Below are 66,133 nucleotides of genomic sequence, written 5' to 3'. Positions count from 1 at the left end.
ACTACCACTGACAGTCTCGGGGCGAGGCCACTTGGGAACACTCTTAAGATATGACACGGGAACGAATCACGTTGTTGGATTACAGAAGATAAGGTTCAGGTATTTGCTTATTTTTCTTGTCTTTATCATAATTCACAGGTGCGCCAGTGAGTGTTGACGTCCACGTATTACTAACCGATGATAAACATAACGAGGGTTGGGTGGGATAAGCTGGAGTCCAGGTTTTCTAGACGGTTTGTCCCCGGTAAATTTCGTTCGCAGACAGTGCATTTCGTCCACGTATATTTCCGACACTCGATAAATGTGTTTTTCCTTTAGATATAATAGTGATTGGTGAAAATTATAGAATAATTGTGCCTTTGATGATAAAAGCATGAAACTTGGCATGAATTAAGAACGTACCAAAATAGTTATTTTTAGATATAGGGACTATGCAGATTTGTCCTGTGGTTCAAAATGGCCGCCATGGTCACAACAGAAGCTAATGCAGAGTTCTTAATTTAGCTTATTTATTTTGTTCGTTACACGATTAATTATAATGATTTATAGATATGCCTTTACACATCATGTAGGGCAATTTGATTAAAATTAGCTCTACTGGTCTCACCAGTAGATCTAACAGCATTGCGTGGAACCCCATGTCCAGGTGACATTTCATCTATAAATAACAATTTACATATCGACCAATTACACTTCGCCTTTTATAGCGTTATTCGGGAGCATATAAATTCTAAAAATATCGGGCGAGACTATTTATGCAATAGGCGAACTTGTTGGTCCATTTCAACACTGAAAAAACAGTGCAGTAATAAACTCTGGATTGTATACTAGTATAAACAGATTTTATGGCTATATAATCACGGGGGTTTTTTCCGTCTTGAAACGAATTTTATTTAAAATTTTATATTGAAATTAGTTTCCGGCATACTTCGTAATTCACCCGAATCATTTCGTATACCCTCGGCATAATCCGGAATGTTTTCAAATTCTTTTCAAATCACTGCATTTCCAGTCTGGAGCTCCACGCGGTAAGACGTGTTTGTTTCGCTTGGGGGTCCTTCATTTCGTTGTTTTTGTCAGCGAAATGAAGTTTTCTACTGGGATGTATGCGTCCATTGGAACTGATTGAACGCTGGAACGCTTCTCGTTTCGACAGCCTGCACCACCAGGTTGGATTCTTTTTTAGCGAGATTCCTTGCCTCCACGTCGTTTCTCCGTCTGACTGTCGACTTGTTTGTTTCGTGACACGTATGACGGCCATTCTGCAGAACGCCACGGTTGTTCGCGTTTAGTCTCTACATGTCCGAGCCTGTCCTAGAAGCACTGGAAGATTGACCGCCCCACTCTAAGAAGAATTAGGAAGCGGGGTCGGCCCCTACTACTCTTTTTCTAGACTTTACCTTGCTTTATAGTGATACCATCTCATATCCTCCGGAGTCGGGCCCGTCCGCACCACTATACCAACCTATGACGACTGGACTATACCCTAGTCTGATACTCTCTCTCGTTCAGACGGATCCGGCTTCTCAAGATCTGTATTTCAGCACAGCACTACACCCTCAACGTCTATCGACTGTCAATCTAGGGGTTTTCTTGACGGGATGCAACCCATCTCGTCCCTTTAAGATGTGCACCCAAACGGCCTTAACGAGGCCACTCGCGTGGACATATCGATCGGACTTTAAACTTTTAGATCTGTGTTCAAAATTTTATGTCGAAATTACTTCTTTTTTTTTAAATATTATTAAATAGTCCGATCCTCTCTTCTTTGTCTTATTTAATTTTGGACTGTCCTTCTAAAATGCTCCAAATTATATAAATATTCGGCCGAGCAGTCAATTCTTTTTTTATTTTTGGCTTGTAACCTTTTTATTTTTTTTATTTAATCTATTAACTTTTTTACTAATTGCTATTTTCAAAATTCTGCCCATTTTCAACACACACACACACACACCCACACACACACACACACACACACACACACGCACACACACACACACACACCCTCCATCCCGAGTCAGGCCACCGATCTTGTCGGAGGTCGGACTCGGGATGGGCGTGTTCGAAACCCTAGTGGTATACGGGCACGTTAAACTAGTTATCATCATCATCAAATCACTGCCATGATTTTGCAAGTAAGGTTTTGATTGGTCGAATGAAAGGTCAACTGGACATGAGCTCCAACGGGCTGCTGTTAGATCCACATGTAATAGTGGAACTAATTTTAATTAGGGGTGCTGGTACGGACACATTCGAGGGGCAAATCCAGAGTATGGGCCAAACGTAATTATATTTATTAAGAAACTACATTGTGTCTCTATACTCTTTTCCGATAAATAGCTTATATATTATTATAGTGCAAATATTTACAGGGTTCATATTAAACTGATTTATAGGTATGTCCACTCCACATATAGGAGTGCAGTTTGTTAAACATCCCAGGGCATATCCTGAATGAGAGAGAGGTTGGCGTTTCTCACCATTTACTATATTCTTTGTTGTTCAATTAATCATTTCTGAATTTTAATTATGAATTTCTAGTATCACTAAACTCAAATATGATTTGTTGTTTTATAAGTTGTACATGAAGAAGAAGGAAATGTTTTATTTGACGACACACTCAACACATTTCATTTATGGTTATATGGCGTCGGACGTATGGTTAAGGCCCACACAAATATTGAGAGAGGAAATCCGCTGTCGCCACTTCATGGGTTACTCTTCTCTCAAAGACCCTCCCACCCGAGGTCAACCGTACCGGGTCGTCAATGATCCCCTCCATTGTGATATTTTAGCCCCTCGTTTAAAAGACAACAAAAAAACAACAAAAAACCCACACAAACTAGTCTTAGAGCTTTCTTTCTCTCTCTCTCTCTCTCTCTCTCTCTCTCTCTCTCTCTCTCTCTCTCTCTCTCTCTCTCTCTCTCTCTCTCTCTCTCTCTAAGAGTAGCCCATGAAGTGGCGAAAGCGGGTTTCCTTTTTCATTATCTGTGTGGTCCTTAACCATATGTTTGACGCCAATTAACCGTAAATAAAATGTGTTGAGTGCGTCGTTAAATAAAACATCTCTCTCTCTCTCTCTCTCTCTCTCTCTCTCTCTCTCTCTCTCTCTCTCTCTCTCTCTCTCTCTCTCTCTCTCTCTCTCTCTCTCTCTCTCTCTCTCTCTCTCTCTCAGTCTAGGTAACAAAAACATGGAGTGGTGTTAAGTCATCACGAAATAATGCCATATCCAGACGTTAAAATGACCGGAATATTGGACATATTCGTAACTACTTTTCTTTTTAAAAATGCTACGCTTCGTATATATTATCTAGGTAACACGTGATTTCCAACTCTTCGAGTCGGCAAACGAACGCAAATCGCCTTGAAATCCATTTCCTTCTTAATCAAATTCTATCTCGAGTGCTTAACAAAAGTGAAAAGGCTTGAATTAATTAAACGCAAAACCCACCAAATGTCATGCCCAGGGTAATTCAAACACATTTCAATTATTTTGTGCTTCCTGGATGGCTTTTCAAAAAGAACTACCAAGCCTCTGTTCCTGACGTGAAGTTATCGTATGTCAATGAAGGGGACATTTATATTAGTCGCATTCTTTATAATCTCGCTTGTGGTCTGTGTTTCTTGCAAAAGGTTGAATACGTTTGGTGCGTCTGTCTGGTAAGTCATTGTGTTTGTTTTGTTTTGTTTTGTTTTGTTTAACGTCTCCACTAGAGCACATTCATTAATTTTTCATCGGCTATTGGATGTCGAACATTTGGTAATTCTGACACGTAGTCATCAGAGGTAACCCGCTACAATGTTCCTAATGTAGCAAGGGATCTTTTATATGCACTTTCACACAGACAGGAAAGCACATACCACGGACTTTGATGAATTTTTGTGCACTGGATGGAACGAGAAAATCATTGTGTTTTGTCAACTTTGTAGCATTTTCATTTTAGAACTTAGATCTGTAACGGTGCAAGTGTCATATTTTATTATTAATATAATATAAAGTTAACATTCAACAATAAAATGGATGATGCATTATAAAATGGTCTCATACGTATTAATATAAATATTAAAATAATTAAGCTGTAAATTAATTCTGTATTCTGTAAATTCTGAAAAATAAATGTACATCATACTTTATGCAAAAATTACCCTCCAGGGCCCCGTTTCACGAAACGATCTTAGCACTAAGATCACCTTAGTGCATAAGGTAGCTATGCACTTAAGGTGATCTTAGGGCTAAGATCGCTTTGTGGAACGGACCCAGATCCACACCAACAAATTATTGCATTATTAAGGATTCTAATCCCTACAAGCTTAACTGCTACGTCGCTGAGATCGGTGAAACTTGCTTTAAATTGCCGATTTTTTTTTTAACTTCTCCTTTTAGCACGTGAATGTATATGGTGTCAATGTGGTAATATCATAAATGGCTCCCCATAATGTGAGTTAGCAGAGCAGTTAAACACTTCCCTCAAGAGGGGCGGGATTTAGCTCAGTCGGTTGAGGCTCACCTGAGGTGCTTGCGTCGCAGGATCGAACCACCTCTGTGAATCCATTCAACTGATTGGGGTTTTTTCTCGTTCCAACCAGTGCTGTACTACAACTGGTCAACGGCATCTGCTTTCCTGTCTGTGGGAAAGTGCATATAAAAAAATCCCTTGCTGCATTATGAAAATGTAGCAGGTTTCCTCTGTTGACTACGAGTCAGAAATACCAAATTACCAAATGTTTGACATCCAATAGCCGATGATTAATTAATCAATGTGCTCTAGTGGTGTCGTTAAACAAAACAAACTTTCACTTCCCTCAAAAACAATTCACGAGGTCAGGTATTGTCAGATGAAGCTACAAAGTTAAAGTTTGTTTTGTTTAACAACACCACTAGAGCACATTGATTTATTAATCATCGGTTATTGGATGTCAAACATTTGGCAATTTTGACATATAGTCTCAGAGAGGAAAGCCGTTACGTTTTTTGCATTAGTAGCAAAGGATCTTTTATATGCACCACCCCACAGACAGGATAGCACATACCACGGCCTTTGATATACCAGTCTTGGTGCACTGGCTGAAACGAACTCAGAAATAAAGACAGAAAGAAATCTTTCATTTATCGACGAACTCAACATATTTTTATTTACGGTTATGTGGCGTCGAACACATGGTTAAGGGCCACACTAATAATGAGATAGGAAACCCACTGCAGCCAATCCGTGGGCTACTTTTTTCGATTAGCAACAAGGAATCTTTTATATACCCCACCCCACAGAATGGTACATACCACGGCCTTTGCTATATCAATGTCAAACACTGTTTGGAAAGATAAATACCCCCAATGGGCTACTCTTTTCGATTAGCAACAAGGAATCTTTTATATACCCCACCCCACAGAATGGTACATACCACGGCCTTTGCTATATCAGTGTCAAACACTGTTTGGAAAGAGAAATACCCCCAATGGGCCTACCGACGGGAATCGATCCTAGATTGACAGCACATTATGGCATGCGTTTACATTGTGTTTAATTTAAAATTAATTGCTCATTTTAAAAATGGCTTTTGTTGATCACCTTTACCTCTGTTTGACAACCAATAGCCGGTGTGTTTCTCGTGCTGGTGTGTCGTTAAATATTGTATTCTCTATTCGGTTCAATTCGTTGGAACTGATTTACATATACGGAAACAAGATGTAAATTGTCGACACGTGCAAATGATTTGTTGTTGTTTTGCGTTTGAACCACACACACACCCCACCTTCCCCACCCCCCCCCCCCACACACACACACACACTCACCCACCCACCCCCACTCTGGCCCACATAGCGTAGTGTGTCAAAGACCTCTACTATCAGGTTGCTCTTTATGCATATCCTCGATTTCGGATCAGATCAGCAAAAACATTAACATAACAAAAGCGTTTGTTAGAACAGCTCATGGTGTATATATCAGCAATCATTTATTTGTTGTTATGCTAATTGGATTTACGGCTCTGTTTAACAGCGACGTTTTCATCCAAACAGGTTTACACGGTGACGTACGTATTGGCGAATTTTTGGCATATTAAAATTATGGTTATGGTTCTTTTCTTCTTCTTCTTCTTCTTCTTCTTCTTCTTTTTCTTCTTCTTCTTCTTCTTCTTCTTCTTCTCTTTGACTATATATATAATAGGTAATACTAAACCAAATAACATCCGACTGGGTCACATTTTGAGGTGCAGCTAACGTTTGATAGAGCAGTTAATACCACAAGTCCTGCCATTGATGATAAATGTGAGAGTTTTTGTTAGTATTAAAGTGTTGTTTCATTTTCCCAGTAAATTCCTACAATTTAATTTGAACTATGTACCAACTACCGTTGTGCTTGAAACATTTGCGGGGTCTTAAAATTAGCATGAAAACATTTGTGCGGAACTAGGGTAGTCATAGACGCTACCCGTTATCTCTGAAATAAGCAACTTAACCCCCGTATTTCTGATTTAGTTTAAGGGTGAGGGGTACCAGTATTTATATCCGTGGCGTATATGTCGACTGATACGCTGTATGTAGGAGTTTTAGCCACATATGTTACTGTTGTCGTCTATAGGATTTGATTTGGTGGTATACACCCTATATAAATATTTTATGTAATAGTATGTCTTTGTGTGTTATATATACCGGCATCGGTGGCGTCGTGGTTAGGCCATCGGTCTACAGGCTGGTAGGTACTGGGTTCGGATCCCAGTCGAGGCATGGGACTTTTAATCCAGATACCGACTCCAAACCCTGAGTGAGTGCTCCGCAAGGCTCAATGGGTATGTGTAAAAACCACTTGTACCGACACCAGTGATCCATAACTGGTTCAACAAATGCCATGGTTTGTGCCATCCTGCCTGTGGGAAGCGCAAATAAAAGATCCCTTGCTGCTAATCGGAAAAGAGTAGCCCATGTAGTGGCGACAGCGGGTTTCCTCTCAAAATCTGTGTGGTTCTTAACCATATGTCTGACGCCATATAACCGTAAATAAAATGTGTTGAGTGCGTCGTTAAATAAAACATTTCTTTCTTTGTGTGTTATATATTGTACAGTATATATAATATTTCATAACTCTACGATGAGAGTGTTGCAATACGATGTCACAACACTTTCAGTATGTGTGACATATTGTACTAAAACATGCCATTAAAAGTGTTTTCTGGGGCACGTTTGAAATCATCAGCGACATTTCAATACTGAAAAGTTTACAAGTTTAAAGGTGACGTATCAGCCATGTTTTGCGTGTGCATTGTTTTCTATGCATTAGTATGAATTTGTGTGTTCTATTGATTATATAATCTCTCATATAAAATATAGAGTAGTCTGTATATGTTTTTAATGGTATGGTTTGTATTTTTTACTATGTTTATACTGAGTGACGAATAAAATGCATGTATGTATGTATGTCTACGTTTTTAAACAACGAGTTGTAAAATAAATGGTTTTTAATGGACACGAAGGTAGTATTCTATTTGTGACATATTCCAAAAGATTTGCATTAAAACAAATTTTAACGGTCTTTTCCAACTAAAATATATTTACGGTACTTGCGCTTTGCAGTTAACTTTGTGTCACAGAGCAATCAGTTTCGGGTTAACTTACACGTCATACAGCAATCAATTTTCATTTTCTTACACACCCGTTGGTGAGAACACTATGCGTTATTTTTTTTAATACATGGGTTGTTTACACGCGTACGTGTGTTAACAATTTCAAGACATACGACTGGCTGATGACTAGGTCACCAGTGGCATGCATCCAATGAAAAACAACACGGTGGAAATATATTACACTGTGACGTATAGTTAACCTGACAATCATGTGTCTGTGACGCGTAAGTCAGCTACAAGTGCAACGGCTGTAAATAACTTTTAGTCGAAAAAGATGTTAAAATCTGCTTAAAACCTGGTGTTTGAGGATATGTAAGAAATAGAATAATACATTCATGTATTATTCTCTATTGATATGGCTGTGACGAACGGGTCTTCACCTAGGATAAACCAGTCGTATGTGTTTAAATCGATATCACACATATGTGTGTTATTGGGGACGGGTTGGGTGTTATCATAAATAATGAATGATGTTCTCACCAACGGGTGTGTAAATAGAGAATAATACATGCGTGTCCGTTAGATACGAGTTGTTTTAACATGTATCTAACGAGCGAAAACGAGTTTGATAACTTTTAAAACAACGAGTTGTGAGATAAATGGTATATAACGGACACGAATGTATTATTCTATTTCTTACATAGCCTCAAAAACCAGGTTTTAAACAAATTTTAACATCTTTATTGACTAAAAGATATTCACAACCCTTCGCACTTGTAGCTGACTTACGCTTAACTTAACTATACGTCACGGTATAATCGATTTCCACCGTGTGTGTTTTTTTATTGGACGTATGCATTGGCGACCATGAGCCTAATTCACTAAACTCTCGTAACTTTGCGATCTCGCAGTGCAATGCTAAAAGACTTCAGTGTTGTCTAACAGAGCCTAAGAGATATTTGTGAATTAGGCCCCTGGTCATCAGCTAGGAGCAGCCAGTCGTATGTCTTTAAATTGTTAAAACACATACGTGTGTAAACATCTATGTGTTATCAAAAATCACGCATGGTGTTCTCACCAACGGGTGTGTAAAAAAACATATTATTGCCAGATTTTTTTTTTTTTTTATCGTTTTGTTGTTTCAGGTAATTGACGGCATTATGCCACCGATAAAAATATCAGATGGTGGTGGTGGCACGCTGAGCTTGTTTGAAATCGATGGGAGGTATTACCCAAGATTCCCGGAGGATGCCCTTCGAGGAGTAAAAAGCTTAAAGATACGACAAGATGACGTCATCGTTTGTGCATATCCGAAATCGGGTTAGTAACAATATACAGGGTTCGATTTGAAGGAAATGGTTTATTTAACGACGCACTCAACACATTTTATTTACGGTTATATGGCGTCGGAAAATGGTTAAGGACCACACAGATATTGAGGGAGGAAACCCGCTGTAGCTACTTCATGGGCTACTCTTTTCGATTAGCAGTAAGGAATCTTTTATATGCGCCATCCCATAGACAGGATAGCACATACCACGGCCTTTGGTGTACCAGTCGTGGTGTACTGGATGGAGCGTGAAATAGCCCAATGGGCTCACCGACGGGGATCGATCCCAAACCGACCGCGCATCAAGCGAACGCTGTACCACTGGGCTACGTTCCGCCACCCGATTTGATAAAGTTAAAGTTTGTTTTGATTTCATTTCATTTCAACTTATTTTCGTGCTTATATTCAATTAAGGTTCAAGCACGCTGTCCTGGGCACACACCTTAGCTATCTGGGCCGTCTGTTCAGGACAGTGAGTTTGTTGTTAGTGGTTAATGAGAGAGAAGAGGGTGTAGTGGTCTTACACCTACCAATTGGGTTTTTTTTTTTTTTTTTTTTTTTTTAAACTCGCTCTTGGCCGCGAATTCTGTACCTACCAGCCTTATGTCCGATGGCTTAACTATGACACCACCGAAGCCGGTTATTTTGATTAACGGCATAACTAGAGAACATTGATGTATTAATCGTCGGCTATTGGATGTCAAACATTTTTTAATTCAGACAGATAGTCTTAAAGAGGAAACCCGCCACGTTGTTTTTTTTCCATTAGTAGCACGGGATCTTTTATATACACCATCCCACAGACAAGGTAGCACATACCACGGCCTTTGATATACCAGTCGTGCTGCACTGGCTGAAAGTAGAAATAATCCAATGGGCCCACCAAAGGAGATCAATGCTAGACAGACCGCGCTTTACCACTGCGCTACGTCCTGCACCGAGATTCGATTTGAAAGTCCAAAGCAAACAATAATCATGAAATAAGGAGGCGGGATTTAGCTCAGTCGGTAGGGTGTTTGCCTCAGGTGTTTAGGCCGCAGGATCGAATCACCTCGGTTGACCCATCAGGTTTTTCACATCCCAACCAGTGCATGTTACTTAGTATCTCAAAGGTTGTGGTATAAACAGGCTTTGTAAATTCGGCTCCATATCGTTTGGCCTTTCTGTGTTCGAATTTGAGTACTCATTTTTCCATATCGCAAACTATGGTAGACAGATTGTTGTTTCTCTAGCTAGGTTTTAAGCATTTACATGTAAATCGGAGCCCATCCCACACTTCAGATGCATATTTTAGTATTGGGTCCTATTTCACAAAACATCGTAAGTCTAGTTTGGCACGTAAACGTAAATCTACGACTAAACAACCATTCTTATTACTATTATAGTTCAAAACATATAGTTTGAAGAACACATATTTTATTTTATTTTGTCTTTAAAATACTCCAGCTTCCGTAATGATGTAATTTTCTGCGTGAAACAGACGCCAAACACGTGTAAACGCACGACCGGTACAACCGCTAGTAGCAGACGTAAACTTACGGTGTTTAGTGAAAAGGGCTCCTGGGTTAATAAAAGTGTATGTGTCAATATTTGTTGATAGATTTTATTTAGATAGAGTGTTTTTATTTTAATAGTAGGCCTACAGAAATCATTTTTTATCATAAGCTATTCCATCGCAGGCACTCACTGGATATGGGAGATGGTGCGCTTTCTGTTGGCGGGTAACACAACTCTTGAGGTTGTTGAAAAGGATGATGGCTTCATTGAAATATTTCCACAAGACTTCTTCGACGCCCTGCCGTCTCCGCGTGCTCTCAACACTCACTACTGGTTCGATAAACTTCCCACGGAGGTGCTGGAGAAGAAACCCAAGATCGTCTTCCTCTTGCGAAATCCGAAAGATGTCGCCGTGTCCTATTTTCACCACCACACCAGTCTCTTTGACTACTACCAGTACAGTGGGTCGTGGCAGAATTATCTGCCCCTTATGTTAGAAGGAAAAGGTAGGTTATAAATTAAAGGATGGTTTTTTGTTGTGGTTTTTTGTGTGGGTTTTTTTTTTTTTTTTTTTGGGGGGGGGGGGGGGTTTGGGGGGGGTCTTTCTTTTTAACGCCACTATTAGAGCACATTGATCTATTAATCATCTTTCCTTTCCTTTCAATTTATTTTCGTGCTTATACTAGTATCCAATTAAGGTTCAAGCACGCTGTCATGGGTTCACACATACACCTCTGCTGTCTGTCCAGGAAAATGAGTTAGTTGTTAGTGAGAAAGAAGAGGGTGCAGTGGTCTTACACCTACCCATTGAGTCGTTAAAACTCGCTCTGGGTGGGAACTCTAGCTTCTGGATTATCTATAAAGCACCATCCTTAAACAATGCCAGCTAAAATTTTATTCTGTTCAACACATTAGCGTGTTAAATACTTTTGGGCAGAAAAATACTGATGGTTTCAAACATAACTAGCAAACTTCTGGCATTTTTTAAATTCCAATATTGTAAAATACTGGCATTACCATCTTAAAGATTTTTCTTTTGTAAAACGTTTTTGTTTTGTCTTTTTCCAGTGGATTATAATTCGTGGTTTGATTATGTGCTGCAGTGGGAAAAGGCTATAAAAGACCATCCAGAGTTACCCATCCACATCATATATTACGAGGATTATAAAGAGGTAAGTTCAAATAAATGCATATTTTCAGAATTGTATTAATAGAGGATTTTCCGAGGCGAAGGGAGGAATTTGGCCCCTTAAAACTGAACTTTGAAATTGCTAGGTGTAAATATTATACGTATTATTAAATTATATTACATTACGTTGCATTACATTATGTAATTATTGCATCGTAGTAGTAAACATTATTATTATATTATTATTATTATTATTATTATTATTATATCTATTTATTTATATTTATCTTTAAAAAAAATTTACATTCATTAATACTAGGACAATAACAGAATTATGGGTTATGACTGATCCAGCTAAACCTTTTTACGGAACTTGCGCAAGCTGTTCACTTATGCGTTACAGAGCAATCAATTTTATGTCAGCTTACACGTCACAGAGCAATCAATTTCGATCGCGCTTTTTTCATTGGATGGTATGGTTGTGCCAACTGTATCATCATCTAGGAGAAGCCAAATGAACGTCTTTAATTTGATTGACGTGAGTCATAAAAAAAAAAACTTACATGTAATGATGTTCGGTGGTTATGAAACTGTTATTAGGCTATCGTTGTTGTTGTTTGTACGTCACAGGATGTACTGCGGGAGGTAAAGAAGCTGTCTCAGTTTCTAGGGAAGGACTATAACGAGACATTTCTCAAGAATGTCTGTGAGGCGTGCAGGTTTCAGACTATGCGCAAGTCCAAGGGACACTTGGAGCTGAACGAGAAGGGAAATCCTGTTATGTATAGAAAAGGTAATTTTTGATTTGTAAATAAAAGGAAATGATACCTCAACACATTTTGAACTAAAACTATTTGGTGTTTGGCGTTTCACATATATGGCTATACGGTATTTAACATACGTTATATGGTTATGGACTCATAGGAGGGGCAGAGAGAGAGAGAGAGAGAGAGAGAGAGAGAGAGAGAGAGAGAGAGAGAGAGAGAGAGGGGGGGGGGGGAGAGAGAGAGAGAGAGAGAGAGAGAGAGAGAGAGAGAGAGAGAGAGAGAGAGAGAGAGAGAGAGAGAGAGAGAGGAGGGGGAGGGGGAGGGAGAGAGAGAGAGAGGATGAGACAGACAGGGTGAGACAGAAACAGAGAGAAATAGAAATAGAGACAGAGACAAAACAGACCGAGGTGAGAGACAGAGACGAGAGAGGGGGTGAGACAGATAGAAAGAGAAACATATAGCAAGAGAGAGAGTGATAGAAACAGAGAGAATGAATGTGGGAAAGGGAAAGGTGAACCTGTTGCCTCCCTATAGGTTACATCTACCGAAAACGAATCAATGGATCATTTATATTGCACTTTCAACAGGCATGATAATATCATGGCCTTTGATACGGCCACAGACAACAATTAATTATGCTATATGTTTCTATATAGCGTTAGTGGCTATAACATGTTTATTAATATCAGCAGGCCCGTGGAGTTCTGTATGTACCTTTGCCTGCCTGGGGGAAACATACCCTGAAAAGGACAACTCCCGTTGTCCAGCTCTTTCTCCCAGGATATTGGTTTGAACACACCCACTAAACCTAGCCGGAGTACACCCATTTTACAAAAAAAGCACTACGTTTGCATGGGTCGGAATTACCACAAACAAGTCTTCAGTGTCAACAAATTACACATGTTTACAAACTACATGCTCTCCCCTGTCAGCTTCAGTCAAATAGTTGCCACTTCAAAGCTGTCTGCCATGAAATAATCACAGTTAAACAGCATGCGCGGATAAATTTCCGGATTTCCGGACAACCAAATGGGAAGATAACTGTGATCTGTGGCCTATCAACACCAGTCGCGCTGTACCACAGAGCTACGTCCGGTGTCCTTGACAGTGTAAGACGTATATGGACATTGGGTGGAGGTGTGTAAGACGTATTTGCGTTTTTATTGCCTGATTATGATGGACATTGGGTGGAGGTGTGTGAGACGTATTTACGTTATTATTGCCTGGTTATGATGGACATTGGGTGGAGGTGTGTGAGACGTATTTACGTTATTATTGCCTGGTTATGATGGACATTGGGTGGAGGTGTGTGAGACGTATTTACGTTATTATTGCCTGGCTGTGATGGACATTGGGTGGAGGTGTGTGAGACGTATTTACGTTATTATTGCCTGGTTGTGATGGACATTGGGTGGAGGTGTGTGAGACGTATTTACGTTATTATTGCCTGGTTATGATGGACATTGGGTGGAGGTGTGTGAGACGTATTTATGTTATTATTGCCTGGTTATGATGGACATTGAAAGTCAATTATTTAAAGAGACTCTTGAGTTTGCTGCCATTTAAAACTGAACGTAATACTTGAACGTGATAATATTTGACTTTTATGGAACTGTGAACCACTGAGCTGTTTTACACACTGAATTAACTGTAGCGCGTAAGTAGATTATTTTTGTTTTGCTTTGTGTTTTGTATGGTTTTATTTTTGTAGGGTGGAGGAGGTGTTGTGTATAATTGTTGTGGTTGTCGGATTTGGAATTTGCCTGGGGGTTTTCTTGTTTGCTTGTTTGTTTATCTGTTTGGTTGGTTGGTTGCTTGCTTTCTTGCTTGTTTACTTTTTTCTTTCTCTGTTATTTTTTTTTTTTTTTTTTTTTTTTTTTCTTCTGTTTGTTGGTGTTTTTTGTTTTTTTGTGTTGTTGCTGGGGTTTTTGGTGTTTTTTTGGGTGGGTTTTTGTTGTTGGTGTTTTTGTTTGTTTTTTGTCTGTGCCTGATTACTTTTGTCATTACAGGTGAAGTCGGTGACTGGAAAAACTGGTTTACGGTTGCACAGAGTGAATATTTTGATCACATTTACAAAGAGAAAATGAAGAATTCCAATTTAAAACTGCGGTTTACACTTTGAAGCTGCAATCTCGAGTTTGTTCCTTAAGGTGACATCACACGATAAAAGTGCCTCGTACAAGAATAGCCGATTGCATATCAAACAGTGAAATCATAGTGTTTGTCTTGTCACAGTCGGCACGAGGCACTCGTATCGTATGGCGTCGCCTTTAGACGCAGTCGCTGATACGCGGAATGCTTTCTCCACCTTTCAGTTATAAAACTAAAGGCTCATACAGACTGGATGCGGCGCGTGCGTGCGGTCCGGCTTTTAAAACGTCGAAATACGTTAGTTTTAATGAGAGCGTCTAGACTGGATGCACGTGCGAGGTGTGCGTTTGCAAAACACACGCGGCCAGGCTCAGTGAAAGTTAAAGTTTGTTTTGTTTAACGACACTACTAGAGCACATTGGTTTATTCATCATCGGCTATTGGAAGGAAGGAAATGTTTTATTTAACGACGTACTCAGCTATTGGATGTCAAACATTTGGTAATTTCTGCATTAGTCTTAGAGAGGAAACCCGCTACGTTTTTCCATTATAGTAGCAAGGGATCTTTTATACGCACCATCCCACAAACAGGATAGCACAAACCACGGTCTTCGATATACCAGTCATGGTGCACTGGCTGGAACGAGAAATAGCCAAATGGGCCCACCGACGGGGATCGATCCCAGACCGACCGTGCATCAGGTGAGCGCTTTACCACAGGGCTACGTCCACAAGAGTACAATAATGTGTAGTTGTGCGTGTGTCCTATATTAATGAATGAAAAAGATATGTACTTTCAATATCCTGGTACCAAGCTGACACTCACCCAGTCACCAGAGCCAAGGAAACATTTCAAATCGTACACTTTAATACTATAATTTAATCTTTCACTTTAAATTATTGTGATTTTTATAATTAGTGTTATATCTGGCCTAAATGTGTCCGATCAGTAAGGATATGGCAGACTGGGTTCGATCCTTATGAAGGGCCTCCTGTGCCACTGGCGCGTATGTATGTGTGCGGTAAATACACCAGTAAGAGACATGTTTGTATGGTAAATGATTTTCTTTTGTTTGAATCAAAAATACGTCGACTGTTAGGTCACGCAATATTGACAGGGGAACTCCCTTATTGTGGTGCGAGATCTTTATATCGAAAATTGAAGTTTAAAAGTTTTAAGTTTGTTTGACTTAATGACACGACTAGAGCACATCGGCTGTTGGATGTCAAACATTTGGTAATTCTGACAGTCTTAGCTTATGTTATAATAATATTATGTACCCAATTATTTTGTTGTTGTTTTCTTATATTTACTGACTCGAAAAACCGTTATTTTCGTCATCATTTATTGGCGGAGATCCGAAGGCAAAACAAACCCACCAGACTTTTACAGCGACAATTAAGTGCCAGTTATATGGGACATCCCCTAGTTTTTAAACACTACAACATGTTGTTTTCACTATTAGAGCCGTTTATGATCACTGTCACGGGGATCCTATAATACCCGTAACTGAATGAAACACGATTATCCAAATATCTCTCCTAACTGTATATCTATTAGATCTCTCTGTGTCGGGCAGTTATACCCGAGTGGCTCGTCTCTAGGTATGATCAGAGATAAGATCTTATATCAAGTATATATAATATAGCACGTTAGTTCACTAGAAAACACAACAAAACACAATACACTTTGGAATCTGTATTAATACTACGCTGACAAATGTACTGCCGCAGTAGTTAATTAACAACAACAAATAATAACAACCCAGAACTGATCACTTAATTAGTTAATCTCTAGGTGTCTAGTTTACACAATATTCTAATCACTTCACCGTGATACAACACACACACGTGTGATAATTGAGAAACGCTGCCAGGGGAACTTAATTAATAAAGGAATTACAACTCTATTCCTAACTGGTTAATTTTTAATTAACCCTTAACTACTCATTCAGTAACCTTGTAATACAGAATTAATACTGGTACCTATCACAATAAAGACAATAACCTACAGTTTACTTAGGTCCTCTAGGATGACTGGCTAAGCTTTATAATATTAGAACAGTGAAGCCTACAGTTTACTTCGTCAGATTACCGGAAACACCGTCTAAATAATATTGGTATAATACAGTATTAAAATATTTAAAGTCACATCAATCACATCAAGGTTATACAACAGAGCAGAAAATATATAATTACCAGTCAGGACGGACAACGTTCCTTGGAAGCCTTCCAATATGTTTCTCCTCGATAAATCTAAATCCTAGCTATTTAATACAAATCCGAATATCGCCTGGGGGCACATCGCGGTCCTCCCGCTATCAAGTGAATTTTCCACCGCGACCAAGACGGCATATCTTTCTTAGAAGCCTAGACTGGTCGTCGCCTAGTTCGCCAGCAATACCCAGTATTACGTAACTACTGGCCACATGGCCTCCGCACCTGGTCTGGGTGTGTATTAGAACAGCTCGACCACCGTCGCGCGGAGGTATTACGTAACCACGCTGCACACAGCCCTCTGAAACAATTAACATCGCCACAGGCGAAAACAAATAAGAGCATGTTCCGTCACACACCCCCACCTCAAAAAGGATATTTCCTCTACTCTAGGAATAGGGAAATATACTACATTAAAACAAAAAGTGCGTTAACCGACGCATCCGGGCATTTATAACACATAGTAATAAGGTGACTACCAGTAATCACACTGAGTCTCTGAGTCCCTGGTATACAATAAAATAAAAACAAAACAGAAATCAAGAATGTCAACACATTATCATAACGTTCAACTTCGGGACAGGGCATCAGCGATTACACTGGATGTGCCCTTGATATGTTCAATGCTAATTGGGAATTCCTGCAGACGAAGACTCCATCTCAACACTCTCTGGTTGGTGGCTTTCATTCTGTGAATGAAAGTGAGCGGATTATGGTCCCTAAAGACAACCACTTGATGCACTGCTGATTTCACGTAGATCTGAAAATGCTTCAGAGCTTGTACCATGGCCAAAGCTTCCTTCTCTATAGTGGAATAGTTCACCTGGTGTTTGTCAAACTTTTTGGAGAAGAAACTTACAGGATGGTCCAGTCCATTTCGTCTTCTTGGAACAGCACAGCTCCAGCTCCCACGTCACTGGCATCCACAGCCAGCTTGAAAGGCATTCGGTAGTCTGGTGCTGCCATCACGGGAGACGAGGAGAGCATCTGCTTGAGACGGTTGAATGACTTCTCGCATTCATCTGACCACTGGAACTTCGTTTCCTTCTTTAGCAGCGATGTGATGGGGGCCGCTACCGTCGCAAATTTAGCACAGAAACGACGATAATAACCGGCCATACCAAGGAACCGGCGAACTTCACGACGGTTGGTCGGTGCAGGATACTGGCTGATGCTTAGTGTCTTGGCCTGCAGCGGGGCGACGCAACCATGTCCGACAGTATGACCTAAGTAGGTCACTGAAGCTTTAACGAATTCACATTTACCCAGGTTCACAGTCAAGTTAGCTTTCTGTAGGCGACTGAATATTTGTTGTAATCCGGTTAAATGTTCATCCCAAGTGTCGGTGGCTAACACCACATCGTCCAGATACACACTGACGTTTTCTAAGTCTGCTAACACCTGGTTCATCATCCTTTGAAAGGCAGAAGGGGCAGTCTTCAAACCAAACGGCATCACTCGGAATTGGAAGAGGCCGTCAGGTGTGATGATCGCCAGAATGTCCTTAGCTTCCTCCGTTAATGGAATGGCATAAAAACCCTTCAATAGGTCCAATTTGGTGATGTATTGAGCGTGTCCAACTCGGTCGATGCAATCGTCAAGGCGGGGTAGATGGTAGGCATCTGCCTTGATGAGTTGATTCACGCGACGTAGGTCAGCACACACCCGGAAACTGTTATCTCCCTTTTGAATCAGAATAACAGGTGATGTCCACTGACTGTTTGATGGTTCCAGAATGTCGTGTTCTATCTCCTTTTTCAGTGCCACACGTTTTACAGGATTTATCCGATAGGCATGCTGTCGAATCGGTGTAGCATTGGGTGCCAAGCGCACATCCTGGATTAAGGTATTGGTAACCGTTGGAAAGTCCTGACAAATGGAAACATTGTCTTGTATCAACGTAGTCAACTTTGCTCGCTGGGTGCTGTCAAGGTGCTGTAGATAAGAACTCAAGTCTGCTAGAATCTGGCTGTTGGTTAACTTGATCTCTGCAGTATTGACGTCATCACAGGAAGTTGAGTGACTCTCAATTTGGACAGGCAACACTGGAACTATCGGCAGTCTGTCAAAATAACCTTTTAGCAAATTGATGTGACAATACCTACTTTTTCTAACCCTGTCAGGAGTGTTTATCACATACCCTGTCTCATTAACCCGTTTGTGCACAACATAGGGACCGAAATACCGGTTCTGTAATGAACCCCGTTTAATGGGAAGGTACAGCAGCACTTTATCCCCTGGTTTAAATTCCCGACTCCTAGCCTTCCTATCAAACACTGATTTTATTTTGCTCTGAGCATAGCTCAGATGCTTCCTAGCTAGTTCGGTCGCCTGCCACAACCTATCTCTAACTCTCCCTACATAAATCAGCAGGTTTTTGGCATTATCCTTGTCTAACCAACTATCTTTTACCAATTTGAGAGGGCCTCGGGCTGAATGCCTATAGACCAACTCAAATGGGGTGAATCCTAAAGATTCTTGCTTAGCATCCCGTGCTGCGAACAACACGAAAGGAATTGACTGGTCCCAGTCAGTACCATTGTCGAAACAATGGCATGCTCTGGTGGAAACGTTCTATTGCGCCCTGGCTCTCAGGGTGGAATGCAGCAGAACGAATCTGTCGTATATCTAACATAGACAGTACTTGCTGGATTAACTTGCTCATAAAGTTCGTACCCCGGTCGCTTTGAATTTCACCTGGTAAACCCGTATACGTGAAATACTTAAGCAGCGCACTAGCTACACCAGACGCAGTAACCTTCCTTAAGGGAATCGCCTCTGGAAAACGCGTAGTTAAGCACATAATTGTTAACAAGAATTGGTTGCCTGAACGCGTTTTCGGTAATGGCCCCACGACATCTATCAACACTTTTGAAAAAGCTTCCCCAACTATGGGAACCTTCTGCAGGGGATAGGGAGGAATTAGCTGATTTGGTTTGCCCACAACCTGACACACATGACATGACATACAGTGCTTACTGACATCTGCAAACATTCCCTTCCAATAAAACTCTGAGGCAAGTTTACTATGAGTTTTATTCCGCCCTAAGTGGCCAGCAAACACGTCCTCGTGTGCTAACAATAACAATGACGGACGGTACTTAGAGGGCACCACAATTCTACATCTTGTCACACATTCCTCACTATCAGGCACAACCTTCTCCACACTCTTATTCATTAATACTCCCTTGTCCATATAATAACCTGACATCTGATCTTCCATCTCACCCTCAGTTAACAATGTAGTGCGAGCTGCCAACAAACTTGGATCAGCCCCCTGCTCTAGGATTAACTCTTGTCTATTACAATGTAAGTCCCCTCTATCAAACACAACTGGTTCATTTCCCCTCTGCGGGAGATCAACAGGTTCCACCACATTTAATTCCTCAGTTGACTTATCTACCATTTTACTGGTAACCTCATCCACTCCAATTTCATGGCTCACACACGTATCAGACAAATCACAAATATCCTCTGGGTCTCGTGTTACCCTTCTGGCCATAGCCCTAGTCTTTACATACGCAGGATATCTAATCTCATCAACCTCACTCTCTTCTATTGGTAAAGGGCTGTCTTTAATTAACAATTGGTCACCTTTCGGCTGACAACACTGACTAGTCAAATCATTACCCAACAAAACTCCTATGTTTTCAACAGGCAAGTCCTTTACAACACCCATAATGACTGGTCCCGTCACAAACTTCGAACACAAGAAAACGTTATGTAACCGGACAACCATATTTTCTCCAGTAACTGAGGTTAAAGCCAAACTACGTCCTGTATCTGAATTCTCAATACCAGATAAACACTCCGACGTGATCAGTGACTGACTACACCCGGTATCTCGATAGATTGATATTGCCTTAGGACTCAATTCTTGTTTCACATCACAAACCATACCAGTGGACACATACGGGTTTACTTTCTCTGCCATGGGACTAACCATTAACTCTCTCGCTAACGGAGCTGACCTCACTAAACCGACCACTTGCGCATTATCGCGTTTCCTTTTAAAACAGTCCCCGACAAGATGGTTATCCTTTGTATAGTAACTGCAATGTGGACGAAAGGTTCGTGCATTGGCTTATAATGCAGGCTTATCCTTACTTTGCCCACCAGGTGCATTCCTTGCCTGACTAGCTGACCAACTAGATGACTCTCCCCGATAGTTACTTTCCCAGGAAAAACCTGGCTGAAATTTCTTCTTATCACCCTGTTGTAAAGAGCAACCCTGTACTGCCTGAGCTTTGTGTATTAACAATTAATCATCTGCCACTATGCCTGCCTCCTCTATCTTTTTGACTTCACGATCCTCTAAATGAATACGTAAGCTAACTGGTAATCCATTTTTAATGTCCTGTAAGATCAACAACTCCCGTAACTCGGTATATGACTCTACCTGATGAGAAACCACCCATTTATCAAACATCCCTGCCTTCTTAGCCACAAACTCACTATAAGACTGACCCTGCGTTTTTCTCAACTCGCTATACCGTAAATAATAATCCTCAGGTCGTAATTCATAAGCCCTCAACACCGCAGACTTAACTAGGTCGTACTGACTTGCTCGCTCATCACTCATTGAATTATAAGCTACACTAGCCTTCCCCTTAAACTTAGACACGGCTAACAATGTCCACTTAGACTGCGGCCAATTTAGCTGCTTAGCGGCCCGTTCAAAAAGTTGGAAGAACATGTCTACCTCCTGGTCGTCAAATACAGGCACTGATCTATAAGCCTCTGACATGTTAAACCCATTTCCGGCCTCCCGTCTAACTTCTTCAGTATTCAACTTTAACTCATGTTCCACTTTTAATTTTTCTAACTGGAATTCTCTATCCCTCTCTTCTCTTTTTCTCTCTCTCTCTCTCCCTATCCCTCTCTTCTCTTTCTCTATCTCTATCTTCTCTATCTCTCTCTTCTCTTTCTCTCTCTCTCTCTATCCCTCTCTTCTCCTCTCTCTCTCTCTCTCTCTCTCTCTCTCTCTCTCTCTCTCTCTCTCTCTCTCTCTCTCTCTCTCTCTCTCTCTCTCTCTCTCTCTCTCTCTCTCTCTCCTGGATAATAATTGTCTTTATATCACCTAAGGTTTTAGCTGATGTTAAATCAATTTCTCGCTCACCCGCGATTTCAACTATCTCGGCCTTACGTGCTCGCTTAATCTCCACTACACTGAGCGTATGCCTATCCAGCAAATTCTTATCCATGTTTAGATATGACGCACTTATTATTAATTAATTTTCTAGTGAACAACGTTGCTACTTCTCGTAATTGTAAAAATAATTTATAAAGCCCCCATTTACAAACAATACTTTTTTTAAATATGCATGTCCCGTTTCAGATCCGGGACGAGCGCCCTATTTTTCACTCCTGTCACGGGAATCCTATAATACCCGTAACTTAATGAAACACGATTATCCAAATATCTCTCCTAACTGTATATCTATTAGATCTCTCTGTATCGGGCAGTTATACCCGAGTGGCTCATCTCTAGGTATGATCAGAGATAAGATCTTATATCAAGTATATATAATATAGCACGTTAGTTCACTAGAAAACACAACAAAACACAATACACTTTGGAATCTGTATTAATACTACGCTGACAAATGTACTGCCGCAGTAGTTAATTAACAACAACAAATAATAACAACCCAGAACTGATCACTTAATTAGTTAATCTCTAGGTGTCTAGTTTACACAATATTCTAATCACTTCACCGTGATACAACACACACACGTGTGATAATTGAGAAACGCTGCCAGGGGAACTTAATTAATAAAGGAATTACAACTCTATTCCTAACTGGTTAATTTTTAATTAACCCTTAACTACTCATTCAGTAACCTTGTAATACAGAATTAATACTGGTACCTATCACAATAAAGACAATAACCTACAGTTTACTTAGGTCCTCTAGGATGACTGGCTAAGCTTTATAATATTAGAACAGTGAAGCCTACAGTTTACTTCGTCAGATTACCGGAAACACCGTCTAAATAATATTGGTATAATACAGTATTAAAATATTTAAAGTCACATCAATCACATCAAGGTTATACAACAGAGCAGAAAATATATAATTACCAGTCAGGACGGACAACGTTCCTTGGAAGCCTTCCAATATGTTTCTCCTCGATAAATCTAAATCCTAGCTATTTATTACAAAACCGAATATCGTCTGGGGGCACATCGCGGTCCTCCCCCTATCAAGTGAATTTTCCACCGCGACCAAGACGGCATATCTTTCTTAGAAGCCTAGACTGGTCGTCGCCTAGTTCGCCAGCAATACCCCGATCGTACCGAACTAGCGGAGGTATTACGTAACTACTGGCCACATGGCCTCCGCACTGGTCTGGGTGTGTATTAGAACAGCTCGACCACCGTCGCGCGGAGGTTTTACGTAACCACGCTGCACACAGCCCTCTGAAACAATTAACATCGCTACAGGCGAAAACAAATAAGAGCATGTTCCGTCACAATCACTGAAATCAAACGTTACTTATATTTTGTTCTTTAGATTATCCATTTCCGTAGAACCGAAGTGTTTCTGGTCATCATGTTGTTTCTAATACCACAAAATGCATTTTCATATTTTTAAAAACGCACGTGCGTCTGAGAAGTAGCAGTTATTGATTCGAGTTCTAGTCTATTTTTAAGGATATTTATCGGTTTTAACGTCACAGACTCTTCTTTCACTCGGTTGTAACTTTATCCAAATGTGTTACAGGTTTGTAGATTAAATAAACTTGGTGTTCATTTTTTACAAATTAAAACTAGGGTCTGCGCCTTTAAATGGCATTTGGTTGAAGAAGAAGAAGTTTGTTTTGTTTTATTTAACGACACCACTAGAGCACATTGATTTATTAATCATCGGCTATTGGATGTCAAACATATGGTCATTTTGACACAGTCATAGAGAGGAAACCCGCTACATTGTTTTTTCCATTAGTAGCAAGGTATCTTCTGTATGCACCATCCCACAGACAGGATAGTACATACCACAGCCTTTGATATACCAGTCGTGGTGCACTGGCTGTGACGAGAAATACCCAATGGGACCACCGACGGGGATCGATCCCAGACCGACCGCGCATCAAGCGAGCGATTTACCACTGGGCTATGTCCCGCCTGACACTTGGTTGAATGGAATCAGCTAGTTGTAATTATTAACTAGTAATGTACGATGGGATATTAACCAAAGTCTTAGTTCTACCTAAATAGCTTTGCTAAGATGGGTTAACTGAGTGTTCTTTGAACTTCGAAAAACCAAGAGCAAGTGTTCCAGTAAATGCTAATTCCACTGACTACTGAGTAATGAAAACTAAATAATCAACTTAAACTTGTGACAAATTTCAGTGAAACATCTACACAAAGTCCATCATCTATGAATAGTATATTTTAGAAACTTCTTGTAAAAGACGTTTTCGTTTATATATATATATATATATACATGGATATGATTGCTTCATGTAAATTAAATGTCATGATATTCCGTTTAAGTCAACATATTGTCTTGTCATTTGAAATGCCATGATGCCACCAACTTGAAATGTCAACCACACGCGAGCACTGTTTATTGTTTTTGGTTAACTTTTGTTTCCAATGTCATATATTGTGTTCATTTTTATATTTGATCGCAGACTTCGAAATTCATCTGCCATTGTCGATATCACTGGCAAATTATGGGTTGTCTTTTATCGTTGACTTAAATGTCAGTCACGTAGATGAAAGTAACAAATACGCATGTATAATGCCCATGAATATTTATGAATGCAAACCAACCACCAAACTATTTAAATAATACACAAGGCAGGTATATGAAGACATGGTTAGTTCTAAAAACAGATTTGACTGGAAAGACTCACTTCGGTATCACTACAGCCACAAGAGATGTCGCATCTTTCTCTCTTCTGTATAGTTCTGATGTTCTCGCCAGCTGTTTGCTACATATTTGTAAAACAGGCAATTGAAAATAAACAGTTCTGCAAACATGGACTGTCTCCTAAGGCAAGTAGCGAACTCGAGTGTTCTATGAACTGTATCAGGTTTGACTCCTGTCTTGGATTCTGTTACCAGACACAGGATGGATGTCTGTTGTCGCTCAGCGAGAAACCAAGAGCAAGCATTTCATCAAACGCCAATTTCCAACACTACTGGGAGCAAAAACACTAATAATCGACCAAACCCTGTTACAAGTTCCAACCAAACCGCTGTTCCAAGTTCCGACCAAACCGTTGTTCCAAGTTCGGAATCTACAAAACAATCTAAATCGAGAGGACGAGTGGAAAGAAATTACAAACACCAACTGTTCGAAAACTGATCAACTACCAACGGGATATTCTAACTGAAGGTTGGGAATAAATCCTGAATCAAACCATGTTGTGCTTTCCTCTCTTTTATTCATTTGTTATGTTCTGTGTAGCAGTTTGACACGTATTTGTAAAACAAACAGAGATAAATAGTTCTACGAACATGGACTCTCTCCTCAGGCAGGGAGCAAACTCAAGTGTTCTAGGAACTATATCAGGTTTGACTCCCGTCGTTTTCTCGTTTATGTTCTGTGTAACCCCCTAGGGCCGAGTCCCATTATTTTTCAGGAATGGAGAGTTACGAGGATATTCCCCTACTTAAAATACACCAATAAAAAATATGTATCAAATATGTAAGTATAGATTTGAACGTTAGTGGTTCTAGAGGGGTAATAAACTAGTGGGTGGGTTTTTTTTATCCATTACTGAAAGGTAATGGACAGATTTTCAATGGTTTAACAATGCAGATGTGGAAGGAAATGTGTTATTTAACGACGCACTCAACACATTTTATTTACGGTTATATGGCGTCAAACATATGGTTAAGGACCACACAGATATTGAGAGAGGAAACCCGCTGTCGCCACTTCATGGGTTACTCTTTTCGATTAGCAGCAAGGGATCGTTTATATGCACCATCCCATAGACAGGATAGCACATACTACGCCTTTGATGTACCAGTCGTGGTGCACTGGCTGGAGCGAGAAATAGCGCAATGGGTCCACTGACAGGGATCGATCCCAAACCGATCGCGCAATGCAGATGTTTTTGTTGTTTTTTTATTTTAAAAAAATAAAAATACATAATAAAATTAAATACAGATACAGATAAACAGATCTGCAAAGATGGATCGATTGAAAGTGTATGTTCTTTGAATTGGCTTATGTACTGAGTTCGGTTATCAGACACATGTTCGATGTCTCTTGTCACACGATGGAAAACCAAGAACAAGCATTTCAGTAAATCCTAATTTCCAAGACTATTAGGAACGAAAGTTAACAAATCAGCTTAAACATGTGACAAGTTCCAATGAAACATCTTTTAATTCGGCATCCAAATTATTTTTTTCCACAACCAACAAAAGTTAGATCCTAAATATTTTACAACTTACAAGCATCAAGTATATACTGTGTCATTTTTTATTGGAATACTGTAGTATGTCATACCTTTTAAAGGCGCACACCCTACTTTCAGCTCGTGAACATTGACACAAAGTTTAGTTAATCTACAAACCCGTAACACACACATTATAACAGAGAGAAGCTAAAGTCTGTGACGTTTAAACAGAAAAATACCGTTTAAAAATAACTAGAGCTTGTCTCGATAACCATTACTTCTGAGACGAACGTGCATTTTTAGAATTATAAAAAAAAAAATATTTTGGGGTATTGCAAAAAGCTGGATGACCAGAACCACTTCAAGTGTACGAAAATTAATATTCTAAATAATAAAATTCTAATTTAAATTATCAAAAAAAACAGCTTCAATATTGAAAAATATGTCGTAGAGTTTAAAAACTAGAGCCTGTCTCTTTAATTTATGCTTTAGTCATTTTTTTTAAATGTCAGTAAAATGTATCAATTGTGCGGATATTTAATAGCGGACATTTACAACAATGGTTTTAATTATGTATTTTGTTCACATCATTTAAAAACAAAGTTTCCGTGTACTTATAATAGACCAAGAGTATCTGTTTTCGTCTATTTGTAGTTGAATATGATTGCTTCAAATAAATGTCATGATATCCGTCACAGTCATTGTGACGGTACATGCTCTTAATTTTGTTTTCGCCTGTGGCGATATTAATTGTTTTAGAAGGCCGTGTGCAGTTCCAAATTGCACTAACCAGGTGGGCAACTTGTTACGTAATACCCTTGCGCGACGGTCGTCTAATACACACCCAGAGCAGGTGTGGAGGCCATGTGGCTAGTAGTTACGTAATATCTCCGGTAGTGCTGTTTATGGCCAGGGGATTGCTCGCGGTTGGCGACAGCCAGTCTGGCGATCTAAGAGAAAGATATGCCGTCTTGGTCGCTGTGGAAATTCAGATGATACGTGAGGTACCGCCTTGTACCCCCAGGCGATTTTCTGATTTTATAATAAATAGCTAGGGTTTAGAGATATCTGGGAGAAGCAAAAAGGACAGAACGATAGGAAGGTATCCCGGGGGAACGTTAGTCTGGTTGGACTTTGGTAAATATTTTATTTCTGCTCTGTTGTATAACCTTGATGTGATTGATGTGACTTTTAAATATTTTAATACTGTATTATACCAATATTCTTTAGACAGTGTCTTCGGTCATCTGACGAAGTAAATCGTAGACTTTTTGTTCTAACATTATACGAGTATTTGGTAATATAAAGCTTAGCCGGTCATCCTAGAAGACCTAGGTAAACTGTAGGTTATTGTCTTTATTGTGATAGGTACCAGTATTAATTCTGTGTTACAAGGTTACTGAATGAGTAGTTAAAGGTTAATTAAAAATTAACCAGTTAGGAATAGTGTTGTAATTCCTTTATTAATTGCGTTCCCCTAGAAGCGTTTCTCAATTATCACACGTGTGGGTGTTGTGTCACGGTGAAGTGATTAGCATATTGTGTAAACTAGACACCTAGAGATTAACTAATTAAGTGATCAGTTCTGGGTTGTTATTATTGTTGTTATTAATTAACTACTGCGGCAGTACATTTGTCAGCGTAGGTTAATACAGATTCCAAAGTGTATTGTGTTTTTGTTGTGTTTTCTAGTGAACTAAACGTGCTATAATAATATATACTTTATAAGATCGTATCTCTGATCATACCTAGACGAGCCAAAGCGGTTTTGAACTGCCCGTTACAGAGAGATCTAATACATATACAGTTAGGAGAGATATTTGGACAATCGTGTTTTATTCAGTTACGGGTATGATAGAATCCCCGTGACAGTCATTGTATTTTCTTGTCACATGCGACGATGCCAACAATTGGTGGTCAGATGTACATAACACGTGGACATTCTTTTATGTGTTGATATATCTTTTGTTTCCGATGTCATATATGGTCAGATGTACATAACACGTGGACATTGTTTTATGTTTTGATATATCTTTTGTTTCCGATGTCATATATGGTCAGATGTACACAACACGTGAACATTGTTTTATGTGTTGATATATCTTTTGTTTTCGATGTCATATATGGTCAGATGTACATAACACGTGGACATTGTTTCATGTTGATATATCTTTTGTTTCCGATGTCATATATGGTCAGATGTACATAACACGTGGACATTGTTTCATGTTGATATATCTTTTGTTTCCGATGTCATATATGGTCAGATGTACATAACACGTGGACATGGTCAGATGTACATAACACGTGGACATGGTCAGATGTACATAACACGTGGACATTGTTTTATGTTGATATATCTTTTGTTTCCGATGTGGTATATGGTCAGATGTACATAATACGTGGACATGGTCAGATGTACATAACACGTGGACATTGTTTTATGTGTTGATATATCTTTTGTTTCCGATGTGGTATATGGTCAGATGTACATAACACATGGACATGGTCAGATGTACATAACACGTGGACATTGTTTTATGTGTTGATATATCTTTTGTTTCCGATGTCATATATGGTCAGATGTACATAACACGTGGACATTGTTTTATGCGTTGATATATCTTTTTTTCCGATGTCATATATTGCGGTTATTTTAAAGCGACATTCCTGAGTTTGCTGCAAATTTTAAGATGCCATCGATTATTGTCATATATGGTCAGATGTACATAACACGTGGACATTGTTTTATGTTGATATATCTTTTGTTTCCGATGTGGTATATGGTCAGATGTACATAACACGTGGACATGGTCAGATGTACATAACACGTGGACATTGTTTTATGTGTTGATATATCTTTTGTTTCCGATGTGGTATATGGTCAGATGTACATAACACGTGGACATTCTTTTATGTGTTGATATATCTTTTGTTTCCAGTGTCATATATGGTCAGATGTACACAACACGTGGACATTGTTTTATGCGTTGATATATCTTTTTTTCCGATGTCATATATTGCGGTTATTTTAAAGGGACATTCCTGAGTTTGCTGCAAATTTTAAGATGCCATCGATTAACAGAGACTTTTTAACGATTGTAATTACATATCAAATATATTTTTCTGCATAAAATATTAGTGGCTGTATAGTAAACGTATTTCTGATCGTTCTAATATTTGTACTAGTTTAAATTTCATTTTATTTCCTAAAATATACGTTTTTCGTACGTACGAAATTATTTGAAGACAAAATCCAGTTTGGGCTTGTTACAAATATTAAGACGACTAGAAACACTTTGAATATACAGACACTGATATTTTAAACAAGAAAAAATATTTAACATGTAAGTTTAATCGTAGAAATATTTTATTAGTCGGAAACATCTCACAGTGTAGCAAACTCAGGAATGTCCCTTTAATTAATTTGATCACAGACATTGCAAATTTATCTGCGTTTGTCCATATTATTTGCAAAACGTATGGGTCGCGTTTCATTGAATGTTGAACGCGTAAGTCAGTCACTTGAAATCTTGAAGAACGATATATGATATCAAATTCGTCTGTAGGAGGACTGACATTGTATAGTGAGCGGTAAAAACAAAAATAAAAATAAATAAAAATAAGAAAAACAAAACATTATTAAACAAATACCACAGCTTCCGTAAACGGACGAATGTCTGAATGCGTTCATGGATGTGTATAGAATATACGTTTTACAGACTTTTACAGAAATATTCTGCATATTAGTTATCTCCCTTTAAACCCGGTCGCCAAACTTTAATATAATTATAGTGAATTGACTTAAACTTAAGCCAGATCTTACTCTCCGGTCTGTTATCAGATCTGATATCAGTCCAGGCGTCTTATGCATGAATCTATCCAACCATGTATCTCTCACAAAAAGGTCACAATACACTGTATCAAATATGGGTTTAGTACCTTGCACGCACAGAAAGAGGAATTTATATAGCATCTCACCGTGTCAAATGTCGTAGTGCCCAAACATTTAAATACCGTAGAGTATGACATATAGCCGCGCCTGCCATTATCGACCTGACAAGACCTATTGTTAGAAAATGTAGTTCGTGTAATTTGACTTGAGCTAGTATCCGTGTGCGGGGGACTACTGCGCTGAATCTGGAGGGGGGGGGGGGGCACTACTTTTTATAAACAAATGAAACACTATACAAATTAAACCCTGAGATGTGTATGCTATTTTCTGGAGAAAAAAAAAGTGAGATTCTCAGGGGGGAAACTGCCCCCCCCCCCCTTCCCACCCCCACCCCACCCTCGAGGGTACGGCTCTGGATGCGTGCTCAAAAACCCACCAGTCTTAGGACAAAAATGGAATGGAATAGATGTTTAACGACACCCAAGCACATCGGCTATTTGGGTCTTAGGACAATGTCTGTAACTCACTGGGCTTTAAAGAGTCAGTATTGAGACCAATACAAATTGTCTCACCATTTATTTAATTAAAAAACAACAAGCCATAACATGTTTTTACAAAGACAACAATTGGGGAAACAAAACTAAAAAAAAAATCAACATATTAATATGAAGTTATTCCATTTTTTCACTTACCATGACACAATTACTATAATAAACTCAGTGATGCGTTACAATTAATCACAATGTCAAATCTCTGTTTCAATTTAAATTTGAAAAACTAAATTCATTCAACTCTTCGAGTTTTATTACAATGTGTTTTACTCGTCCGAAGACTCGTCCTCCTCTTCCATCTCCGACAGACCTCCGAACTTCCTCGGAATCATCCGCAGTTCTCGACATCGCTTCACTTTAGCGGAGAAGATCCTGGGCTGGCCTGCCGAGTTTGGCGGACACGTGTTTACCGTGAGCGCCCTCTGTCTGAAGCACTTGGTGTAGTAGGGCGTGTAGGTCCTGCCAGTCCACGCCTGGATCCCGTCACTCAGTCCGCGACAACTCGGGAACGAGTAGATACATGGACGGCAATGGGCGCGAAGACAGACGTTTGCCTTATATTCACCTGAAAAGAAAAAACCCAACAATATGTTATAGTTACATCATCCGTTTACGAGATTCGTCTAGTTAGACCACGGTTATTGCGGCCGTTGAGTGACGGGTGTAATGATCGAGGGCGTATATATAGATAGATAGATACATACATACATACATACATACATATATTATACTGTGATATCACTTTATGCGTGGTGGTCTAATTTTGTTTGTAATTCATGGACTAGTGCAGTCAACGAATTTAAGAACACAACGAAAATATAATACATGTATACATATAATACGAATTAATGATACTACCTTTTCGATCAACGAACTTATGCTGTCAACGGAATGTGCTTTTTAGGACAATCTCGAAAATGTATCGCACGAAAATAAATGATTCACAATACTCGTTTGGGAAAGTTCCTGTGCAATCCAACTGAAAATTCTGTAAGTGGTTGACATTTGACAAAGATGGAAAGAAAGAAAGAAATGTTTTATTTAACGACGCACTCAACACATTTTATTTACGGTTATATGGCGTCAGACATATGGTTAAGGACCACACAGATTTTGAGAGGAAACCCGCTGTCGCCACTATATGGGCTACTCTTCCGATTAGCAGCAAGGGATCTTTTATTTGCGCTTCCCACAGGCACGATAGCACAAACCATGGCCTTTGTTGAACCAGTTATGGATCACTGGTCGATGCAAGTGGTTTACACCTACCCACTGAGCCTTGCGGAGCACTCATTCAGGGTTTGGAGTCGGTATCTGGATTAAAAATCCCATGCCTCGACTGGGATCCGAACCCAGTACCTACCAGCCTGTAGACCGATGGCCTACCACGACATAAACATACCATGCACAGGCACTATTTTCCGTGAGTATGTAAGTTAACGAAATTCGTGTTATGACATTGCCTGGGCCCCGTTCCACGAAGCGATTTTAGCGCTAAGATCACCATAAGTGCATTAGGTAGTTATGCACTTGAGGTGATCTTAGGGTTAAGATCGCTTTGTGGAACGGGGCCAGATCAGTAAATGAATTAATGAATGTTTAATGACACCCCAGCACGAAAAAATGCCTGATCAGATGCCAAAGAAATATTTGACAATTTATGCAGGAGTCTTCGAAAATGTATACCAAAAATGTATTCACTGGAATGGAATTGTAAACACTATTTCAGAAATGATTCCATGAGGGGAGAAAAGGAAAGGAATATTTATTTAACGACATTTCATTACATTTTAAACTATGGCTGTTTAATTTCGTGTTTAAAATATGGTTACTTCAACACTTGGTCGACTTAGAAAAAAAAAGTACACTTTTTCGTATACCGAACAATATCGGCACATTTTAAAATACGGTACAATTATGTTTTGATATGGTATGGTGTTTTTGATACATGGAGAGAGGAAACTTGCTGTCGTCACACAGGCTGTTCATATTGAAAGGGCAGCATGAGCTATTTTTATATGCACTTTGCTTAGACAGAATATCCTGGGCGTGGTCTTTGATATACCAGTCAGGAGATATTGACTGGATGGAAAATAACCAGTGTTCCTCGAGGGTGATTATACTAACCTGGTAAAACGGGATTAAGGAGGAGGGGGCAATAAAAACATTTATAGAACTAGGTACTGAAAATCATGACAGATCAAATGTTTCTATATTACTTTTCAATAATATCATCCTTGACCTCGATGTATTTGACACAATTACCCTTCAAGCTACTGATGCCAGCAAAATTTAACACCTGTCTGAGCGATCAACCACTATTTTTGCAGCCTTCAGATTTTCATCATCTTCAGACTGGGTACCGCGAAGGAAAGCGTTGAAGTTCCGGAACAAATAATAACAAATCATACCAGCATTCTCCAGTTTCTAAATATCAGTGGATTTTTCTCAATGTATTAAATTACTTTGATTTCTACATGGGCACCATACAACAAAATCTAATGCCAATAACGTACTTTTATCAGTTAAAAAACCTACACCATTCTCGGTGGTAGAAATTGTCTTTTAGTATGCCTCTTTATACTACCTAGGATTCGGCCAGTACTTTGTTCAGTTTATTAAATGTATTAAACTTTAAACTGCCACCTAAAGCCTCATTCACAGAGTCAAGAAGTTATTGTGTTACTGGTATTCAATCTCACAATAATTAGAAAGAAAGAAGAAATGTTTTATTTAATGACGCACTCAACACATTTTATTTACGATTATATGGCGTCAGACATATGGTTAAGGACCACACAGGCCTCTCCTGGGATCCGAACCGAGTACCTACCAGCCTGTTGACCGATGGTCTAACCACGACGCCACCGAGGCTGGTTCACAATAATTAGTGACATTCAATTCCATATAGCATCTTCGTACTTTGTATAGAAATTACGACGCCAATAGCGATTGAAATTTGGTCTCATTACCAAGTGCTCCCTTATTTCTTACTCTCAGTATACTTTTATCATCGAGGGGGTGAACGTTCATTTATCTTTTATTATGTACCCAATACCAACCTGGATTCGCCCCAATATGTAAGATTTTTTTTTTAATGCATTCAGTCTTTACACGACATAATATTATATTACTCACAAAAATCTATTGGTTGTTCTTGGTCGGTAGCACATTTCACTTTGGAGAAATCCTTCTCGCATCTCAGACGTGTTCTGTCGAAGTAGCCCGGATATTCGCATTCCTGTTGGTACGGTTCCATGTTGTCCCACAGTTCGTCGTGCGGCGCCGGAAGTGGCTTGGAACAGTTGTAGTAACGCGCGCAGTTCATCGGATCCGGATAAAGGCAATCGCGATTCGGACATCTCCGGCACAGTTCGAAAACATCCTTCCGGTTTTTAACTGGAAATGAACAATATATCATTTCGATTAATGAGTCAACTCTATTTTTATTATAAAAATGGTACGAAGTTGTATGGAAAGTAGTATGTATAATTTGTTAGTGTCTAATACTATAGCTGATGATTAATTGCATGTGAGTGAAATGGAAAGAAAGAAAGAAATGTTTTATTTAACGACGCACTCAACACATTTTATTTACGGTTATATGGCGTCAGACATATGGTTAAGGACCACACAGAGTGAGTGAAATGGTGCCTGTTTAATGTGTGTAGGTCGGTGGGATTTTTTTATGAGGTTGTGTGTGTGTGTGTGTGTGTGTGTGTGGTGGTGGTTGTTTTTTTGTTGTTTTTTGTTGTTTTGGTTTCATGGTGGGGTTTTTTTTTTTGGGGGGGGGGCCTGGGGCCTAGAGGGGACAAAACCCCAAATACTTGCAAGTTCATTACTCCTTGCAGAGTTAAAAGTTGTCGGTTGCCACTGCGTCAAATGCGAATTAAAGTTCAACTTGGCTAATACATTTCATTGTTAATTCGCCAAAAATCTAATTTAAACAATCAAATAATATCAATCATTTGAAGAGACTTAATTTTGTCATACATTGTTTGACTCAATTTGGCTACATATTATCTGATGACGTTCGCCAAACCGATGCTAATGTTAAGATCCAGTTTAAACCTTGCAGTGTACTCTCGTTTGTTTGTTTGTTTGATTGATTGGCAGACAGGACAGCACATACTATGGTCTTTGATATACCAGTTGTGGTGCACTGGTTGAACGGTAAAAAAAAACTAATTACAGAATGGGTCCACTGAGGTGGTTCGATCCTACGACACAAGCACCTCTACCGACTGAGCTACATCTCGCTCCTGTATCCTTGAAGTACTTCACACTTGACTTGCATCTTCAAAGTAACGTACACGTGATTTGCTCACGGGTCCTAATGCACGACGTTTTGTTATCTCGAACTCAGTCGCTCTTGCAAAATACGAATTTCCTTTTTAGCCGAGACGCATGGAGTGCCCGGATTAGAGACAACAATAGAAATGAACCTGTTAATTTACTCGGTGATGACACAGCGCTCATGTTTTTTACGTCTGCCTTCAGAATCAAGACACTGTCGGAATTTTAATTGTGTTCACTAACTTGTTTGTGAAAGTCCGCAATCTAGATTCAGGTTTGAAGTTTAGCCTATAGTTATTTAAGTTTGATCAGAAAAAAAAAACCTTTCGGCTATTGGATGTGAAACATTTGGTAATTCTGACTCAAAGTCTTCTGGGGAAACCTGCTACATTTATTTTAGTAGCAAGGGATCTTTTATATGCATTTTCCTAGACAGGTCTATACCTCGTCCTTTGATATATGAATCGTAGGGCATTAGCTGGGATGTGAAAACAACCAAACAAAACAACAGCAAACAAAAACCCACAAAATAAACCAAGAGAATGGATCCACTGTGGGAGTTCAGTCCATCCATCCAAGCATCTTAGGCGAGCGATCAACCGACTGAGCTAGACTAAAACATAAAACTTTCAACACAGCAAATATGTGCAAGACATAATGTAAAGGTAATTGGTCCATTTACGACACTGCATGTGGTATTAGAAACTAAGTTTCAGACAGAAATACTATTTCTGTCTGAAGCTTAGTTTCTGGTTTTACATACATGTACTTAAAATAAAAATAATAATTACTCATGTATAAATCAACTATTAATTCGATCTGAATTCATAACCCAAACTCTGAAACATGTCTGAAGATGAGTAAATGCTTGTGTTCTGAATGGTAACACGTCTCAGGTTTCTACAATCCAATCTAGTCATAAAATCCAGGATCCCGGAGAGCGCTAAATGGTCACATCAAGGCACTGTCGTAAGCATTTGTAGATATTGAGACATCCCTCTATAAACACACTTTAACAGTGTAAGGTATAACCAGAGGTATCATACATTGCTTTTGGTGACTATGTATCTATAAGGGACATTTCGTGAAAATAGTGATACAGAGAATACTACGTCCATGGAATACTACGTCCACAGAAACAAACGATTACACGATCCCTTCTTTGAGTCGGATTATGGGAATCGAGCTCTTGATCTCAACTTTAGTCTTGGCAATTCTATCTGAAATTGTGCTCAACACATATCAGTCAGATTTTTTTAAAATCAAAACTAGGCTTATTTATTTAGTGTTCCAATGCCAGCTTGACTAACAGATCCGCCATAATTTATTTAAGCGTTCTTCGGTCGATTTCTTACAATCTATGTTGTACGTTTCCCGATCCCGATCTTGCGTGCTTCGAAACAAAACGTTAATGCTTATACGACTACGAGTACTAGGGCGGAAACTTTGGATTATTGATTATTAGTTCTCGGATGGAACAAGTAGTCCATAATTTGACGCTTTTCGGGATACTGAGCTGAGACCCCAAATTTCACCAATTGGTACCATCTGAGGGCACCAAACTTAACTATGCTTTATTGATTGGTCTATGAATCTGGATCTCAAAATAACATGATAACTTAAGGTCAGAAAATGAGTTTTAGTAGAAGGGGTATTTTTCTAAACATTTAATAACATTTGTCTGTATTAATCTGCATGTCATTGTATAGCTAGTTTTAATCCCACAAATTTAAATGCACTTGTCAACATTCATCAGGAATTCGTTTTGAACTTTACCCAGCTAATTAAGGCACTGAAGCAACATTGTAATCCAAGGTCACGGCCTATGTGTAAGCTAGAAAAGAGGAATCATAATTTATCGCATTTTATATTGACTAGGAAGAGATTTTTATTTTATTGAATTAGTTTTATGGGCCAAGGAATTCATTTATAACGACCTCTTGCGAACTGAGATATTGCATCATCATTTAAATCCATGATGGCTATGAAAATGGCCACCAAGAGTAAGAAGTGGCCATATCTTGCATTCTACATATTTTCTCCAAAGAATAATTTAAACTTCAAATACAGGGGTTTTGTTTATGGTAAGCATTTCAATTATCACATTAACTTTCTAATACAGAGAAATTTTATCATTGCATGAATCCAAGATTCCAAAATGGCTGCAAAAACAAATAAATTACTTTATGTGTTTAGCATCACCTAAAACAATCATTTTGAAACCAATTGCTACGTTATAAGGGTAAGACAACCCTTTATCCTCAAAATGTCTACATATAAAGTTCCTTGACATGAACCAAGTAGTTTACAATATCAGTCTTGCTGTGATAAATGGACATATGCACGCAAATTATAAGCGACTAATGTTTAAACGAGGAGTGGCTGAAAACGTCTGAGCTGAACTACGAATGATGTAGTGTACACCTGTAACAGTTTGCGTGTATTACGTACACTACTTTCTATGCGTATAGGATGTATTTGAACCAAATACACCACCTGGTAGCATATTCCGACAGTCATCAAAGAGATTAGGTATTCTGTGTTGATTAAAATGAACAAAACTCGTTTCTGCGTTGTCATCAAGTATCTGGCCTCAGATCACAGTTATCTTCCCATTTGGTTGTCCAAAATCCGGAAATTTGTCCGCGCATGTAGTCTGCTGTTTGACTGTGATTATTTCATGACAGACAGCTATGAAGTGGCAACTATTTGACTGAAGTGACAGGGGAGAGCATGTAGTTTGTAAACATGTGTAACTTTTTGACATTGAAGACTTGTTTATGGTAATTCCGGCCCATGCAAAAGTAGTGTTTTTTGTGTAAAATGGGTGTACTCCGGCCAGGTTTAGAGGGTGTGTTTGTTTAAACCAATATGCTGGGAGCAAGAGCTGGACAACAATTGTCCTTTTCAGGGTATGTGTCCCCCAGGCAGGCAAAGGTACATACCAAAATCCATGGGCCTGCTGATATTAATAAAAATGTTATAGCCACTAAGGCTATATAGAAACATATAGCGAAATTAATTGTGGTCTGTGGCCATCTCCAACTAAAAGGGATAACTCCAACAGCTATCCATGCAGCATTGGTGTCAAATTTAGGGGATGATGCTTCTTCCTTTGCCACTGTTAGGGGGTGGACAACGCAGTTTAAGAGGAGAATACAGCATCGAAGACGATCTAAGACCAGGGAGATCTTCTACTGCCTCCACTAAGGAAAATGTTAATAAAATAAAAGGATGATCGACGAGTCACCACACAAAGCATAGCCAATATCGTAGGCATTGCTCATGAAAGTTGAGGAATGAACTGGATATGACAAAGGTTTCCATTTCACCTATGTACAAGTCTGTTGTTGTCATGGCTGCATAGAATGACTGTGATGCATATAACATAGTTCTGTGTTATTGCGGCTATTATGTTATCCATCTTGAATTCTGGTAATGATAAAATTTCAATGTAGAACGTGAATGCACACTACAAAACCTTGGGTTTTTTATAGAAAAGAATATTGTTTGGGGTAAATGGATTATAAGATATGACCACTTATTACTTCTAACGGCCATTTTCTTGGTCATCTTAGATTAAATATTTAAATGATTATGCAATATCTCAATCAGCATGCGTTTGTTATAAATGAATTCCTTTATGAATAAACAACTGAATCCTTAACATCACAATATTGCTATATATAGTTGTAAAATGTGTTAAATTACAATTTTCATGTCCTGACTTCTATAGTGGTGGCCATTTTGGATGTAATTGATGTTGCAATATATTGATTAGCTGGTAGTAGTTCAATATGAATCCTTGGACCCCTAAAACACTGTCATGAGCATCAACAGGTTCGTCATAGTTGATAAAGTATTGGAAATGCTTCCAGTTCTGCTTTAACAGCTACCTTGGACGCCATCTTTAATATTCCAAAAAGCTCAAGGGTTCCAAGTTTACACCTCTCGGATCCTTAATCAACACTTATGGAAGATACAAAAACCACAAAGAAAATTCTGGATATCCGTCTACAAGATTTATAAATTCTTTAGCAAAAATTAAAACATGTATTTCTCCGATTTCTCACCTGAATGATAAATGTTAAATGTGTGGTAACTATCTAAGCTATCGTATTGGACAGTCCACGGTGTACTAAAACAATTATAATGGGGGGGGGGGGATTGGTGCCCTCAGATGGTACCAAGTTTTGATCTGGCTCATGGACTAAAGCGCTTAGGAACCGGAGGTCCAGGTAGGTTCCCTTCCCTCCCCCCACGCTGAGGACGAAAACGCACGACGGTTTTTTTCCTACTCCATATTCATAAGGATACAAATGTGGTTTGTGCCCCTTCTAAAGACTTGCCTGCCCCCGAGATTCCCCACCCACTCCAGATATGGTTCCTATGGGCATGCGGAATAATGAAACCCCTCTTCCATTTAACTTACTAGTTGTTTTAAAACTTATCTAACGGGCAATTTAGCGAGTTAGACACGTTTGTAAACAACGAGAGGTAAAATAAATGGTACTTAATGAATATTTAATATCCTCAATATTACCCAGAGGGTCTACAGACGAGGAGAGCGCCTTAGGCTACCACTAGACTACGCCTTGCCCTCATTTTAAGACATACATTTGTCTGTCCTGACGTCAACGTATTATCTTAAATAATTTACAAGTGTAGTAATTAATATAGCCTCTTTTAAGACATTGTAAAATATTTTCGTTACTGCATCCTTATTTCAATCGTTAACTTACACATTATTTGCAACTGTTTCTATGCCCAATTTTACGATGCGATCTTAGCGCTAAGATCACCTTACGTGTATACGGTAGCTATGCACTTCAGGTTGTCTTAGCGCTAAACGCTTCCATTTGTCCTTAATCCATGTGCGTATACATTGTATGTATAAGAAATCCGTAATGCCCCTAACACAGTCACTTTCGAAGTAAATAGGTTGAGTAGATTCCAGTTATGAATCTCTGTTCGGGTGTGCAAATGCGTCTGCAAATTCGACCTCTCTATACTATGCATTATGGATTCTGGATTACGTATTCGCATACGGATTATGAACAAATGGAATTTCCTCCAAGTTAATCTGTCCTGGATCAGGCCCCAGGCCTTGCCATAGACCGGACCCGGGATAGACATGCCTGAAACCCTAGTGGTATAGGAGCATGATAAAAAAAAAAGTGTTAACGACTCAATGGGTAGGTGTAAGACCACTACACCCTCTTCTTTCTCACTAACAACTAACAACTAACCCACTGTCCTGGACAGTCAGCCCAGATAGTTGAGGTGTGTGCGCAGGACAGCGTGCTTGAACCTTAATTGGATATAAGCACGAAAATTATAAGATGAAATGAAAGGAAAAAAAAGAAAGAAAGATGTTTAAGCTCAAGCTTCAAGTTAATTTTATATACGTACAACAGAAAACATAATCATGTACCTCGGTAATTGGTTCTAAGTCTTATACTCACATATAGGACACTGGTCGTTGTCTTCGCTGTACTTGGGCACACACCGACGACGTCTGAGCGAGAACACCAGACCCCGGGGGCAGTCCATGGCCACCTCGTAGGGGACAGAAAAAGCCCTGATGTTAATTTTGTACTTCGTACAGTCGTCTGGAGATGCCTGGAAATCAATCTGGCAGTCCGTCCCCATCACCATCTCCAACAGCACCAACGTCGCAATCAGCAGCATCGTCATCGTCGTCGTCGACAGCGACAAAAAAAACGTATCTACTCTAAATCGTATGTTTAATGTTAACGCCGTGTCGCCTGTTTTCGTCTTGACCCGTTGGTCGTATTGGTGTGAAATGCATTCGGCTGGGTCTTCCGTGTCTTGTTCTGTGACGTGACCTGCGTTTCTGACGACGTTTAATTAGCGGGTTGGAGTCTCTTAAAAACCAATCCCAGTGTACTCGGTTCAAACTCGCCTCCACGGCGAAAAGCCGTTTAAGTTGAAACTGTGTTGTTCACAGAGAGGTCTTTATCGCATTTTGTGGACAAGACGTGATTTTAATTTCAATTACATTTATCCTTTAACCACATACGACAGACGATGAAGCCAGCGAGTGGACGGGATAGTTATAAAGTAATTCGCGTTTCAGCTGGAGGGAGCAGGATGGCAATGTCTACCCTTCAGAGTTAGGGCCCTGCACCCTCCCCTCCCCTCCCCAACTCACATCCCCGCTTCCAATGCTTATTTTATTTGATCAAAGGCATTGTTGGAAGATGTCAGCAACTGGTGGCAGGCGCATGTACATTAACTGGTCTACTAACGGGAAAGGGGGGATAGCACAGGCGTAGCCAGAGGGCGGGCCATGGGGCAATGTCCCTACCACCCCCCTCCCCCCCCCCCCTTCACCCTCAACCAATTACATCTCTGTTGTCCCCATCACGTTATATATTTTCCTGTCGCCCCATAACAACTATTGGACAATGTTGTTGCCCCGTCCCAATGTGGGTGACCAACCCCCATATACAACCCTGTCTACGACAGTGGGGGCCCTATGCACACACACACACACCCTCCTGTTGACCCTGACACCTTTGTTAGCCATTTGTTGTTTAAATATGTTGACAGAAGACGAAGCACGGTAGCCGGTCTGTGGAAGTTGGGGTTTTTTCAGGCCAACCTTTAAAGGGACATTCCTGATTTGCTGCAATTTTTAAGATATTATCGACTAACAGAGACCTTTTGACGACTGTAATTACATATCAAATATATTTTTCGGCATACAATATTAGTGGCTGTATATTAAACGTGTTTCTGATCGTTCTAATATTTGTACTAGGTTACATTTCATTTTATTTCCTAAACAAAAGATTTTTTCGTACGTACGAAATTATTTGAAGTCAAAATCCAGTTTGGACTTCTTACAAATATTAAGACGACCAGAAACACACTGAATATACAGACACTGATATTATAAACAAGAAAATATATTTAATATGTAAGTTTAATCGTAGAAATATTTTATTAGTCGAAAACATCTTACAATGCAGCAAACTCGGGAATGTCCCTTTAAAAACAAAAATGCTTGCAACTCGACTGACTCATAAAATCACGGACTACATTTTCGTGTATGATTGTTACAGAATTGAATGTTTTTATATACCCACCATCATTAAAATAAAACGTGATTTAAACCATGTGTGCGTAGCAGAAATGATGTGGCATACCCACCAGATTAAAAATTAAAAATTAAGGTACCCCATGTTATCAATTCTTATTTAGCGTTATTCATTTAAAACAAGGAAACAATCCTTTTCTTTCAATCATAAAACAATAAAATAGTAATTTAAATATAAAATAGCCGTCGTCGTCCCATTTTTTAAACGGTAGTTCAGGATGCAGTAAAGCTTATGGGTTGTACTATACCAAATAAAATCCCATAGGCGACACTGTTAACGTATGTAAAAAAAAAAAATTATATGCAACAAAAGAACGACCCATAAATATCAATACTCCAACCCCTCCCACAAAGTATTAACATGTCTATATTCCCTCAACTAACCCTAATCCTAACCATAACCCTGAGGGAACATAGAGCTGAGGAACCCTAACTCTTAGAGAAGATAGAGCTGAGGGAACATAGAGCTGACTCCCTTGACACAATGGTACTAGATGAAATAAAATTAATACATTTATTGCCCAGATAACAACAATCTGATTAAAATTAGCTCTACTGGGTCTAGCAGTACATCTAACAGCATTGCGTGGACTCCCATGTCCAGGTGACATTTCATCTATAAATAACAATTTAAATATCGACCAATTACACTTCGCCTTTTATAGCGTTATTCGGGAGCATGCAAATTCTAAAAATATCGGGCGAGACTATTTATGGAATAGGCGAACTTGTTGGTCTATTTCAACATTGAAAAAAACAGGGGGGAAAGTGCAGTAATAAACTCTGGATTATATACTAGTATAAACAGAATTTATGGCTATACCATCACGGGTTTTTTTTTTTTACCGTCTTAAAACGAATTTTATATAACATTTTATATTGCAATTAGTTTCCGGCATACTTCGTAATTCACCCGAATCATTTCGTATACCCTCGGCATAATCCCGAATATTTTCAAATTCTTTTCAAATCACTGGCATGATTTTGCAAGTAAGGTTTTGATTGGTCGAATGAAAGGTCAACTGGACATGAGCTCCAACGGGCTGCTGTTAGATCCACATGTAATAGTGGAGCTAATTTTAATTAGACTGAGATAACAAATAAAAATTGACAACAAACACTGTCACATTTATTACCAATGACAGGACTTTTAGTATTAACTGCTCTATCAAAAGTTTTAGTGCATCTCGAACTCTGACCCGGCCGGATGTTATTTGGTTTAGTGTTACCTTTAGGGTTTGCCTAACGAACATTTTGCTCTCAGTGACGTAGAAGGTTAAGCAAATATTAACCTGCAGCTAAACTAGTGAATGTGAAATACATTCTCTCGGTTAGAAACAAATACAAACTAACACATGTACGAAAGATCCATCACGAATCTGACATTTTATTTTACAAGTGGAAATACACACATTGGCAGCTTGCTGTCAGATTTCGACTGTTTCTGCTAATGTGAGATAATGTTAGACTTAGACCCAGACGCAGCTATTTTATTCCTTTTAGTTGAAATATATGCAGGTGGTAATGAAGAACGGGATACATGTGTGTACACATCGGTAGCTTAAAACCTCACTTCTTAAAGCAGTTGGCTGCTAAATCAGGCGTGTATGCATGGAGGAGGGTTTCAGGGGTCGCACGACCCACCAACCCCGCTCAAGTACATTGGGGTTTTTTTCAATATATTGATTCGACCCCCTATTTATAAACTTAGTACCACTTGATGAAAACGAATCATACACTGTGTTGTATATATAGACTGAATGAATGAATGAATGTTTAACGACACCCCAGCACGAAAAATACATCGGCTATTGGGTGTCAAACTATGGTTAATGCAAACAAATACGGTGATGATCAACATCAATTTAAAAATTCAAAATTTAAATAAAAACAGTGTAAAGAACTGTGCAAAAATACAGATATCACAGATAGATATTGACTTTTACTCAAAATTTCAATTTGTGCTCTACTGGAACATTCTCAAAGAGAATGTTACACCCCTGCACCACGGTGAGGTTATAGCACGCGCAGGCGATATATAGACTAGTCTATAACAAACTTTAACTCTTTTGTTGTTGTTGTTGTTGTTGTTGTGAAACATTTAAAGACTCGAGGCCGTACTTTGTTTAAAGTTACTATGAGGGAAGGCAGAGGACAGTAAACAAACACACAAAACAGGTACGGTATAGGCAAAAGGAGAAAACACCCCCACCCCCATCCCATTTTTGGCCAATTAATTAATTTGCATTTGTATAAGGTTATTAATAATGTTTATCAATGCTACCGAACTGCATTTCATTTGTTACGTCCTCCCACGCTCCTGTTAAAAACGTTTATGTCCGCGCCTGGATTCAGAGCATAGTAGACTAATATAGGGTCTTCCTCGGGTGAATAAAAAGGGCTCTTTTTTTAAACTGAAAAAGGACATTTTTCACATTTTTCTGGGAGAAAACAGTCCCGTCCCCATCATTTAGGACGGCCCTTGAATTCAAACTAACAGGTAACTAAACTAACCGCTATAACTTTGGTCCTGAATAAGCAAAGGGGGGAAAATGCAAACATTACACTGGAAGGCTGTACAACATGCTTACACGTTCCAAATGGGAACACATCATAATTAGGCAAGCTTCTGAACACATCAGTGCGAACTTTAAAAGTGCTGAAGACCTATAAGTTCAGAGCACATATAGCTCACTTTGGCAGTGCCTGCGGTGACCGTGTAGCGTTAGTGAGACATTGTGGAGACCTTTCGTCATCACGTTTATACCCACTCCTGTGACTGTAAGCGGATTTCAATGTTGAAGAATGCACGTAAGACTCTTACGTGGAATTTCAGACACCGATGAATTAAACGTCTTGATTGTGGAGTGACTGGACATGCCAAAACATTTGGTAGCCTGGCGGATTACCGGGTTTAGACATCTGGTAGTCCGAGTGAGACATCGGTAGCCAAAATACCCCGGGCTACCACTAAGATCGAGCCCTGCTTAGAGTATCAAAACATAGGCACCGGAACATGCCAGCAACTGGAAGTGGGAAACAGTTAATTCCTCCTTCGTTTGGAGGGACGCATATTCTAGTAACCTCATACCTCGGCTTTAGAATCGAGTGGACAATACCCTCACTCCTTCCTCAATCCACCCACCCAGCCAAACACAGGATCGATTCCCGTCGGTGGGCCCATTGGACTATTTCTCGTTCTAGCCAGTGCACCGCGACTGGTATACCAAAAGCCGTGGTATGTGATATCCTGTATGTGGAATGGTGCATATAAAAGATCCCTTTTTTACTAATGAAAAAATGTAGCGGCTTTCCTCTCTAAGACTATATGACAAAATTGACAAATGTTTGACATCCAATAGCCGATGATTAATAAATCAATGTCCCGGACCAAGTCACTGGCTATCCAGAGATTTGCCCGCGACATACATGCCTGAAACCTTAGTGGTGTATGGGCATGTTAAAGACTCTCTCTCTCTCTCTCTCTCTCTCTCTCTCTCTCTCTCTCTCTCTCTCTCTCTCTCTCTCTCTCTCTCTCTCTCTCTCTCTCTAGTGGTGTCGTTAAATAAAACAAACTTAAACGTTAGTTTTTTCTTTATTGTCTTCTATGACGTCAGTTCAACGGGTAAGACAGTACACAAACACGTGCTAACATCAGAGAAGCCTTCCGCCCATCGCTCTCTAAAAACAAATATGCTGTGTAATGGTTAATGTAAGTCACGACTTTTTACGACAGTTCCCGATGTTTTGACTGTCTTGTCACGTTATAGGCACACTTACAACTTTACAGTCATTATACGTTCTGTTGTTATTGTTGTTTTTTAAATGAAATTGAGGCTACAAGTAAAGGAGAAGTTTGTTTTGTTTTACTTGACTGACTAGAAGTTTAACGTGTTCATATACCTCTATGGTTTCGAACACGCCTATCCCGAGTCCGGCCTCCGATAAGATCACATTGATTATTAATCATAGGCTATTGGATGTCAAACATTTGGTAATTTGAATATATAGTTATAGAGAGGAAATCCGCTCCATGTTTCCATTAGTAGCAAAGGCTCTTTTATATGCACCATCCACCAGACAGGATAGCACATACAAAACGGCCTTTGATATACCAGTCGTGGTGCACTGGTTAGAACGATAAATAGCCCATTGGGTCTACCGACGGGGATCGATCCCACTGGAAGAAAAGGAGATGTCGAGCTTCATCTCCAAGTAATATACTGAACAACAAAAGAAACGGGCATATTAATGTAGATTTCTTTAAATTATTTTAAATTATTCAGTTTTAATACCATTAGTGTTTGTGTCTATTAAAATCATCAATGTGCTGTGAACATTTAAGGCCCATTGTAATTTCTAACAGTCTTTTTACCGAGTTAATGTCATCATATGTCTTTATAAATAAATATACAAATGTATGTTATATATCCAAATACGTAATGTTCACTATTAAAATGACCCATTGGCTGGCAACATGACGGTTACAACAACAACAAAAAACACGATCGGTCACTATAAATAGCAATGCATGTACTCATCCATAATAAAAGTTAAAGTTTGTTTTGTTTAACGACACCACTAGAGCACATTGTATTCGATGTCGAATATTTGGTAATTTTGACACAGTCTTAGAGAGGAAACCCACTACATTTTTCCATTAGTAGCAATGGATATTTTATATGCACCATCCCACAGACAGGACCACAGTTATTTGTGAATCTTTAGCTGAAATTTGTGCATGCCAGCCCCTGCTTATCAAAAATTATCGCGCCCCACTTTTGTCACAAGGAAAACCCGATGTATGAATACCAAGCCTCATTACAGCTGAACTGTTTGCACTGCTGGTGAAAACACACACAAACACACACACACACACACACGCACGCACGCACGCACACACCCGTCTCGTACGCTTAAATGCTTAAAAATGGAGGCTGGTACTGGGTATGACTTTAACTTTAACACGGGGGAAACTCCCATGAAAAGACATATTGCAGTTTAATGCTGTTTGAAACGAATGGATGAATGAATGAATGAAAACAGTGTATGGAGCTGTGGAATATAAACCAATATGACACAGAATTGTCAACATAAAACGAAAAACATATTTTAAAATATTATCACAGATGCTGTATTCGCCACTCCCAAGGAAACCCACGATAATGTTACCGCCCACGATAATGTTGCCATCCACGATAATGTTGCCGCCCACGATAATGTTGCCACCCACGATAATGTTGCCACTCACGATAATGTTGCCACTCACGATAATGTTGCCGCCCACGATGATGTTGCCACCCACGATAATGTTGCCACCCACGATAATGTTGCCGCCCACGATAATGTTGCCACTCACAATAATGTTGCCACCCAGATAATGTTGTCATCCACGATAATGTTGTCATCCACGATAATGTTGCCGCCCAAGATAATGTTGCCACTCACGATAATGTTGCCACCCACGATAATGTTGCCACCCAAGATAATGTTGCCACCCACGATGTTGCCACTCACGATGTTGCCACCCACGATAATGTTGCCGCCCACGATGTTGCCACCCACGATAATGTTGTCATCCACGATAATGTTGCCACCCACGATAATGTTGCCACTTACGATGTTGTCACCCACGATAATGTTGTCACCCACTCACGATGTTGCCACCCACGATAATGTTGTCACTTACGATGTTGTCACTTACGATAATGTTGCCATCCACGATGTTGTCACTCACGATGTTGCCACCCACGATAATGTGGTCATCCACGATAATGTTGCCACCCATGATAATGTTGCCACCCACGATAATGTTGTCACTTACGATAATGTTGTCACTTACGATAATGTTGCCATCCACGATAATGTTGTCACTTACGATAATGTTGCCATCCACGATAATGTTGTTACTTACGATAATGTTGTCACTTACGATAATGTTGCCATCTACGATAATGTTGTCACTTACGATAATGTTGTCACTTACGATAATGTTGCCACCCCTGCACCATGATGAGGAATAGCACACAGAGTTAACGCCCATGAAAAGTTAAAAAATTTGTCTAATGACACCACTAGAGCACATTGATTTATTAATGTCAAACATTTGGGGTGGGTTTTTTTACATTATAGTCTTAGAGTGGAAACTATCTACATTTTTCCATTAATAGCAAGGGATCTTTTGTATGCATCATCTCATAGACAGGATAGAACAATCAATCCCGGCCCTGAATGTATAGAACAAAAACAAGACACTTCATTTACATGCTTATTATTTAATGACTCTAACTGCATTTTTTTATTACGTGACATCGTCATCATCAAAAAAGTCATCTATTTGTTTAAACACAGAATCTAGTTCTCGGTGGACAACTGGTAGCTGCACACAAAACTGGTCAGGTAGAAATTGTCTTCCATGGAAACTGTGATCAAGCAAGTCCACTCTACTCTGCTCAGATTGAGGCTCCTTCGCAACTGAGAGAATTTCGTTCTCAAGTGGGTTGTTTTTCTTAAAAGGAAGAAAGAAAGAAATGTTTTATTTACCGACGCACTCCTCACGTTTTTATTTAGGGTTATATATGGCGTCAGATTTTTCTTAAAAAGAGAAAACAAATACAGGCACGGTGGATGCAAGTAGACATTGCGGGGCCTCACTGAGATCGTAGGCGTAAAGCAAAGTTTCTAGGGGGTTCGGGGAATATGAACCCCGTAAAATTTTGAAAACTAAATGTCCTGAAATGCAATTTCCTGCATTCTACAAGTAAAATTCATCTCTGCGTTAAGATTTACTACCAAAATAGTATGAAGAAATATGTAGTATTGATACATTATATATTTTTTAACGAAAATAAATGTATAATAATTATAAATATACCAAACTTATATAGCTTTATATCTGATACATATTTTGATATTATAATTAGTGCATTCACAATTAGGCAGAGCTTAAAATCTGTGAAAATAATAGAACTGCAATTAAATAATGCCTACTAAGAGGTTCTGTTATTTTAAATATATATTGTTTGTTTCAAAAAGAAGAAGAAGAAGAAAAGAAAGAAATGTTTTATTTAACGACGCACTTAACACATTTTATTTACGGTTATATGGCGTCGGACATATGGTTAAGGACCACACAGATATTGAGAGAGGAAACCCGCTGTCGCCACTTCATGGGCTACTCTTTTCGATTAGCAGCAAGGGATATTTTATATGCACCATCCCATAGACAGGAAAGCACATACCACAGCCTTTGATGTACCAGTCGTGGTGCACTGGCTGGAGCGAGAAATAGCCCAATGGGCCCACCGACAGGGATCGATCCCAAACCGACCGCGCATCAAGCGGGCGCTTTACCACTGGGCTACGTCCCGCCCAAGAAGAAGAAGAAGAAGAAGAAGAAGAAGAAGAAGAAGAAGAAGTAGAAGTAGAAGAAGAAGAAGTAGAAGTAGAAGAAGAAGAAGAAGAAGAAGAAGAAGAAGAAGAAAAAAAGCGAGAAAAAAAGGATAGCTCGCATCCCCACCATATACAATTTCATATTAGGTCAAATTTAAAAACAAAATAAATAAAATGGCATAACGCATCCCAGGTAGTCATGCGTAAATCCTAGGGATGGAACTCGATGGAACTCAAGGGTGTTTACGAACTATTAACTAGAGAGCTATTTCGCAAGACCTACGCATCAATATTAACACCACGTTCAGTCAACCACCCACCCAACCCAGTAAGATGATGCATATGGGCTTAAGGCCATAATTGGCGGAGAGAGGCACGAAGCAGTTACCCTTGTCAGGTAAAATAAAAATAAAAATTGAAAGTGACTTTTTAGCTACAGTCTATGTCTAGTTGGAGAAAACATTATTATTTCTTTGCCTTCAATTCATACGTGTTTTATTTGTTCTTGTTTTTGTTGTTGTTTTTTCACTGCAGTTATTTTAAAGGCATATTGTCACAGACCACTGACCTATTTAATGGTCTAACAAAGTATTACCTGACCAAAAATAATTTGATTTGTCCCTAAATGTACTTTATTCAACCATCTTCATAACCACCATACTCCATTTATTAATGATATTTTGTAAAAATAATTGAATTATGGCAATGGTCCATAATTCAAAAACTAAAATTGCCGAGAAGTTTGACATGGATTTCACTCCACTGTGGTTCAGTTAAGGTGATGCAATAGCTAGATTTGGTTTCCAACAATTAATGTAATTTTTAGTTGTTATCCATTTTTAGAGAAATAAGTTCCTTAAATCCGTGACAGTATGCCTTTAAGTTATATCTGGTACGAACCTGGGGTCTAGTAGTAATTACTTATTTGATTGTGTTAAAAATAAAAATTAAAAGTGAAGAAAGAAAAATGTCTAATACCCTGAATGTGTACAGATACTGCGCGAGGTATTCTATTGCATCATCGGGTTTCTTCTCGACGATTTCCACTAATGCTGCCGTCAGACATTCTCCCAGTAGCTTGCGAATATACTGATCGTCCCTGTTAATTCCTGTGGATTTAATTGACAGTTGACAGTGAAACCTACTTCCAAAAGTTAAACGTTAGCTTTAATTGGGTAGTTTTCAATTACTATCTATAACATATGCGATTTTATTGGCCGTAAGCTGTACATAACACCGAAATGTTTGCATGCTAAATATATTCGCTGTGTATAAATAAATAAATAAATAAATAAATAAACAAACAAATAAATAAATAACAACTGGTTACTGTCTTAAGATATCGTTTTTATCCTGTGAAGGTTAGAATGGCGAATGCAATCCTACATAATACGAAAAATAAGTGAAATTTAATTAACCGTTTTATTCACTTTACCGTTTTTCAGTGTAGTTCGTCTACACATAGTGATGGCCTTGTAGCCTAGTGTATCTATATACGGAAACAAAATAATTCTTACACGAATAATATAATATTTTTATAATAATAAATACCATGTTAATAAAGTTATTTTGTATTATTATATGTTAACATCGCATCGTTTGTTTACGTTGCAGGGTCAAAGGTCACCATTCCTTTGGAATCATAACTAAGTCATAACTTCTGTCCCAGACCCAGTCACTGACGAAGTCAAAGATTGTGCCCGGGAGAGACGTGCTTGAACCTTAACTGGATATAGGCACGTTAATATGTAATCCAATCCAATAACTAGGGTAAAAGTAGTTCCGTTCCAAAAAAAGCTATATTTTTGGTCAGTGGGTTGCTTGTCCAGGACAATGTGCTTGAACTAAAATTGGACATAAGTTTATTTTTCCATGGGTTTCTGTTTTATACATGTAAGTAATTGTAGTAGCAGCAGCTATAGTAACATCACACTTGGGCTATCAGAGTTTGTAGTATGTGCTATCCTGCTTGTGGGGTAGTGCATGTAAAAGATCCCTTGCTGTTGCTAAAAGGTAACGGGTTTCCTCTCTAAGACTATGTCATAATTACCAAATGACTGACATCCAGTAGTCAATGATTAACAAATAAATGTGATCTAGTGGTATCGTTAAACGAAACAAACTGTCTTTTAGTAACAGTATTAGCAGCAGTAACAGGTTCAAGCACGTTGTACTGGGCTTATATCACGCTATTGATGCCATGTTGATGGTATTGTCTTACACATTCATATCGAGTCGTACAGGCCTGAAAGGCAATCTTCCATCAATACATCATCGGGACCAGGATTTTGGTAGTGGCAGTGGTTAGTAGTGGTAGTGGCCGTGGTAGTGGTAGAGGTAGCAGTAGCAGCAGCAGAAGATGATGATGATGATGATGATGATGTGATGGTGGCGGTTGGGTACTTAGGCGCGTGTGCAGGGGTGGGTTTCGGTGTCAAAACCCCTCCCCGCTCAGGCTAATTTTCTTTTTTCTCAATATATTTTCCTGGGGAGCAGCTCTCAACACCCTATAAAATTCGGTCGCTACAGTTCACATACATTTACACACACACACACGCACGCACGCACCTACCCCCTCCCCCAGCTAAACTCCATGCACACACTCCTAATACTATATGTACGTGCTCATATCCAGTTACTATTCCAGCATACATGTGTGCTTGGGCAAAAGTTCAGTGACATCAAACATTTTGCCTAGAGCTGAAGTTGTTGTAGGCCTACATCGTTAAAGCTTTTCGTTTATTATACAAAGCTAAAAATAAATTAATTAAAAATCAGTAGGTTTTCAAAAGGTAGTAAAGATATTTATATAGTATTGTATAATATAATTACTATGTGTACACGTGTACATTCTATAACCGGTGGAGGCTCCAGAAAATCCAGGGGGGGGGGGGGGGCAGTGACATTGGGGAGGTTTGGATGGGGGTCGTAAAAAATGAAAATTAATATATAATAAAATTATAACTATCGCAAAATTTAAGGGGCGGGCCCCTGTTGCAACCCCAACCCCCACCCCCACCCCCGATCCGCCTCTGATAACTGTAAAGTACCTACCAATTCCAGAACTGTAAAGTACCTACCAATGTGTTGCTTTACTTGTTCTGTCATACTTAGAAACAGGAACCAACCTGTTTCCAGGCATAATCTCTTCTCTTACTGTAGCAATTTTATCACTTCATGATCGAAATAATTTCACATGTCCTAGGAAAGCACCGACTTCAGCTGCTGCACGGTCTTCCTCTTTTACATACAACTTGTCAAAAGAGTTTTACGTTCAACTGTTTTCGTCATCAAGCTGCGATTTACCGCCGTAGTCAAGACTCTAGCTTTAAATAAACCGGACATGTATAACGGGACCAGTTATTATCGGCATTGTACTAATGTTAATAGTGCACAATCGATCTCTAGTGGAGGTCGCAATCGGTAGAAGGGGTAGGAGCACGGTGCAAAACCTTTTATCTATTTGGAGTGGGACAAAAAAAAACACCCGTATATTTGCGTGCAGAAGTGAGGTGAACAGCCTCCCACCCCACCCTTCCCTTTGTTCCTGCAGGCCGTGTGTGTGCGTGTGTGTGTGTGTGTGTGTCTGTGTTTGTTTGTTTGTTTGTGTGCGTGTGTGTTTGTGTGTGTGTGTTTGAGTGTGTGTATTTGTGTCTGTGTGTGTGTGAGAGAGAGAGAGAGAGAGAGAGAGAGAGAGAGAGAGAGAGAGAGAGGCGAAAGTGTATGTGCGCAGGGCCGTAGCTAGGATTTTTTGTTTGGGGGGGGGGGGGCAACTGAGTAGTTAATAGTCTAAATCTCCTTTTCTTTAAGTTTCTATAATGCTTTCCGATTTTTTTTCGGGGGGGGGGGGGGGGGCCTTGCCCCGATGCTAGCTACGGCCCTGTGTGCGTGCGTGCGTCCGCGTGTGTATGTGTGTGTGTGTGTGTGTGTGTGTGTGTTCTTGCGAATGTATGCGCGTGTGTGCATGTATCTTTAGGATGTACGGGTGTGTTTGTAGTCATGTCTATTTTCTTCGTTTTTGTTGGGGGTTAAGATGAGTGGATGGATAGGTTGGATTGATAGGTGGATGGGTGGATGGATGGATGGATGGATGGATGGATGGATGGAATAGAATAGTAAAAGGTGGGTGGAGGAGTAGTGTCTCACTCACGACTTTAACTCAAAGGAGATCTGAAACGAGATAGGGGGCATATCCTAATGCTGAAGCAAAACCTCAAATTCGAGTAAATATGGTAGAGATATTCGGGGAAAATTTATAACCTGGGACCTTTTTACTATGCATTTCCATTATTCTAACCTCAAAATTAGTTGTAATCCATGTAAAAATGCGTAGTGATTCGCTTGCAATTCTATATAGCTGTTTGGTAGCTAATATTTAGCTAATATAGCTAATATTTAAAAACAAATGTTATCCAGGTTCGGGCATTTTTGCTTAATTCTGGCAAAATCCAGCCTGTCCCCCTACAGAAATGGGAGCCCGTACGTCTATGGCCAGACTGTAATTTGCAGTGTTTCTCATAATATAAGGAGAATTAACCCTAAATAAAAAATACCGGTAATAGCGTTTTAATTAAAAACAGTTCCCAGAGTCAATGTTAAAAAATGTATAGGCCTATGGTTAGATGTAAGGACACTAGGCCAATACCGACTTATCTCTCACCAATTAATCAATAATCACAGTCCTGGACAAAAAGACCAAATCGCATTAAACTAATAGCTACTTTATTAAAATCCAAGCGGGATGCAGCTCAGTAGTAAATTGACGTGCGACGATGGACTTTTCCCAACCACTGCACCACGATTGGTACACAACAGTCGTTACAATAGTCGTGGTATGTACTGTCAGGTATATGGGAAAGTATAATATCTATATAATAGATTCCTTACTGCTTTTTAAAATGAGTAGCCTGTATGGCGGCAACAACCCCCCCCCCCCCTCTCTCTCTCTCTCTCTCTCTCTCTCTCTCTCTCTCTCTCTCTCTCTCTCTCTCTCTCTCTCTCTTCTTGCAATGCTATATAAGTGTGTGTGTGTGTGTGTGTGTGTGTGTGTGTGTGTGTGTATATTAAGTTCTCCTTTAATGACTTTGGGAACAGTCAATTTTAGAAATATCATCTGATTTAATAAAGGTATCTAGCATAATACTCTTTGAAGTGTTGGTATCTCAATAATAATGAAATTTGATAATTAAAAAATATTGTTTTAAACTGTAAGTGTAACGTATAATTCAACTATGATATTAAAAACGTGTCTGAAATCATGGCAGAGGTCTTCAGTAAAGCCCAAAACATCTCTTTTTGTCATAATTCTAAACATATTTCTAAATATGGGTTTTTTAGTTGATATTAAATTATAATAGCCTAAATTCGTGTTAAGTGCAACTCAGTCAAACCTAACTGAAGCAATCCATGGGAGAGAATCCTTACCGGTATGGAACTCTTTAAATGGAGTTACTTTCATATGCATATTTACTGATAGCTTCAAATTTGCTACGATCGTATATATGTATAATATTCCATAGAAATAGTGGTGTCAGTCTATCAGAGAAAATGAAAGTTGATTACGTTTTATATTTGTGTTTGTTAAACATTATTTTGACTGTAGCTGTAGATGATGCGTGTGACAAAGGTGAAAACGGACTGTGTGAAGAAGAAAGTAAAGAGGCGCATTCCAAATATAAAAAATGTGCGTACTGTGACACATTTCGGTCCAAAACATTATTTAAAGTTTAAATGAATTTGGTTTTGATTTGTTTATTTTACACTTAAGATGGCGTTCTTTCAATATTTGGTTTTTGTTTATTTTTGTTATATTTATAAGAGGAAATTGTAGACCATTCCCACATAAAATTCATATGTATATTTATAATAATATATTTTAATAAAATGCATTTGTTTGAAGCAGGGCTTATAAGTTATAGAATTTTTATAAAATTCACTAGCCATGGGACCCAATGATGATGGGATCAGTGATTAAACAAAATTACTAGCCACGATTAAAAATTCACTAGTCCTACTTTACCTTAAGTCAATACAATTTTACTAAATATTAGTAATAATAAGATATGTCACCTAAAGAGGGAGATAGAGTTTAAAAATACAAATATTTGGGGGTTGGGCTGAGGGCAGGATATTCATATTTACAAAATAAACTTAACTACAACATTTGACACAAACATATTATACTAGCCATCGGACATGGCAATAGTATTTACTAACCCAACATTGAATATCACTAGCCATGGGAGTGGGGCTACCATAATCTAGAAGCCCTGTTGAAGTGTATACCTATATGATATGTTGTTGTTTTGTTTTTAAAGCTTAATCAGATGTTGACGGGGATGATAGTTTTTCACTTTACTGTCGTGGGGTGACCTTTTGGTAGTCTAATAGACTTAAATGTATTTCAATGCATCATGCATAATTTAGGCTTCATATCAAAAAATATATATATATTAGTTTACAGAGCCAGTTGTACATATGATAGCATGTGGTATTGGATTGTGTTTTAAAAAGCTAGGGCCTCTGATATGTATTTTAGAGCATTATGGAATTAAAATATATAACAGACCTGCTATGTTTTGGTAAGTGAATATGTATTTTGCATGCTAGGTCTAAAAAAATGGATTGCTTTTTGAGGGCCACTAGCGATTTCGAGCCCTGGGTTATTATCTCTGCCCTCATTGGCAAATCGGCATCACATAAATTTTTTGTGTTTTTAAATTGACGTTCATAATTTGTGCAAATCCACTGGAGAAAAGAAATGGAAGCTTCATGCACCCAGTTTTATTGTTGTTGTAGGCAGATGCAAAGAAATGTAATTTGAATACTTAATCATTTAAATAAAAAACAGTGCTATATGCTTCACCACATTTTTTAAAAACACAGTCTACTGACCTTCAACCCTATAAAAATAGTACTGAGTTCCAATATTATAAATTGGAAAAAACAATCGCCCACCCAGGTTACATGTTTTAGGTGACCAGAATGATGAATTTAAAAAAATAATTGATGGGGTGTGATCATTGATTAAATTTGTTTTGTTCATTCATTTCAGCTGCACAGAAGAAATGGCAAAAGTATATTGATGTTATCAACAAATCACTGAGTTCATACACAGATTGTGAACAAGACTGTTCCTGTCACAGCAGGTAGTTGAAGTACTTATCCCCATTTGCTTATCGTAAATAGTTTTGTAAACATTAAAGAGAATGAGGTTTGTAGATGAGTGGCAGTGCAGAACAAATGTAATAGCCAAAAACAAATTCCAGTTAATACTTGTAGAGGGAATTCTATTCTTCTTACATGTATATATCACTGGCGTAGGAAGTGGGGGGAGGGGGGCATGTGGGAGCGGCGATGTTTTTTTATATATATTTATACATGTATATATGTGTGTGTGTATGCCCCCCGCCCCCCCCCCCCTTTTTGGCACTTTCCCACGCCCATGTATATGGTCTTTAGGACACTAATAATTAAGTTTAATATTAATCTGTATATTGCAATTTATTGAAAACCCAACAATGTGATATATATTTAATATCAAAATGACTCGTGCTGTTTAATTAGCATGAACAAGTTAAACACTGTTAGTGATTTCCCTAGAAATTTGGCAAGGCATGGTAGACCAAACACTTTTGGGGCATTTTAACCATTTTCGGGGCACTTATATTTCATTAAAAATACTCAAAAATTAATTGAATAAACATTAATGTAATTTATGTACATGTACTTGCTTTAATAAATGAATGGCATATTTGATTAATTAATAATACCTTTTTGGGTGTTTTATAAAGGCAGTTTTAGAATTAATTACTGAAAAAGGCTTGTTTAATCTCAGGGCAGCATGGCACTGATTAAGGCAAGATGGTGCTAGACTATTGAGGAATGGTGCCGCACCATGCTAAAACAAGCTAGGGAAAACACTAACTGTTATGTTTAGCACACATCTCCTGATTAATGCAGACTTGACAGTTGCATCGTTTTCGCCAACTTCGAACAGGTCAGTTGATACATGTAGGCATGTGCTAGACAAAGACATGATGGTCACATCTAATCTTCAGAACTTGAGTAATGTCAATAAGACTGTTACATCAGCTGGTGTACATTTTCAGACTAGTGCCAACTCGACTCAAATTGATATTAATCTGTATGTACATTTTGTGTGTATGTGTGTAAATATCAGTTTTTTTGCCAGAAAAATGTTTTTGGGTATGGCGCTATGGAATTGAATGCAACCAGAGTCAACAGGGGTATGGGGGCCTTTTTCAGAAAGAAAATTGGTTAAGAGTAATGATAGGAGGTAATAAAGGTTAACTTAAAAAAGATAATCTGAAAAAATAATTGGGTATGGTGCCATACCCATTTTACCCTCTGGCATAAACCCTGAATATATAATTCCAAGCAAGCAAATCTGGCACTTGTATTATATTAATTTGTACGTGTATGTCTAGTATTAGAAATGCAGGTACCTGTATGTACATTGTGTGTGTGTGTGTGTGTGTGTGTGTGTGTAAATTCCAAACAAGCAAATCTGGCACTTGGTGTTGATCACTCTGTTAATAATAATAATAAAAAATTATATGCTTGTTAATATAATGTACATGTAAATAAGAAACACCTTTTAAATATAAAGAAAACAAGTTAAGCGTTTGATCTGTCGTTGTTATTTCAGTGTTATTGATGAAGATCTTAGTGTGTGGGAACATAAAGAGAAAGGCATTACAAGAGAAAGGTTTGACCAGGCAAAAGAGCGAGGTGTCCACTACCAGATTGTTAACCACAAACTTTACAGAGAAAATGACTGCATGTTTCCTTTCAGGTCAATTTTATGATAGCATTGTTCTTAAAATTGATCATACGTAATTATATTGATGGAAAGAAACAAGGAAACACATGGTATTGGATAAAATCCTACTTAAAGTTAAACATGATGCTGTGTATACTGGATTTCAGATGAAAATTCAAGAACAAAAGAATAGTTCATGCAGTAATTAGCTCCGTCTACATTGGCATGCAATTTACCTGTGACTGCAATGACGGCAGTTCCCCAGTAATTAGGACACCAGAGTGGAATGAAATAATTGCACTTATTTGAAGGCTTAATAGACATATATGTAACCCATAATTCAAATATTTGATGAATATATTATTTCATATACATTGGCATTTTCACAAGAACCGTGCAATTCTAAATCATGTATAAATATGCTTTTGCCACAAGTGCGATAATTGCTTATCATTATTAATGTTTTTCCATCTAAACTTTTTTAGTTCTTACATTGAAATTAAACATCTGACTTTGTTCTTAACAGGTGCAGTGGAGTGGAATATTTTATCCTGGAGATCATAAAGAAACTGCCGGACATGGAATTGCTAATCAACACTCGCGACTGGCCCCAGTCTCCGTGCCACAGTAAACCTTTACCGGTGTTCTCGTTTAGTAAAGTGGTCAGTTCTCAAGATCGGCATGTGTATTTCACTTGTTTCTATTTTGTGGATTTTCTTGTCATTGTCACCTATAAGATCCATTTTAATACCAGAAATAATACCAGACATGGCACCTACTTCATTTTGATCATTAAACAATATATGACATATTCTTGCACTGATGAAAATATATCAATAGAGCTGAGCACAAAGTGACACGTGTTTCTCATTTTAATATTTAGACATATATATACGGGCTTATCAGGAAGGACAATTTTAAATTGGCTCCCATGTGTAAATATTGTCAGATAATAATGTTGAAAGGGAATTCATTACCTATATTCTTAAATTGAGATTTATACTTACTGGGATGGACAGGGTTTTTTTAAACAAGAAAAAACTACAGTTTACCCAGCAGTTACTTGTCTTTTTGACGTCTTTCATCTGTTTTTTCTACCAGCTCTTTTTAAGTAATTTTTAACTTCTTTTGTTAGCCGTCTCCATATACCAGTCCTTGTTCTTTTCAGCTATATCAGGTGCCATTTATGCCATATTTTTCCTCATCATGTTACAGATTCTAATTCTCTTTCTCATACAGTATTCACAGAACTGGGACATAATGTATCCAGCGTGGACATTCTGGGAAGGTGGACCAGCTGTCTGGCCCATATATCCCACCGGTCTTGGAAGATGGGATGAACAAAGAGAGATTATTCCAAGGTAAAACATTAGTTAATAAAAAAGAAGGAAATTCAGGCATCATGTTGGGGGAGGGAGGCAGGTGGTATAACTGAAAATTATCCATTGCCCTCTCAGCCAGTTAAAAGGCAAATTAATGAGTGTATTACTGCCCCCTCCATTTGCTGACATCTTCCGAATGTCTTTGGGAAATATATGACATAGTTGTTTAACAACACTTCGGCAGTCGGCAGTTTATAAACTGTGGCTTTTTGGTGTCTGACATATTGTTATTACCAGCTGAACTCATAATTTCTTTTAACAATGTTGTTACATGATACATGTAAGTAAATATATATATATATATATATATATATATATATATATATATATATATATATATATATATATATATATATCCAGATGGGCATGCTTTTTGTGCACCTTTTGGTACTAGTACTTGTCATCCCCTTAACTTATGATATGTTTCAATCACCTCTTGGAAACATGTTCACTACTTCTCCAGTCATGAATAGCATTCTAATCAATTATGTTGAAAGTCGTATTCATAACTGGAGAACTTGAGGAGAAAAAGCTGACGCCCACTTTCACGACACAAGTTAAGATGGTGTCATATTCAAAATGGCAGAATTATTTGCAAGGTAAGTATTTGAGCATAGTAAACTAATATATTTATTGAAATACACAAGTTAACCAACCGGCTGGCAATACATTGTAATGCATTAGAGCTAAGTGAGAACTATTACTAGTGTATTTTTTTCAACTGTTTATAAGTTGTATCATGAAGGCTCTGTTTTGGTGGGAAGCATGTTTCACTGAATGTGTTGACTGCGTTTGATCTTTTGATGAAAGTTACAAGATGTTCTGACAATTGGAATACTCTCCACTCATGAACTCGAAACTTACAAGTTGTGAACATGACTGAACTCGAGTCATTTGGAACGCTGCATTAACTGATGATGGTAAACTGGTAATGCTTGCTATTTTCAGAGAAGCTAGTAAATGGCCTTGGGAAAAGAAAGTCAGCAAGGCGTTTTTCAGAGGATCCAGAACCAGTTCGGAAAGAGATCCGTTAATCCTGCTGTCTAGAAAAGAGCCAGACCTGGTCGATGCAGAATATACCAAGAATCAAGCATGGAAGTCTGATGCGGTATAAAAATATATACAGTGAACCCTCTATAAACCGGAATCCCCTCAAAATCAGACATTTTTCAAGGTCCCTTTTTAAATATCTGTACAGAAGGGAACCTCTTGAAACTGGATACCTCTTAACTTTTTACTTGGTCCCGAGAGTGTCCGGTTTAGAGGAGTTTCACTGTATAACAATCTCAGGGTTTCTGTCAAAGGGTACAAAGGGTAAAATTATGTACCCTAAATTCTTGGAAATTAATGAATACATTTTTAAAAAATTTTAAAAACAGTTTTTAGTTGCAACTCAAATCTCGATTTTCTGAGGGGGTGGGGTTAAAGACACATCAATGGACTGACCCATTTAAACACAATGTTATAATTTTTTCAGCTAGTAAGGGCATTAAGTTATTCAGAAGTAGTGTTCATAATGACAATTCAAGCCCATGAATCTATATCAATAATGAAGTGGGCGGGATGTAGCCGAGTGATAAAGCGCCCGTCAGATGCATGGTCGGTGTGGGATCGATTCCCGTCGGTGGGCCCATTGGGCTATTTCTCGTTCCAGCCAATGCACCACGACTGGTATATCAAATGCTGTGGTATGTGCTATCCTGTCTGTGGGATGGTGCATATAAAAGATCCCATGCTGTTAATCGAAAAGAGTGGCCCATGAAGTGGCAGGTTTCCTCTCTCCATATCTGTGTGGTCCTTAACCATATATCCAACACCATATAACTGTAAATAAAATGTGTTGAGTGCGTCGTTAAATAAAACATTTCTTTCCTTCTATACCAATAATGAATTTATATACAGGGCTCGAATTTAGCATATTAAAGGGCAAGGCCATTTGGCCTACGTAGACTGATTGTCGAAAATCTCCCCTCCCCCCGCTCTAGGCGGAAAAAAAATTCATATCCCGATTTTTTTACATTCCTGTGAATGGATATGGAAGTACTGAGATGTTATCGGGCTTCGCCAGACACGTTGACCTTCCCCCCCCCCCCCCACCCTGCAAAATTTCCTGCGCACGCCCGTTGCTGCATGGCTACCATTAAATTTGAGCTCTGTTTATAGAAAACTTGATTTCATTAAAATATTTTCAAATGAAATAATAACTTGTGAGTAGATTTGATTGTTTGAGTATCTTCATTATAGGATACGCTTCATCGCCCACCAGCTAAAGAAATCAAACTTGAAGAACACTGCAAATTCAAGTAAGTAAATTTACTGTGTTTCAAGGTACGTTTCAAGGAATTTTGAATCGTCAATTACCTAGCATAATATTTTTAAGCATCCTCACACTCACAGGTTCTTTGTAAAGGTAGGATGAACCTATTATATATATTGCTGGTCTTTACCTCCGATTCCTTTCTCTGTGACTGTCTTTTAGAAAAACAGAATATTAATAAATTGGCATTTTGTTTGGTAGAATATTTGATGATATAATATTAGAGATGAAAATATTTTTGAACATATTGGCAACAAATGACTGTTATCCAGTGGTTATTTATGAATGAAATCAGACAGAACTTCACTTTATCTCTCCATATTTTCTAATATGGTTTACGATGTCCTACCACAAGCAGTTTGTAATAAAGTAAACAACACAACATTTAAAGTTGTAGTCAAATATCAGATGATATTCCATAATGTTTTCATTTTCAGTAAAGGTTATGTTGGTTTTAAACAAAAATATTGAAAATTCTTAATTAAAATAGCATTTTTGCTACATGGTAACGTTAACACTCTTAAATACTGATGTAATCCTTGCGAGTTTCCTCATCTGTGTAGTGGCTGTATTGAAAATGATCAGCAATGAGTATAACAGTGTCATCTTTGTTTTCGAATAAAGTTTGGAGCATTTACATGTATATCATAGGCATTTTGTCAGATTCTTTGCAGCATGTACATGAAAGCAAAAGAAGGAAAATAACTTTTTACTTTGTTATTAGGAATACAAGTACGTGTACATACAGTAAATAGGAAGAAAATGTTTTATTTAATGACACACTCAACACATTTTATTGACAGTTATATAGTGTCAGATATTAAGAGAGGAAACCCACTGTCACAACTTCATGGACTATTTTCAATCTTTTATATGCACCATCCCACAGACAGGATTGTACATACCACAGCCTTTGTTACAGTAAAATAGATTTAAACCATATGACTCATAGGTATGCTTTCTTATATAAAGGTACCGTAACCTTTAAATTTTACAAATATATAGAGGTTATTACCAGTGTTTGAGTGTTTTTCGGTATTGTCAGTATCATATATTAGGAATAAACATTGTATTATGTGAGCCTCTGGCGAGCATAAAACATTATATTTATACCCAATATACCATATTAACAATACCGAAACACACAAGAGTAATAATCTCTTTAACATAAGCTCAAGCTTAATATACACAGTATACGCAACTTTAATTCCAGTCAGCCATTATGCAATATTCATATGATGTAAGAATATGTGGCGTGGTTTCTTTTTGAATGGAAATGACGTCAAACGTCTATGACATCATTTTGGATATCCTTATATAATAATAAACTAGGTGCTTTAAGTATTTTTGTTTTCTGAATGCATGGCAGCTTTCAATGTAAAGTTGCTATTGAAATGTTTTTGTTTGATGACCATAAATGCATAGGTCAACTATGGAGTGTCACCCTAGTACGTTTGGTTAAATGTCAATAAACCTAGTGCCATAACCTCAATTAATTAATGTAATTTGCAAAGTTATCAAATTTTTAAAGTGTTTGATCTGAAAAATATCACGTTTTGATTGCACTGGATATTATATGATTAATATATATATATTTATATTTCAGGTATTTGTTTAATTTCCGAGGTGTAGCAGCCAGCTTCAGGTTCAAGCATCTGTTTCTGTGTGACTCGCTGGTGTTCCACGTGGGTGACGAGTGGCTGGAGTTTTTTTATCCTGCCATGAAACCCTGGGTGCATTACGTCCCTGTCAAACAGGATCTCACCGATGTCCGGTAAGATCCATAATTTGTCTTACATTTAGTTGATCTCATTCTGTTAGTAGCCAGGGTAGAGATTTACATAACTATCTTCAGCACAACGAAATCGTAAAATCATCATAGGCTATGATTTCACTACAGCACATGCCATAGTGACGTCATGGCCTACCATGGTTTTACGATTTCATAGTGCTAAAATATCTTTGAAAATATGGGCCCACCAGGTTAGCGGATTATTAGTACTTTTAACAACTGCATAAGCGATCTTAGAGGGTGTGATTTTGTGTGGTCAAATTGATGTAATTACTGAAGTAAGACAGAGGAAACGTGTCAGGTAGGTTACTACTTACAGTTGTGTTGAACTTAATCCTGGTAATACTAGTTATTGTTCTTCGCATTTAACTCTTAATTTTTGCAGATAGTTTATGAAACATTTAGTTTTCATTCCTCCATTTCCATAGTCCTTTGTTGTGTTTTTCAGAGAACTACTTATTTTTGCCAAAGAAAATGATGATGTGGTCAGAGAAATAGCCAAAAGGTACTGTATATTTAACAGAACCTCACTTTGTACTTATTTTCGCAGAATTGTGAAGCATTATGTATCATCGGTAAAATCAGTTTGGCAAATTGTTTTTCTCACCCAAAGCTACCCCTGATATAATATGGTACTGAAAAACAGACAATCAATTTGAAAGTGTGAAATTAACAAGTGAATCTAATCATCATAAAATATATGGTATCTAAGTTGCTGCATGTTTTTCCACTGTGCATCTTAGAAAACACTTTATTAAAAAGGAAGGCATTGGTTTTGTGTGTCTAGAAATAAAAAGGTGATTTACAGAAAACTGCCATGTGTTCACCGACACTAACATTTGCAAACTATTTGTCTGGTCCCCGATGTGGCCATCTGGATTAACTAGAATTGCATAAACCAGTCTTGCGATGGGTTTTTTTGCTCAGTCTGGTTAAATACATCCCAGGATCTTGTATATACATGTATTTTTTTATTTTTTTTAATATTATATTTATTATTTTTAATGCAGCACATAAACATGTTGAAAATCAGAGATTGGTTTACAGTGTTTTGAGAGTTCATTTACAATCGGAACATTTTGATGTGTCATGGGACTTTTAGATTGTGGCATCTAACACACCCCGATAATCGAATTCACCGAACAACTTTTTATAATATTCCATTCAGAATACCTTGGGTGACTTTGAAAATTTAATTATATTATAAATGCATAATTTGCAAATACTCTCCAAATAGTAGAAGTTATGCATGTAGTTTTTATCGATACATGTGTCATCTGATACAGTAAAATAACGTTATAATGAGTTTGGTGCTGACAAAATAATCTACTCCCCAAAACAAATGTTTTGTAAATTTTAATTGCCATACAATTTCACTTGCATAGGTGAGCATTTCACTTGCAATATTATTATTTATCAGACTGCACATCTCCAACTCTTCAAACTTTGAGTGGAAGGTAGCAGACACTCAGAAGAAAGGGTCTGTAGAGCACCAATATATGGTCAAAATAGGTTGGATTAAGAATGTTTTTCATTGGATGTACATAGAATGATTTTGCCATTTGGTTAAAAAGAACAATGGAAAGAATGTTGGTTTTGGGACAGGCCTTACACAGTGTCAAAATATCACCAGCCTACATGTACTCCAAGTTAACTGTGCAAGTAACTAAAAATCAGCAATCTTCACATATTCAAACATCTGTTTCCATTCAAGATTAAAACATTTAAGGAGAGTTAAAAGCTGAAATACCTACAGACGACTGACCTACTATTTTAGCTTTTAACTAGTCTAGTAAAACGATGTGTTAAAAGTGTTTTTAGTAGTAGATTTATTTTTTTCATTTAAATTTTAATAAAATATAATTAAAAAATCTTTAACTGATATGAAATTTTGGTGTCATTTCAGGGGAAGACAATTTATCTGGAATCACCTTAAGATGGAAGATGTGTTCTGCTACTGGGAAAAGCTTTTGAAAAGATATGCAAAATTACTTAAATTTAAAGTGAAGCACAATAAGAATTACAAACAGATCACCAGAAAACGTTCGTGATACTTGACTGCAAACTGAGAATCCATGCATATCATAGAGCTTTTATAATTTACATTTACACTATATTTTTTAATTATTTACCAATATCTGCAGCATCTCTATACAGCTGGAGAGCAGTAAATAAATATTTATCACTGGCTTTTTTGTTTGTTAATAATGTCGAGTTGGAAATATGGCTGTGTGTGTATCATTTATTAGTTACATAAATTTGTAAAGATGTATTGCACTATAAACCATCAGGGAATATTTTGTTCAGTATCGTGTAACAGTAGTTGCTAATCAATTTTTAATTGACTACAAATATCGCTAATCAAAATTTGGAAAACAAAATGTTGCCTGACCATACAATCAACTGGTATTATACTGTTTCGACATGCCTGTTACTTTAAAGAAATCTTCTGTAATTTTAATAGCAAAATTAATGAAAACCTTTCAAGAACATCAATTAACTTAAAAAGCAAGACTAAAAAATAAAAATACATTATTTATTTTACCTTAATTTAATGCATATAAAAATTGTTCATATTAATTCAGTTATTTTCTTTTGCCTTTTTAATTGCTATTCCTTACTGATGCAAATAAAAATAATACC

The 66,133-nt window shown here is 38.3% G+C and overlaps 4 protein-coding genes across 5 annotated transcripts; 2 read left to right on the top strand and 2 right to left on the bottom strand.

Annotated features, from left to right (window-relative positions):
• The first annotated feature begins 5,993 nt into the window (after positions 1-5,993).
• Positions 5,994-14,856, top strand: LOC121390419 (sulfotransferase family cytosolic 1B member 1-like). The gene is made up of 6 exons (XM_041522229.1): positions 5,994-6,030; positions 8,703-8,877; positions 10,567-10,890; positions 11,453-11,556; positions 12,144-12,306; positions 14,290-14,856. The coding sequence occupies exons 2-6, from the start codon at positions 8,718-8,720 to the stop codon at positions 14,400-14,402; spliced, it is 864 nt and encodes a 287-aa protein (XP_041378163.1). The 5' UTR covers positions 5,994-6,030; positions 8,703-8,717; the 3' UTR covers positions 14,403-14,856.
• A 15,606-nt stretch (positions 14,857-30,462) lies between these two features.
• LOC121368658 lies at positions 30,463-40,393 on the bottom strand. The gene is made up of 3 exons (XM_041493397.1): positions 40,162-40,393; positions 33,539-33,799; positions 30,463-30,965 (listed from the first exon to the last, which is right to left on the bottom strand). The coding sequence occupies exons 1-3, from the start codon at positions 40,391-40,393 to the stop codon at positions 30,667-30,669; spliced, it is 792 nt and encodes a 263-aa protein (XP_041349331.1). The 3' UTR covers positions 30,463-30,666.
• A 7,694-nt stretch (positions 40,394-48,087) lies between these two features.
• On the bottom strand, positions 48,088-52,546 carry LOC121368097 (DPY30 domain-containing protein 1-like). Of its 2 annotated transcripts, none has more exons than XM_041492657.1 (3): positions 52,295-52,546; positions 50,193-50,323; positions 48,088-48,330 (listed from the first exon to the last, which is right to left on the bottom strand). In XM_041492657.1, exons 1-3 carry the CDS (start codon positions 52,320-52,322, stop codon positions 48,124-48,126), a joined length of 366 nt encoding a protein of 121 aa, XP_041348591.1. In that variant the 5' UTR covers positions 52,323-52,546; the 3' UTR covers positions 48,088-48,123. The 2 variants fall into 2 exon arrangements, with proteins under 2 accessions (XP_041348591.1, XP_041348592.1); XM_041492658.1 differs by lacking the exon at positions 52,295-52,546 and adding an exon at positions 50,650-50,888.
• A 2,215-nt stretch (positions 52,547-54,761) lies between these two features.
• LOC121368096 (protein O-glucosyltransferase 1-like) lies at positions 54,762-65,678 on the top strand. The gene is made up of 10 exons (XM_041492656.1): positions 54,762-54,897; positions 56,269-56,362; positions 57,886-58,032; positions 58,526-58,661; positions 59,239-59,360; positions 60,330-60,489; positions 61,626-61,684; positions 63,305-63,472; positions 63,939-63,995; positions 65,397-65,678. Exons 1-10 carry the CDS (start codon positions 54,762-54,764, stop codon positions 65,539-65,541), a joined length of 1,224 nt encoding a protein of 407 aa, XP_041348590.1. The 3' UTR covers positions 65,542-65,678.
• The last annotated feature ends 455 nt before the right edge of the window (positions 65,679-66,133 follow it).

Source organism: Gigantopelta aegis, chromosome 3 (assembly GCF_016097555.1).
Source record: "Gigantopelta aegis isolate Gae_Host chromosome 3, Gae_host_genome, whole genome shotgun sequence".
In the NCBI taxonomy this organism is placed as follows: domain Eukaryota; kingdom Metazoa; phylum Mollusca; class Gastropoda; order Neomphalida; family Peltospiridae; genus Gigantopelta; species Gigantopelta aegis.
The sequence above is the reverse complement of the archived record's forward strand: the minus strand, read 5'-3'. Positions and strand labels throughout refer to the sequence as shown.

Bases quoted from the DNA above. Each gene is read 5' to 3' on its own strand.
- LOC121368097 (XM_041492657.1), bottom strand. From the start codon at position 52,322: ATGACAGAACAAGTAAAGCAACACATTG. The intron at 50,324-52,294 runs GTAGGTACTTTA...TTAAATCCACAG, and splicing joins ACAAGTAAAGCAACACATTG to GAATTAACAGGGACGATCAG. The intron at 48,331-50,192 runs GTATTAGACATT...CTTCCTTTTAAG, and splicing joins AGTATCTGTACACATTCAGG to AAAAACAACCCACTTGAGAA.
- LOC121390419 (XM_041522229.1), top strand. From the start codon at position 8,718: ATGCCACCGATAAAAATATCAGATGGTGGTGGTGGCACGCTGAGCTTG. The intron at 8,878-10,566 runs GTTAGTAACAAT...ATTCCATCGCAG, and splicing joins TTGTGCATATCCGAAATCGG to GCACTCACTGGATATGGGAG. The intron at 10,891-11,452 runs GTAGGTTATAAA...GTCTTTTTCCAG, and splicing joins CCTTATGTTAGAAGGAAAAG to TGGATTATAATTCGTGGTTT.
- LOC121368096 (XM_041492656.1), top strand. From the start codon at position 54,762: ATGAAAGTTGATTACGTTTTATATTTGTGTTTGTTAAACATTATTTTG. The intron at 58,033-58,525 runs GTCAATTTTATG...TGTTCTTAACAG, and splicing joins GACTGCATGTTTCCTTTCAG to GTGCAGTGGAGTGGAATATT. The intron at 58,662-59,238 runs GTCAGTTCTCAA...TTTCTCATACAG, and splicing joins TGTTCTCGTTTAGTAAAGTG to TATTCACAGAACTGGGACAT.
- LOC121368658 (XM_041493397.1), bottom strand. From the start codon at position 40,393: ATGACGATGCTGCTGATTGCGACGTTGGTGCTGTTGGAGATGGTGATG. The intron at 33,800-40,161 runs GTGAGTATAAGA...GTTCATTTCCAG, and splicing joins CAACGACCAGTGTCCTATAT to TTAAAAACCGGAAGGATGTT. The intron at 30,966-33,538 runs GTGAGTAATATA...TTTTCTTTTCAG, and splicing joins AGAACAACCAATAGATTTTT to GTGAATATAAGGCAAACGTC.